This window comes from Zeus faber (assembly GCF_960531495.2).
Source record: "Zeus faber genome assembly, chromosome: 14".
Classification (NCBI taxonomy): Eukaryota; Metazoa; Chordata; class Actinopteri; order Zeiformes; family Zeidae; genus Zeus; species Zeus faber.
Genome location: NC_137200.1, coordinates 3,125,679 through 3,186,626, shown reverse-complemented (window position 1 = coordinate 3,186,626; position 60,948 = coordinate 3,125,679). Strand labels below are relative to the sequence as shown.

General features: G+C 42.0%; 3 protein-coding genes across 3 annotated transcripts in view; 2 read left to right on the top strand and 1 right to left on the bottom strand.

Annotated features, from left to right (window-relative positions):
- Window positions 1-409: 409 nt before the first annotated feature.
- On the top strand, window positions 410-33,110 carry rbm27 (RNA binding motif protein 27; the record flags this gene model as incomplete). Its single annotated transcript, XM_080013274.1, has 21 exons — window positions 410-468; window positions 1,278-1,396; window positions 1,652-1,779; window positions 2,148-2,224; window positions 4,873-5,087; window positions 5,878-6,216; window positions 7,229-7,456; window positions 15,984-16,163; window positions 17,029-17,175; window positions 17,713-17,860; window positions 19,950-20,103; window positions 22,395-22,622; window positions 23,392-23,523; window positions 23,802-23,903; window positions 24,364-24,438; window positions 25,221-25,433; window positions 26,022-26,126; window positions 30,615-30,842; window positions 31,508-31,591; window positions 32,089-32,208; window positions 32,831-33,110. 21 exons carry the CDS (start codon window positions 410-412, stop codon window positions 32,927-32,929), a joined length of 3,180 nt encoding a protein of 1,059 aa, XP_079869400.1. The 3' UTR covers window positions 32,930-33,110.
- An 11,712-nt stretch (window positions 33,111-44,822) lies between these two features.
- Window positions 44,823-46,401, top strand: pou4f3 (POU class 4 homeobox 3; the record flags this gene model as incomplete). Its single annotated transcript, XM_080014031.1, has 2 exons — window positions 44,823-44,951; window positions 45,454-46,401. The coding sequence occupies 2 exons, from the start codon at window positions 44,823-44,825 to the stop codon at window positions 46,399-46,401; spliced, it is 1,077 nt and encodes a 358-aa protein (XP_079870157.1).
- Window positions 46,402-59,428: 13,027 nt separating this feature from the next.
- Window positions 59,429-60,948, bottom strand: part of LOC307240559 (uncharacterized protein) — a 1,673-nt gene continuing 153 nt past the window's right edge. Inside the window, exons 2-4 of the mRNA XM_080014373.1 lie at window positions 60,853-60,912; window positions 60,598-60,702; window positions 59,429-59,733 (exon numbers count right to left, since the gene is read on the bottom strand). Coding sequence (XP_079870499.1) covers window positions 59,599-59,733; window positions 60,598-60,702; window positions 60,853-60,912 — 300 coding nt within the window. The 3' untranslated portion in view covers window positions 59,429-59,598. The remainder of the gene's footprint in view (window positions 59,734-60,597; window positions 60,703-60,852; window positions 60,913-60,948) is intronic.

The window sequence follows — 60,948 nt, the reverse complement described above, 5'->3', positions numbered from 1 at the left end:
CATTTACAATCAACCTAAATCTGTACATATTTTTTAAAATAGATGATGTCTGCAAACTTGGCTTGTGTTAAGATCTGATCATCTTGACTTTTTGATAAAATATTCGATTTGAACAGTGATTATTGATTTCTACATTGATGGTTGACTTTTACATTGATAATTGATATTTACATCGATAGCGCTTAACTCTTAAATCGTTACAATTCCACCGAGCGGCTACGTCAGCGATTCCGTTCGTTGTGCTTACGTTTGCGACACTGCCACTCGTGTTGCCGTGCCGTAAAGCGTTGTGTCCTACCTGCTAGTGGCGTGAGAGGAGGCCCTCAAGCTCTATGCGCTTACAGACGATGAGCGCGGGGTTTCAGCACGCACTTTCAACTTGTAGTCAGTATTAACAGTCTCTCTCACAATGATTATAGAAAATGTGGAAGCCTTGAAGTCCTGGCTGGCAAAACTCCTGGAACCGATGTGAGTGTCATTCGAAATGTCATTTAGCCTGCATGCTAGCTAGCTGGCTATCCCTAGCCAGCGAGTTGGATGTCTATGGGACTTGCTAACTAGCTTGCTAACGCTAGCCAGCTAGTTGGATGTCTATGGGGCTTGCTAGCCTATGTTTTCCAAGTTCTTCCACGAGTTAGCCACTAGCCACCACCATGGCCCTTAGCTTGGTAATTCGGGGCAATGATATATAGACTTGCGCTAAGTTTCTCACCGTATAACGTTTAGTTTGCGCAGTACGACTTATATCAAATAACAAGTGTAAATGGTCAACGCTAATGGTAGTTAGCACTCATGCAGCTATCTGGCTGGCCCAGGCATTCAGTTTAACTATGATTCTGCGGCATATGGTGTTATTACATTAATATTATTGAATCGTGTTGTAACTTGCAAGATCCATTAAAATTTTCAGAGCTGCACTCTCATCCTTCTTTCTCCCTCTGTTTTTATACATAATTAAGCAACATCGATATATTTTATAGAAATATAAAGTGTATTGCATACATTGTGTATTATATATAATTTATTGCATTCACTATATATGCATATATTGTAAAAATGTCCTTATATAATTTATTGGAAATTGCCAGTTCTGTTTTTCCTGTAATTGTTTGTATTGTTGCTTATCGTTTTGATGTGAGCTGCTGCCTATAACAGTGCAATTTCCCTCCAGGGATGAATAAAGTATCTATTCATTTATCTTGTCGGACTGTATTGTTTCACTAAACCCCTGGCTGGTATTAATAACATTCATATAATGCCTCCTCAATGATCCTCAGATGTGAAGCAGACCCCTCTGCTTTGGCCAACTATGTTGTGGCTCTTGTGAAGAAGGACAAACCAGAGAAGGAGCTCAAAGCGCTTTGTGCTGATCAACTTGACGTCTTCCTACAGAAAGGTATTGTCTGCAACTATTCTTTAAAATTGTTAAAATCCAAACAAGATACATTTCCCCCATTTATCTCTGGAGAATAAATTGAAATACAAATTGAATACAAATAAAATAAATATTAAAGTATATACAATATCTTGGCACCTTGAGGGTGAATGAAGGAAATGCCCTGTCTTTAAACAAATTCTGCTAATAATATGAATCCTCCGCCTCCTTTCCTGCATCCCCCAGATGATTAATAAAGTGTTATCTTATTTGCAGAGACAACAGGATTTGTTGATAAACTGTTTGAATGTCTAACAACCAAGAATTACCTGGGAAATCCGCCTGCCAAGGAAACACCCAAGGAAGAGATTAAACAACCTGCAGGCAAATCTGATGTCGTGGAGGTAAACAAAAATATTGTATTTCAACAATAATTAAATTAATAAATAAATACAGGCACTCCTCACTTAACGACCGAGTTCCATTCCTACGGCCAGGTTGTTAAGCCACTTAGTCAATAAGTGAGGAAGAGTGTTATTTCATAGTAAGGGGCCGTGTCGATAGGGAAGGCTACTGACAGACTGCGCGAACGAGACTGAGAACGGTGATGTGCGATGAGATGCTTGATGCTCAGACGCCACGCAGCACTCAATAAGGACTGGTCAGAGAGCTGGTCATAAGTCTGAACGGTCGTTACATAGGTAGATCGATAAGTGAGGAATAACTGTACAGGTACTCCTTTGTTTTACGTTTTTGCTTTGTTTTTCACAAGGCGGAAACTGTTGAGGAGAGAGACAGCAGGCGGAGGAGAAGTCCTCTGCGAAACCGCTCTGACTTCAATGAGTCCAGGTAAGCCAAAGAACTGTGGAGATAGTATTTACGCAATTTTCTTTACTGGGTTTGAGTTGGTGTTCTTCCCTTTCTTATTGGATGAATACCATGTAACATTTTAGCTTTTTTTTTTTTATATATATATATATACACACACACACACACACACACACACACACACACACACACACACACACACACACAAGGTCTAGGATTTAATTCATATGTACTATGAAAACATCAGTAATTTCTTATATTTTAGTAGTTAATTAATTTTCAGCAGCAGTTCGATTATAAATTTGGATTTAATGTAATAAAAAGAAAGATATCACTCGGACTCTAGACTTTTAAATGTCAATATACGTTAAAAAATAAAACGTGCAAACGTTTCAATGTGTTTCCGCACACATACATACACACGCACACAACACAGACACCGTTCTTGTCTGATCCACAGCTCGCTCCTCATTGCTGTTGTAGTTCACTAGGAACCCAAACTTTTGCAAGGTGGCTGATTTCAAAGAAACAGGTCTTCAAGCTCTTTTGTACTGGGGATGGTAGCTCAGGAGGTAGAGCTGGTCGTCTGGTAATCCAAAGGTCGCTGGTTCGATCCCAGGCTCCTCCTGCTAGCATGCTGTAGTGTCCTTGAGCAAGACACTTAACCCCTAATTGCTCCTGATGGCTGCGTCCGTCGGTGTTTGAATAATTGTAAGTCGCTTTGGATAAAAGCGTCTGCTAAATGACTAAATGTAATGTAATGTAATGTTTTGTGTAAGACTCATTTGCACTCACCATAGTGTGACTGACTCAAGTCAGATGTGCAATCAGCTTGAATTAAGTTTAGCATGTTGCTTACTTGCTAACGGCTTCCAGGTGTTTGGTTCCACAGCTTAAGGTTTCCGGGTGGAACTCACGCTTGTGAACTTTGGTTCCACATTATATTTTCACATTCTCCCTATTCACATATTCTCCATATGACCTCCTATGGCATCCTGCGTTATCATTATTTTCAATGATGGGGAGCAAAGTCTAGCCCTCCTGGTCCGATCCCACAGAAGAGCTACTGTAGCACAAATTGCTGAAAAGGTTAATGCTGGCTATGATAGAAAGGTGTCTGAACACAGCTTGATGGGTAGCAGCAGAGTGCCCATGCTGACCCATGTCCACCGCCGAAAGTGCCTACAATGGGCATGTGAGCGTCAGAACTGGACCATGGAGCAATGGAAGAAGGTGGCCTGGTCTGATGAATCATGTTTTCTTTTACATCATGTGGATGGCCAGGTGCGTGTGCCTTGTTTACCTGGGAAAGAGATGGCACCAGGATGCACGATGGGAAGAAGGCAAGCCAGCGGTGTGATGCTCTGGGCAATGTTCTGCTGGGAAACCTTGAGTCCTGGAATTCATGTGGATGTTATTTAGACATGTAGCACCTACCTAAACATTGTCTAAGTACACCCCTTCATGGTAACGGTATTCTCTGATGACAGTGGCCTCTTAAGCAGGATAAAGCGTCCCGCCACACTGCAAAAAATGTTCAGGAGTGGTTTGAGGAACATGACAAAGAGTTCAAGGTGTTGACTTGGCCTCCAAATTCCCCAGATCTCAATCTGATCGAGCATCTGTGGGATGTTCTGGAACAACAATCCCGATCCATGGGGGCACCACTTCACAACTTACAGGACTTAAAGGATCTGCTGCTAACGTCTTGGTGCCAGATACCTTAACAGGACACCTTCAGGGGTCTTAGGAGTCCAAGCTTTTTTGGCTGCACGAGGGGGACCTACAGAATATTAGGCAGGTGGTTTTACTGTTGTGGCTGATTGTATGAGGAAGAAAGACAATGCTGGGAAGAAAAGTTATAAGACTATTTAAAATGTATTTCATTCTTTGAATTATTTTATTATTCCACTTTGTAAATGCATTTTGCTTTGCTTTCATTGTCACTATCTGACAGCCTTCTTTTAATGTAAAGCACTTTGAGTTACATGTCATGTAAGAGAGGTCCTATACAAATAAAGGTTGTTATTGTTATTGTTATTGTTATTATTATTATTATTATTATTATTATTATTGTTATTATTATTATATAGTTAGAAACGGAAGATCTACAAGTTCTTGTGCTGAGTTTAAAAGTGCAAAATACTAAATAAATGTTCACTATCCTTTGAAATCCTTTTATTATAAAATTCTTAAATACTAAATGTATATATTGTTTCTTCCCAGCATCTGTTAATATTATTTATAAATTATGCTGAACTAGGCTGAACTTTGTAAACAATACCCAGCCCCATTTGTGTCATGACCAAGGCCCTCTTTTTTTGGTTATTGTCCTTTTGTAATCGTTATAGTCTTTGCCCAACTCGTTGCCAGTTGCAGTGTTTGGGAGACGTCTGCTCCATTCATTCCATGTGTTTGTGTTTGCACTCCATGTGTTAATGCGTCCCCTCCTGAACTCTAGCTTCAAGGGACTCTTTTCATTCCAATATAACTCACCAATTTCCTTACAATACTTTCAGATCTGTAGGTGTCTTGTGACATACTGTTTTCTTTCTTTCTTGTTTGTTTTAATACAAAAGCTGCTCTAGATGGTTAGAATACTATTCTAATGGGCCTTGGGCTTTTGTATTAAATTGTATTTAAATTATAACCTGCACTTCGCCTTTCAGGAGCCGTGATGACAGAAGGAGAGATGAACGCAAGCGGCGCGACTTGGAGCGCCACGGGAAAAGCAGCAGCGACTCCCACCGGGACCGGGAGCGTCATGAGCGGCGCAGGGGGACCCCTCCCGGGAGGAGCCCCCCCAGGAGGAGCTACAGCAGGAGCAGGAGCAGGAGTGGCAGCCGAGGGAAGAGCAGAGAGCGCGAGTACAGAGGAGGCAGAGGTGAGTAATACTGTTTTGTTTATTTTCTGGAGCTACAGCTGGATTAGTGTTGCTGAGGACATTGATGTGTGCACCACATAGAGGTGGTTGGAAATGGACTGCAGAGACGAGGAGAGCAGTGGGCTGGACATGGCAGATTGTCTTGTCCCTTTATAGAGGCGTTAGTCTGCGTTGCTTATAAAGTCTGATAGGAATGATGTGGACAGCGTGGCAGCCGCAGCATTGGGGACTGAGCAGCACATGGTGGAACTGTCCGTATTACCTACAAGGTTGATTTCCACAACAAAACTTGTCTTGTTGTGTCGGCTTTTGTCATGGTCAAGGAGTATTTTAGCTTCTCAAATTGATTTGAAAGCTGTACTGCCTTGTTTTGATGTGTCAGTCATATCAGCAATGTTACATTTGTTTCCAAATGTTTGGTTGTTGTTGTTGTTGTTTTTATTTTTTTTTTAAGTCAGTTGTCCACTATTGGTCCGGTTGAGTCATTGATTATGCCTTGAGGATGTAACTTCAAAAGATAACCAAATAACAAACAAGTAAAATGGCGCGTTTTTTAGGTTTATGAAAATTTGTAGTATTAAATGATGAACAATGATGAACAAAAGAGCTTGCCCAATTGGTGTTTCTAGTTAATAGATATTACAAAAGAAGGCTGACGCAGCTTTTATAAGTGTACGCGGTATATAGATTAACTGTTGATGTAGAACTAATGGTAGACACAATAACATCCCACACTTATATTGTATATTTGTATCTTACTGTTTTTGTTTTTTGTCTCCCTCTCTGACAGATTTCAAGTCCAAATTTGAGTTGGAGAGAAAGGACCCCGACAGCTTCAACCCCTCCATTGTGCCGCAGCCCCCTCACCCCCACCCGCCCCCACTCCTGCCCCTGCCCCTGCCCCTGCCCCTGCCCCCCACAGGCCAGCACCCCTTCTCCTCCTCCGGCGTCGGTGTGTTGGGGGCCGGGGGCGTCCCCGTGGCGACGCCGGCCCACTTGCCAGACAGCACCACAGACAGCTGGTCCACTTACTACAGCAACCAGAGGAAGCAAGATGGTGGCGCCGGGAAGAGCAAGCCTTTCAGCAACAAGGGCGGTTTACTCAAACAGCGCTGCCGAGACTATGACGGTAGGAATTTATATCGTTGTAAATGTAGCTAGGGCTGGGCAATATTGACAAAATCAAATATTGTGATATTTCCTTTAAAATTCCTCAATATTGATAATTTGGCATTATTCTGTGCATGACTATTAGTGCTTTCATATGATATTTACACACTATAATATTTAAGAAACAATCATTAGTAATGCAGATATGTATTTTTTTTATATATCCCCTAGTTCTGTATCACACAGCTCTGGACATTGGTTATTTATCCTTTGAAACTGTATGTGCTTATGTACATTTGAATGGGAAAACTAAACCGTTATTTGATTTATTGTTGGACTTTGGACTCAAGTTGGTGCATAATGTGCTCCCAGCATCTTCCCATGTGGGACTGTGTTTAGTTCATCACTAATGACCCCTCTTTTCCGTGGAGAGAGACGCATCTCCAGATCAGTAGGCAGGCTCACAGCCGCCTCTCCAGGGACACCGTTGTGGTTTATAAGCGACCCCTTGTCCCATAGGCTCGCAGCTATCTTGTCACAGGGCTCAGCACAACCGATAGGGATTCACTTTCTTAATGAGATGGAACTATGCTCCCTAGTGCCTCTCAGGATTCAAAGGTTTCGAACTTGGCCATTTATTTCTTTACTTTTATTTTATTTTTTCTCTTGCTGTATTTTCACTCTGGTCTTGTATCCAGGCTGCTCTGTTCCTCTTATTTGGCACATGGTCATCAGGGAGCCATGTTATTAAAATAGTACGTTTCTAATGTATACTCAAGAGAAACCGTGAGGGAAAAAGCACACAAGGGAAAAGCTAGGACTCAGGGACACATGTAGCAAAGTTTGTTTCCATGGTATCTGTGGGACCTTCAGTATATATTCCCAAAAGTTTACACTCAAAGTTCACAACAGTGCTCTCTGGTACAACCGTTCTTGAATCTCTTAATTTCATGTAATGTTGTGGAAGATGTAATGTATTTCATTTTGGGATGTGACCACCACCTTACGCTCTCTATTTCCATCGCTCTTAGAGAAAGGATTCTGTGTCCGTGGTGACCTGTGTCCATTTGACCACGGTAATGACCCCCTCATCGTGGATGACGTGACCCTACCGGGGATGATCCCGTTCCCTCCGCCACCCATCATCCCTCCTGCCGGACTCCCCATGCCACCCATGACCGAGCCGCCACCTTCCCTCAGGATGCCCTCCATGCCCCCCTATGGCCAGCCGCCTCCGCCTGGCGTCTTCCCTCTGACAGGTGAGTAAGAGCGCCCAGACACACGTTCTCAATGATATTTATCTTCAGTTAGACCTTCCATTCAAAATTGAACGAAAACGTGCTGAAGAATTCTGAGGCTGTCTTACATGCAGTTTGGAATACAGACAACTGTTATTTTAAGATTAAAATAAATTCAGAGCCAGGACAGTTGGGTGCAAAAGCAGTTTGTCAGTAGAAATATTATTATAGTCTAAATCTGCTTTCACACATGAACTCGCAACCCGAGATTGTCCGTGTCTGATGCGTTTACGCTACCTGGAAATAATCTGTTTGGTTTAGACGAGGGGCAGAGCCTGTGTAGAGCGTTCAGAAGGCAGGATGTGACGCATGATGCTGCAGATTTTTACGGCACACCCAAGATGGCGGACGAGGCTACCGACTTGTCTTTTTTGGCGTTGATACTGCATGTATTTGGACGTAATATAAACTAAAGAGTGGAAAGGGAGTACGAAGCAGCTACGCTCCGAGAACGAAGATCTGTACAAAGGTAAATAGCTGGCGCATAATAGAGAAGTCATCAACCTTCGATATGCCCAGTTGCTTGCTGTGAAGGCTCCGGACAATCACCGGCTCTGTTCACACATACCGCTCAATCTGACATTACGCAGACTTTGTACAGGATGCTGGCTGGGTAAAGCCCGGGTAATGTCTGGTCCAAATTGGTTTGACATTTGCGTTCACACATACAGCTACTCTGGGTAATGTCCAGATCATTTCAGGGTTGCGGTGCATGTGTGAAAGCGGCTTAGGCGGTTTTAGGAATATTTGCACCTAAATGTGAACTTGAACTACCTAAAGACTGAGGTTAACAATGGTGCTGCTCGAGAGCTGTCACATTATAATACAGTTCAAGATTCAAGAGGTTTATTTGTCATATACATACTTTCATACATATATGCAGTGAAATGTCAATGAAATGCACCCGGTGATTACACACAATATGTCCTAGACTGAACACAGTAGCTACCTAAGAATTTCTACTTGACCAACTAACTGATTCCCTAAAACGTAATGCAGTAAGTCGAATGCTATAGAATAAAATTAAGGGTCATGCAGGGTGGGGGTACAGAATAGATAAAGGGAATAGGCTTATGTATATGGGATAGACTGATGTATCATGTTGCTGGGGTGACACTTTGGCACTTTTTTTTTTTTTTTTTTTGTATTAAAAAAAATACGACGCTAAATATTTAGCACTCTTTAAGGTTAATACTTGTACCTAACAGCCCTTTTTGTATTTTTTATGTCACCACCATGTCTGTTGTATACGTTTAACTACGGAAAAGCACAGTGACATACTTAAAAGAAGTTTGCTTCACTTGGGTTTCTCTCTTAACGTTTTATCTCAAGCTGTCCATCTTTTTACTTATTTCAACCCACATGGGAGGTTTCTAGCCTGTTGTTATTTATTTGTTTGTTTATTTATTTTTATACTGTGACACAAACTAGATGTTTGCTATAACATCTAAAGGGATTACTATCTATAGGGATTACTTAATTACACCAGTAAGCCAACATGTCTCTAGGGAATTTTGATAAATGTAGATGTCTTGTATCCAATCATAAATCTGTCCGTAGTGGGTAGATTGTTTATTGTATTGGAGGTGAAAAAACACTCTTTCATAGCAGCGCTGACTGAACCGCTAGTGTTGTGGCCTGGAGACTTCCTTTTCATGCAAGTCTGCTTTTTGCTACCATCATTACAGAACACGAACTGCTTTATTTTACATACAATACTTCTGCATTGTGCTGCACTCCCAGCACATGAACAAGTGGGCTGGGAGAGTGACGGAGAGAACACTGGTTTGGTTTAATTTCGGTTTCAGGGTACAGGGGATGACAGCAGCAGTAAACTACAGCAACAGATAAATATCAACTTGTCGGTATACCACATACTGTCAAGATGTGAGCACAGTATTGGAGGTATAAATGTTGAGGCTGTTCCTGCTTTCAATTTGGATATTAACTTCCTTCCCTGCCACATTCCAGTCGAATTCTCATTATATATCTTCCCAAAATGCCAACTTGACTTGAAAACCTTTTGTAACTACTATACATTAAAAAAGTGTGTGTGCGTGTGCGCGTGCGTGCACTTCTCACAAAAAGTTAGGGATATTCGGCTTTCGGGTGAAATTTCAGGATGAACCTAAAATGCACTATAAACTTTACAGGTGAACTTAATTTGACCTTCTCTAAACTTTTGAATGCACATGTCCAACTGTTCAATGTTTCAGTACTTTTTGCACAACTTTCTGTTCTCTCACAAGGAGCTGAACGGCAAAATTCACAACAGGTGTTTGATCCATGAATTGACCAATACATTTCCTGGTTCAATTAGAATTGGTATTTAAATTGTCCTCTTCATCATGCTGTTCACATTTTGACATCATGAGACCAAGACGACACCTAACAACGGATCAACATTACCTCGCCATTGTGAGGCTTCAAACAGGATGTTCTCAGAGTGAAGTAGCCACTGAGCTTAGAGTGTCACAGAGTGTCATCAGCAGGTTGCAACAGAGACACTGAAAGAGTCACAGAAAGGCATAGAAGTGGACGTCCTTTGGCCACATTCCACACTGATGACCGCTTCATTGTGAACAGCGCCTTGCGGAACTGGATGATGAATGCTACTCAACTCCAGGCACATTTAAGGGAGGTGAGAGGCACCCAAGTGTCATGACAGACCATTCGAAACCATTAAAATTGGCGTGGTCTACGTGCTAGACGACCTGCAAGGATACCTGACCACACCACCAGGCACAGGCATCATCGTCTTGCATGGGCCAAGGAGCATTTAGGCCGGAAGAGGGACCAGTGGCCTCAGTGCTGTTCTCTGATGAAAGTCGATTCACATTGAGCAGAAATGATGGCCGCCAATGATGTTGGAGACGTCAAGGAGAGCGCTATGCATCAGCCACTTTTGTCACCAGACGAGCCTTTGGCCGTGGTGGTGTTAGTGTGGGCAGGTGTGTCTAATCAATACAGAACTGCCCTACACTTTGTGAATGGTACAGTGACAAGCCCATACTACCTGAATAACATCATTAATCCAGTCATTGTGCCCCTGCATGAACAACACAGGCCTCATTTCATCTTCATGGACGACAATGCTCCAGCTCATCGAGGTGGCATCATTAGGGAACGGCTGCTGGAGACTGGGGTACCTCAAATGGAGTGGCCTGCACTTTCTCCAGACCTGAATCCCACAGAAAACCTATGGGATCAGCTGAGTCGCTGTGTAGAGGCTTGTAACTCTGTACCCCAGAACCTCAATGAACTGAGGGCTGCTCAAGGGCACATGACAAGTTATTGAGTCATTGACATTTGTTGTTGGCTTTTGTTTCAATAAATTGTTTGAGATGAGGAAATCACCATTGCATGCTTGTACTTAAATGCCCTACTTTCATGATATAATATCACTGTCACGTGAACTTTTTACATTTTCCATAAATGTCACTCGAAAGCAAATATCTGTGTGTGTGTGTGTGTGTGTGTGTGTGTGTGTGTGTGTGTGTGTGTGTGTGTGCGTGTGCGTGTGCGTGCGCAGTGGGGCTGAAAAGTATTTAGTGCCACCAATTGTGGAAGTTCTCCCACTTAAGAAGATGAGAGAGGCCTGTTATTTTCATCATAGGTATACCTCAACTATGAGAGACAAAATGAGAAAAAGAAATCCAGAAAATCAAATCACATTGTCTGATTTTTAAAGAATTTTTTTGCAAATTATGGTGGAAAATAAGTACTTGGTCAATAACAAAAGTTCATCTCAATACTTTGTTATATACCCTTTGTTTGCAATGACAGAGGTCAAATGTTTTCTGTAAGTCTTCACAAGGTTTTCACACACTGTTGCTGGTATTTTGGCCCATTCCTCCATGCAAATCTCCTCTAGAGCAGTGATGTTTTGGGGCTGTCGCTGGGCAACACAGACTTTCAACTCCCTCCAAAGATTTTCTATGGGGTTGAGATCTGGAGACTGGCTAGGCCACTCCAGGTCCTTGAAATGCTTCTTACGAAGTCACTCCTTCGTTGCCCGGGCGGTGTGTTTGGGATCATTGTCATGCTGAAAGACCCAGCCACGTTTCATCTTCAATGCCCTTGCTGATGGAAGGAGGTTTTCACTCAAAATCTCACGATACATGGCCCCATTCATTCTTTCCTTTACACGGATCAGTCGTCCTGGTCCCTTTGCAGAAAAACAGCCCCAAAGCATGACGTTCCACCCCCATGCTTCACAGTAGGTATGGTGTTCTTTGGATGCAACTCAGCTTTCTTTCTCTTCCACACATGACAAGTTGAGTTTTTACCAAAAAGTTCTGTTTTGGTTTCATCTGACCATATGACATTCTCCCAATCCTCTTCTGGATCATCCAAATGCTCTCTAGCAAACTTCAGACGGGCCTGGACATGTACTGGCTTAAGCAGGGGGACACGTCTGGCACTGCAGGATTTGAGTCCCTGGCGGCGTAGTGCGTTACTGATGGTAGCCTTTGTTACTTTGGTCCCAGCTCTCTGCAGGTCATTCACTAGGTCCCCCCGTGTGGTTCTGGGATGTTTGCTCACCGTTCTTGTGATCATTTGGACCCCACGGGGTGACATCTTGCGTGGAGCCCCAGATCGAGGGAGATTATCAGTGGTCTTGTATGTCTTCCATTTTCTAATAATTGCTCCCACAGTTGATTTCTTCACAACAAGCTGCTTACCTATTGCAGATTCAGTCTTTCCAGCCTGGTGCAGGTCTACAATTTTGTTTCTGGTGTCCTTTGACAGCTCTTTGGTCTTGGCCATAGTGGAGTTTGGAGTGTGACTGTTTGAGGTTGTGGACAGGTGTCTTTTATACTGATAATGAGTTCAAACAGGTGCCATTAATACAGGTAACGAGTGGAGGACAGAGGAGCCTCTTAAAGAAAAAGTTACAGGTCTGTGAAAGCCAGAAATCTTGCTTGTTTGTAGGTGACCAAATACTTATTTTACCGAGGAATTTACCAATTAATTCATTAAAAATTCTACAATGTGATTTCCTGGATTCTTTCCCCCCATTCTGTCCCTCTCAGTCAAGTGTACCTCTGATGAATTACAGGCCTCTCTCATCTTTGTAAGTGGGAGAACTTGCACAATTGGTGGCTGACTAAATACTTTTTTGCCCCACTGTATGTATGTATGTGTATGTATATGTGTGTGTGTGTGTGTGTGTGTGTGTGTGTGTGTGTGTGTGTGTGTGTGTGTGTGTGTGTGTGTGTGTGTGTGTGTGTGTGTGTGTGTGTGTGTGTGTGTGTGTGTGTGTGTGTGTACAGTATATATATGTGTGTGTGTGTATATATGTGTTTTTTTGTGTGTGTATATGTGTGTGTGTATATAGATGTGTGTGTGTGTGTATATATATATTTGTGTGTGTGTGTGTGTGTGACACACCACTTTATTAGGTACAGCTTGCTAGTACCGGGTTGGACCCCCTTTTGCCTTCAGAACTGCCTAAATTCTTCGTGGCATAGATTCAACAAGGTGTTGGAAACATTCCTCAGAGATTTTTGTCAATATTGACATGATAGCATCACACAGTTGCTGCAGATTTGTCGGCTGCACATCCATGATGCTAATCTCCTTTTCCACCACACCCCAAAGGAGATCTGGTGACTGTGGAGGCCATTGGAGTACAGTGAACTCATTGTCATGTTCAATAAACCAGTTTGAGATGATTTGACCTTTTGACATGGTGCATTATTCTGCTGGAAGTAGCCATCAGAAGATGGGTACACTGTGCTCATAAAGGGATGGACATGGTCAGCAACAATACTCAGGTATACTGTGGCGTTTAAACCATGCTCAATTGGTACGAAGGGGCCCAAAGTGTGCCAACAAAATATCCTCCACACCATTACACCACCACCACCACCAGCCTGAACCGTCTCCCGTCCATGCTTTCATGCTTCCAAATTCTGACCCTACCATCTGAATGTCGAGCTGAAATCGAGACTCATCAGATCCGGCAACGTTTTTCCAATCTTCTCTTGTCCATTTTTGGTGAGGCTGTATATATTGTAGCCTCAGTTTCCTGTTCTCAGCTGACAGGAGTGGCACCCGGTGTGATCTTCTGCTGCTGTAGCCCGTCTGCTTCAAGATTGGACGTGTTGTGCATTCAGAGATGGTATTCTGCATACCTTGGTTGAAACAAGCGGTTATTTGAGTTACTGTTGCCTTTCTATCGTCTCGAACCAGTCTGCCCATTCTCCTCTGACATCAACAAGGCGTTTTCGTCACTGGATATTTTCTCTTATTTTCGGACCGTTCTCTGTAAACCCTAGAGATGGTTGTGTGAAAATCCCCGTAGGTCAGCAGTTTCTGAAATACTCAGACCAGCCCATCTGGCACCAACAACCATGCCACGTTCAAAGTCACTTAAATCGCCTTTCTTCCCCGTTCTGATGCTCGGTTTGAACTTCAGCAAGTCATCCTCACCATGTCTACGTGCCTAAATGCAATGACTTCCTGCGATGTGATTGGCTGATTAGCTATTTGTGTTAACAAGCAATTAAACAGCTGTACCTAATAAAGTGGCCAGTGAGTGTATATATTTTATAATATAATTTAAGTATAATATTTTGTAATATAGTTTCAGATTCAGTAGAGTTTAGGGCTTAATGATTAATCAAATTCAAACAGACATCACAATTAAACAGAACTCAATTTTCAAATCACATTAAAAAAAAAAAAAGTTTTAAGTTACACAACCTAACCAGTAGGGTTGTCAAGGCACGGTATGCTGTGTGGGGCGTGTGCTGCTGGTAGAGCCCGGAACACCTATAGAGTCTGGGCGGGGCTTCTCCCACAACAATGCATCTGTTTGTTTGTTGTTGTTGTTGTTGTTGTTTTTTTTTTTTTCTTTTTTTAAATTAAATTACTATTAAGCTGTCCCTGAGCACACGGAGTGACGCTCTGTGTATGTGGACGTATGCACGCAACATTTTTATAAAATGTCGGATTGGACCAGGTGCTTCAACCTGTGTAACGCTGCATTGTGATGTAAAATGGGAAGTTGCAGAGTTTATAATACAACACAAAAATGTGACCGTAATGTTAACATATAAAACGTGAGATCCACCGATCGGTTGGCCGTTGACCAGAAATGGTCGGTTTTCACCAACCCATCAGTGTCAGACATATTTTTTAGATTCTGTGCCGGTAAAATTTACACGGCCGATACTGTTCTCATGTACTTGTAAAAATGCTTCGATACTCAAACTCGATACCAACGTAATGTAACATAGCGTAGTTGTGTAGTTGACGCTAAAAAAAAGAGCCAAAGAAAGAAAATATCAGCTGTTTGGAGGTACTCTAAGGTAAACCAAGAAGATTAGATCAATGATTTATCTATCACCTGATATTCTACCGTTGTGCAAACTGTATTTCTATTGCTGTCACAGCAGAGCTCCACTGGTGATTAAAGGTTAGACTCTTTTTTGAGACTTGGTTCTTGACGAGTCACTCAGTAAAACAAGTCGTTCAATTTGACTTACTTGGTTTAACGCACCGGGAGCGAAGGAGGACTTCCAGTGAACGAGAGCAAGAAGAGCCGGCCATTTATTTGATTTGTTTATTTTTTTATAATGGTTGCAATTTATTTGCAAAGTACCATATAAATATAATATAAATGTATATTAGCACTAAAAGTGAAAAAGACTTGAACTGGACATTTCCATGTTAGTTATATGTTGGGTCCTACTAAAACTCAGTGAGAGTTACAGGTTGAATTATACTGAAACTTGGTGACAGTCCCATATTCTATTTTATTGGAACTCAGTGACACTTTCATATTCTGTTATTGTTCCACAGTGAATCATGAAAAATATTAAACAGCGTCAAAACCAATCTCACTATTGTTGTAACTGAAAATTGCAGCGGTAGTCTGTGTATGCAGCTTGTATATCAGGTGAGCCTGATCAGATCACAGGCCAAGATGTATTTGTCATAGGCGTAGAGCAGATCGCTAATTGGAAGCTCAGCAGCTCAGACTTAAAAAAATCAGAAATAGGAATCGGCCAAGAAAATTGTAATTGGTGCATCTCTAGTTGGTAAACATGTTCGGTAACTTTACGAGATGATACATTTCAAGGGATATTTATCCTAATGAGATAAATTACTATATATACTTACCGTAGTAGCTTGCATACGATGTGATTAGCCTTCTTACAAGACGGCTACGGTGTGAATGACTGATGGTGTCATTTAGCTGCAGTAACTCAAACGCCACAGAGACTCCCTGTTACCCTATTGTGGTACTCAAAATATTTTCCCAAGTTTGACAGGTCTGCTATGGTATTTTTATGACAGTTATTTCAGCTTTTTAACTGCTGCATTGTTTTTTTTCAAAACTTTGAGAATTGTATGGAGATGCGCGCACGCACACATACACACACGGTTTCAAGCCGTGTTAGAAAGGTTTGAGGTGTAACTTGAGGATGCTTGCAGAATTGTACCTAAAGCATGAGCTTGGGCTTGTCTCCCTCAGGACCCCCACTGATAGCAGCCAGTGGGATAGAGACGCCCAATCGCCCATCAGCAATCACCTCCTCCGCTCCAATTGGACCGCCCGGTGTGGGTCCTCCGCCTACACTTCCTCCTCCTCCTCCACCACCTCCTTCCTCCTCCGCATCTGTGTCTCTGCGCCCCCAGTATGCCCAGTCTGAATGTAAGCACCAATGCTTTTATTCTTCAGATCAGGGACCTGTGTTTTGGTGGTGATATTGTCATTTGCATTTTAATTTTCCTTCTATTCAATTTTTTTCACCTTTTGTTTGTCATCGAGTTTTTGCTTTTCATTTTCATTTGTGTTCAGAGAAAGGGGCCAAAAGTCTAAAATAGACACAAGTGGCAGGTTAATGTAGTGTGGCTGCATTTTGTACATCATTTCTGGATTGCTAAATTGTCTATTACGCTTTTCTCTTTAAGGTGGTTTGCATTTTTTTGCCTTAGTGTAATGCAAAGTCCAGTACTTTAACATTTTCTCAAAGTGCAGTAACAGCATTTGCCCAGAGGGTTGCGTTGTCTATGAATCTAAGCATCAAGCACCTTATTGTCTTAACAACAAGGAGGTTTAGTATGTTTTCCGATTTGAACTAAAACAAAATGTTTTAAAGCAATGGTGGAGCAACTGTAATTAACTGGGCATGTATCTCTTATTTCTGTTATTACATTCTGTTGTGTCATTCTACATGTAATTTAATCAACATGAATATATTTTCTTTGTTCAGCAATAAGTGTGAGTGATCCAAAAAATAATTTTGCTGTCTTTGAAAAAAATGTTTTGCTGTATTAATATATTTTTATGTGTCTTCTTAAAGTACTATACTATCATCTTGTATTTCCCTCATTTAATAGTTTTGTTTTCTCATTGTCTGTGTTTAACAGTTAAAGTGGCTATGGGATGACACCTGGAATTCCAAGACATTAATAACCTTTTTTAGAGCATTTTGAATTATTTTAGGGGTTGTCTTACAGTATATGTTCCCCTGCTTCAAAAGTAGTGTGTGTCTCTGTGTCTCGTTTTCCATCAGATAACTACGACCCAGAGGGCTACAACCCAGAGTCCCCGGGCCTGACCGGAGCAGGACGGAACCAGTATCGCCAGTTCATCCCCCGTGTCCAGAGCCAGCGCTCCAACCTCATCGGCCTCACCTCCGGCGATGGACAGACCTCCAGAGGTACCATGTAGAATCAAACCACCAACCAATGTTGAAAACCATGTTTAAAACTGCACTCTAGCTCTCTGAAGGGTTTCTACAAATAAGTTCTAATCCAGCTCTCTGCATGCAGTCAATAGATGTGCATGCTCCATTTTCCTACTATACCAAAGTGCAAATAAGCCTTTGACTATATTGTGTTTATTGTATTTAATTTTGACCATTATTTAATCAATTTTATGTGTGTAAGTTCTTCTTCATCAAAAAGCAAGGGCATTTGTGCTTTTTCTATATGCCTTTCATCTTTTTGCTATGGTCCTTAATTTTCTCTAGAGATTATAGTCTGTTAAATAAGTTTGATGTTGCTTTGCTGTGGAATTTCACTGTAACTGATGAATTTATGGCGGGGGGACATGGTTACTACTCTGCAGTGTGTGTATGTGTAGGTTTGAGGACACAAATGGCATTTGTAATAGTCTATGACCCAGACATCTCTGTGCTCAGCACGCACAGTCACTTAGATGTTAATTCTCATTTTGTCACTTCTATACCATCCAGCTGCCAACATAGTGATTCAGACGGAGCCTGCCCCTGCAGCCAATCCCCCCTGCAGCAATGTGTCCCGTTTCAGCAGCGAGCAGGACAGCAGGAAGAGATCAGCTGGACCCATCGAGGCACCTCCTGTTAAGAAGCCCTGGATGGACAAGTAAGAGTCATGTCTTCAGCTCACCCTGAAATATTGACTAAAAAAAACATTTAAACACAATTGGATAAAAATACCAACTGGGACAGTCAGAATGATCATGTACTTAATTGATTCTGGGCAATGGGCATTGGGTAGCTGCGTTGTAATGGAAGTCTGTTTAGGGGTGAAAGTAATAGTATTGAGGGCTTATGGTAGGGTTACACTGCCGGCGTACATGTGCTGCAAAGCGACAGGCTGCAATGCATTTTAAACGAACTCAGCTTCATCCCGCTGCAGGGGCCAGAGCGACAACCAGTGACAAAAGCTGAGCAGGTTTCAACTTTATTCAAATGAGTAGTGCCCAGTGCTGGGCGATAGCCAATACACTTTCAATGGCACTGATCCTTGGAAAACGGACGCCCGGACACATGATTAGGCTATTTTTTTAAATGGAAAAACTTGCCTTATGCAATCATTAAAATAAGTAACACGTTATTTTATGTTATAAGGACAATTCTTTATTTTAAGGGACGGGTGGCAATATTAAGTAAATAGCTGCACCATTTATTAAAAAAAAAAAATGCACCATCTCTCTATATTATGTATATTAAATATGGCGAGAGAGAGGTTTGTAATGTTTGGCGCACCCACAAAAGCCAGTCGATTTTGAGCTGACACGCCCACAAATGCCAGGGGCACAGAAGGGCTCCAGTGTAGATCTATTAGGATTGATGGTCTGGACTAGGGATGCAAAAAGGAATTACCTTAATTGATAGTTATTAACCTGAAGAAACAATTGTCAATTCATTGATAACATAAAAGCTAATGACGTCACCAGAGGTGGCGCCATGGCATGTGTGGACATGCACAACAGCGCAAGGTCTGCAACCCCAAGATTTTGTGACTTGGTGCGAGGAGCATTTCTCCTCATTTCATTCAAAAATGGACAAGTTCGAGGCAAAACTTGCTGCACTAGTTCACGCGTACTATCTACATCTTTGCACAAGTTAAATGTTGATGTTACGTAGCAGTTAAAGTCTGGTGCAACATGGACAATGAGAGGCTAATAAAATGATTAAACATTTCAAAAAGTATTATATATAATAACAGACATGAAATAATTTAGTTCAATATATTTTATTGGAGTCATCACCATACCAACATATAGTTTGTTTTGTTTTGTTTTGCCGTCGTGCTTGCTCCGGGTTTTTTTTTTCCTCCCCCCATGCCATTCAGAAAGTGCCGTTATCCCGTTCCCATCTACCGTGTTCCATATGAACGCAGCATTAGTTGTTGAGCAACAAACAGCCATGTTTGTTGTTTGTCGTTCTTCCGGAAGCCTCCATCTACTTCTACTACTTCCTACTTCACTGGGCATTTTTTTTCTCGACTGCCCCATGTGGTTTGGTGAGTAATACCACTTCCTGGCTGGGTATTTTTTTCTCGAAATGCCCTGCGCCCCACAAAGACTTCTGTTGATACAATTACAACAAGACCGCAGATTGTTCAGTTCTTATCATTAGGAAATAAATCTTAATCGATTAGATTCTTATTAGCAATTAATCGATAGTCGATTACCTATTAACTTACCTAGGCTGGACTCTATGAACTAATGGTGTTATTTATGGCTTGTAAATGCCATGAAGGTAAAAGTGACTGATGGAGAATATTGTGGGTCATCAATGAAACCAAATGTCAATTCTTTGCATTTATTATTTTGAAGGTAGGCTTTGTAGTAATGTTGATTCTTCTTGTGTTCTCGTGGTGGTGTGGTATGGCTTAAATTTAGTCCAACAAGATGGTGGCATTGGCAATACCACTAGTCTATTGTCAGGCCATTTTACATCATCTTACCTTATTTTATGGCCTGTATATTGTATTTGTGTCACTGCAAAAAAACAAGATTCGGCTCGGAATCCCCAAGGATCTATAAAATTCTGTCTTAGCTTGAAGCATCAAGGCGTGAGGTATAGTGTGGTGTGGCTTGGTTATGGGTCAGCATCATTTCACTGATGATAATAGTTGGAAGTAGGATGTGCCATGATGCAAGAACTAGATTACTCTTTAATTTTTGGAAAGAGTCTGGAGCATTATGTTCTGTCTCTCCTAGGCCAGGCTTCAACAACCAACACAAGCCAAGCTTCCCCAAGAGGAACCACTACGTCAACACCAAGCTGGAGGTCCGCAAGATCCCCAGAGATCTCAACAACATCACTAAGCTCAATGATCACTTCAGCAAGTTTGGAACCATTGTTAATATCCAGGTAACGAGGGCTTATGGCTTAATGCATTCTTACACTTTTAGAGATTAGATAATTAACTGCTGAAAGTAATTGAGATGACTCTTGAACTATTCGTATATGACTTGATGTTCTGTCGGTTAATTCAAAGTGAATCATTTATTCACTAGACTGTGGCGGAAGTTGGCAGTGCTGAAATGTTTGCTATGCGAGGGTGAAAGTCAAACCTTGTCTGATTAATTGTTATTAGTGTTCCACTGCAAAGCGGGGAAACCTATTGCAATTGCTGAAATTCCTTTTATTATTATTATTATTTATATATTTAATAATTTTTGTCTTCTTTTTTTTTTTTTTTCTTCTTTTTTTTTGTCCAATAACTCATCCATATATTTGTAACTTTTTGTCCATTTCAGCACACCAATTGTCCAGGCCACGTGTAACCTTGACAAACAGTGCCACTGATTGGCCCATAGAGGCACTATAACCATTATTCTTTGTCAAACACTCATTGCTGCCACCACGTTTGTCCTAGCAAAGTGAAACTTGATACACATATGTAGCTAAGGGATTGGTCAAAAATTGGCAAAATTATTGGGCAATCAATTTTAAAAAATTGGCAACATTCCATTTTCTGCAAAATCATGACACAGTAATAAATCCACTTGATATCTGTCAGGGCAAACATGTCTGGTAAACATGTCTACCAAGTGTCGTGGTGATATCCTGAAACTTGAAGTTCCCATCATTTCGAATTTTTGCAAAAACCTTCAAAAATATTCTTCTCAAGAACCGTAAGTCCGAATGACACAATATTTGCGGGGCAGGTCCACGGGATACATATGAACATGGTTTGTGAAAAGCTAAGGGATTGGTCATAATCAATAAATAAAAAATTGGCAAAAACATTCAATTTGCTGTAAAATCATGACATAGCTTAGGGCTTGGTCAAACATTTGGGAAATGAATAGGTAATCAATTGAAAAAAAGTTTTTGAAAAACCTTCAAAAATATTCTTCTTAAGAACCCTAAGTCCAAATGACACTACATTTGCGGATACTCATCAACATAGTTTGAGAAAGGCTAAGGGATTGGTCATAAGGCAATAAGTAAATAAAAAAATAAAAATTTGCAAAAACTTTACATTTGCTGTTAAATCATGATACAGTAATAAATTCACTTGGAGGACATCCGCAAGAGGCACGTCCGCAGTTGACAGGAAATCATGTGACATCAGCAGCAGAAGTTGTAGTGTTGGGTCGTTTGTGAACCATTCGTTCTTTTTGACTGAGTCTTTTAAGTGAACAAAATGAATTGAATCCTTAACCAAAACAATTTGTTTGTTTGAGTCTCCGCCTTCCACCAAAAGCTACTACTAGAAGTCATTCGTGAACAAATCGGTGAACGAACCTAAAGAACTGTCAGAAATAGTTCAGGACGGTTTCTTACAGTTCTTTTAGTTCCTTTCATTCGTTCATTGATTCCCTCTTTAGTTAATTTAATCACAATGCTTTTATTTCAGTTTGTGCGCTGCAAATAGTATTTTGCAGACATTATACATGCATGATCCCACCTACACTTGGCAACATTGACATTTAAGTCAAAATAAAATTTGTCAGGTTAAATTGTTCATTAAAATATTTTCATTTAATATTTTTATTTTAGATAGGTGAGATTTAAATTTATTTTAAAGTCCGAATGGCACAAAATTTGTGTGGCAGGTCCACAGGAAAAGCTGAGGGATTGGTTAAAAATTGTCCCGCATTACAGACTCTACCTCTAAGGTAAGGCTTTTTGTACTGTCCACATGGCACAACTTCAGAGGCACATTTCCATCCATTTTGCCATTGCCAGTCCCAACCAACCACTGGGACACAAAACAATAGGAAAGAAAGTGTAATAAGCACTTTCCATCTAAGGCTCATTACTGCTAACCAGGTAGATCTAGAAAAATGCAAGGTGTTAGAAATGTGTAGCTGGACATAGTGTGGATAATGTCGCTTCTTTGTTTATTCCTTGTCATTTAGTGGAACCTGCTCTATTGCTGCCATGCAGCTATATTTGAGGAAAATGTCTTCTATGCTTGAACTTATTTGACTATTTAAGTATATCCAATTATGTATGTGGCAATGGCGCAGAGGGCTTATTGACTCATATTGAAATCAGTGAGTTCACCCCCTCATAATAATCCCAATAAGATCACCAAAGCAGACAGAAAAGCAATAACTACCAAGTATTCACAATTATAAGTGAAACTGCAAACAGTGGGAGTTATCTTAAGGTCAGCATGGCATTTGACGTCTCCCTCCCCCTCCCAGGTGGTGTTTGGCGGGGACCCGGAGGCAGCACTAATCCAGTACACTGCCAACGAGGAGGCCAGAAGGGCCATCTCTAGCATTGAGGCTGTACTGAACAACCGCTTCATCCGAGTGTACTGGCACCGCGAGCCAAGCACCACGCCCCAGCAGCAGGACCAGAGCTCTGGCTCCCAGGGAGCCAGCGGACCGGGCCTCTGCCAGGCTCCACAGCACAGCACTCTGCATAAGGTTCGTAGAGAGGAAGCCAAGCATGTGCTTGAAATTCAAAATCTAATTAATATTCGGTAAAGGTCCCATATTATACCCCTTCAACAAGTTAATATAGGTCTCTGAGGTTCCCAAAACATGTATTTTGTTTTTTGCTGAAAATACCACTCAGATTATGAGATAGTCCAGTCGATATAGAGGCATGTTAGAACTAACATGCCTCTATACCCCTCCTGTTCTCGACGGGCTGTTCTTCTGTACTTTAAATGCGAATGAGCTGCTACTCCCCAAGCACCACTCCGGAACTGTTTGTGGCTTGGGGAACTGACTGTGTTGTCTTATTTCACAGTTTGTCTGTTAGTAGGCCCATCAGATACCCAAATGTATGTACACAAGCACTAAAAAAGTTTTACATGATAGGTCCCCTTAAGGATTGAAGACAAAATCCAATAGTGTATTACAGTATTTTGCGTCAGACTAGATACAACTGTCATAGTTGCATTTGAGGCCAGGCGTTATAACATCTACGTTGTCATATGAGACTAGATATCGTCTGTGATTTCAGTTTTACTTCAATATGGTTAAATGTTGTCTTTAAGGCTGCACTGCAGTAAAGTAATGCACTTTTTTGAACTTATAGACTGCTTGGTCATCATATCCACATTACTAAAGAGTTCTAGTGTGTAAAATCTTAATAAAAGCACCAGTTGTCATCACCATAATATCGCACATCACACATTTTAAGATATTCTTGATGTAATGCTTTTCCCTGCTTTGGTGCAATCAACAGGGGATCAAGCAACACAACCCAGCAGCCTACGTGTTGAACAAGATTGTTCCTAAACATCGGCTCCCAACAGCCATTGGGATGACTGCTGCCAGCAAACAAGACAGTCTGCACCTGAGCACAGACCCTGCCATTGTATGTGAAACTGTTTGTGTGATTGGAATTGGCAATGAATATGTTTTAACTTTGTCAAAGATTGTCATCATTGCAGTGCAGTTCCCAGGCATCAGAAATGCACTGTAAAAATTGTACTTTACAGAAAACATATTTTCCTCAGTGTGTCAAAAATATTTTTGAATTTGTCCCACACTTTTCTCTGAGCTATGAGTTGTTGTTAGACTGGGTGTTTTTTAGAAGTCCTAACTAACCATGTTGTTCTGCATCTCCTGTCTGTTTTTCAGGCGCAGTCTGCACTGGCGGCTGCCCAGAAGCATGTTTATGCATCTGCTGCCCTGAAGACCTCAAAGAGCCTGGGGAGAACTGCCAAAGCACACGAGGTCCTCAAGAAGAAGCAGGCATGTTGCTAAAACTGATGACCTTAAAGATATGACTAGACATTCTTTCATATAGTTTTATGCTGTTCAAGTTATTGGGCACGTTGTGTTCCTACATTTTTAAAGTCTGATCGAAATTGAAACGCCAATATTTTATAACTTTACCCATCATGAATTTAGTTATTTCTCTTCACTGGGAGAAAATAACTTATGTATAAAAGATAGAAATTGGTATTTCTATTAAAAAAAAATTAAGTAATTTAAGTTAATTTAGTTAGTATTAGTTAATTGTATTTATCTGATTCTTATGTCATCAGATGTTGCTGGATGTTTATGATTTTGGTCAGTCATTAAGAGTTTAGGGCCTGTGCTCAATAACAAGTATGCAATTTCAAAGTTTGTGGATGTTGGTTGAAAGTGTCATGACAAATGATGTGTTATTTAGGTTTTTCGTGAGTGACGGTTTCCACTTTTTTTTCAGGAGGCTCTGAAACTCCAGCAGGACATGAGGAAGAAGAAGCAGGAGATGTTGCAGAAACAGATCGAATGTCAGAAGGTACGAGGAAGACAGCAGAAGTTAAAGTGAATGCTGGGGTTGGTTTATACCCGAAACTTGTCCTTGCGGGTCACGGAGGGGTCAGTCGCCCGGTTATGTGAATAAACTGAGGCTACTTAAATGGGTGCTGCACCGTCAACGCAACGGTGTCTGATAATTTACTCAAAGAAGAGATGTGGCCCGTCAATTATTGATGGGCCAAATGGAAAAAGCGCACCAGATGATCCAAGAGAGGCAATTTGCAAAAAAAGAAAAAGTTAAGTAAAAGCACAAACCTCAAATCTCCACACTTGTCTACTAGGCTTGCGTGGTGCAACGGACTTGCACCATGCATGGGAAGAGTTTGCACCAACTCGCCATTAGGCTTTGTCTGCAATACCTCTGAATTAAAGTACAATTTACAAAAAGAACAGTCCATGGTGGTCACACAAAAATGGGTGAGTCATTTGGGTCCATGAAACTGCATTGACAGCAGCAGTCTCAAACTCAAAGGACCTGGGAGCCACTGGTCAGGTTGTCTAGGGTGCTGCATTGAACATCAAGGGAAAAACAAACTCTCTTGTGCATTAGTTAATTCACTGATAATATATCAAAAAAAGGCATCATTACAGAAGTCTTATATTCTGAAAACATCAAAAATCATTTCCTGCATTAATTAAACATTGTTATCTTAAAATTTATTTGCAGGCCTGATTTAACAATGTATTATAAACATTAGATGGTTTAAGACCCCTGGTTTACAAGCTGCACTGCACACTTGAAAACTGAACTCCTATTTTCAGGTGCTGATCAACCGCCTGGAGAAGAATCGGGGCATGAAACCGGAGGAGAGAGCCAACATCATGAAGACACTGAAGGAGCTGACAGAGAAGATCAGCCGGCTCCAGAATGAGATGAACCCTGCCTCCCAGGCCTCTACCACCACCACCACTACCACCACCACCACCACCACCACACTCAATCCCAACCATAGCCAGCCCAAGACCAAGACTGATGTAAGCCCCAGCAAGGACTACTTCACTAATTACTCGGCAGTGTCAAGTTATATTTCATGCTCCATAGATTGGAACTATCTTCACAAGGATTCCATTTTTTCCAAATGCTTGCAAACATTTTGGATTTCCTGCTAGAGAAGTGTCTGAAGCCACAGTTCATTGAGCTCATTACTACACAAATTACAAACAGCGCCCTTTGTTATTGACTTTTATATCAATGAAATGCTTGAGTCATCATAGAGTCCAATTTAGCTGCAGCTCACAAAGGTCCTTCTTATGACCCGAAGCCCTCGAACAGGAAGGGCAAAGAAAGATTGAGAAGAGAGACATAAGACAGGTCTTTATAGGGCTTGGCCATATTGATATAAAATCCAATATTGATGATTTCACAAAAATTAGACACTATTTGTGTTCCTTTATGATCACAGGTATTCCTGTATTTCAAGAAAGTATTGTGTGTGTGTGTGTGTGTGTGTGTGTGTGTGTGTGTGTGTGTGTGTGTGTGTGTGTGTGTGTGTGTGTGTGTGTGTGTGTGTGTGTGTGTGTGTGTGTGTGTGTGTGTGTGTGTGTGTGTGTGTGTGTGTGTAGGCGCAGAAAGAACTGCTGGATGCTGAGCTGGACATCCACAAGAAGATGAGCTCTGGAGAAGACACCACTGATCTGAGGAGGAAACTGGGACAGCTGCAGGTGGAGGTAGGAAGCGCACACACACGGCTGGTTGAAATTGTGGTGTCATTATTTTTCTTTTAGAGATTTTATTTCATTATGAGAACAAGATCTGTTCAGTGATTATGTAAGGCTATGACCCAAAATGTGTGACAATAACAGATAGAAAAAAACTAGGGGCTGATGACGATTGACATTTTTAGAATATAGATGGTTAATTGTTTCCTTGCACATTTTTATAAAAACTATTGAAGTAACTGCTGTGTAGACCTGGTTACTTTGCGTAGTATTTCCACTTGTTCGCGACGACAGACCAGAGGAGCCGATGGTGCATTCAATATGAACTCGGAAAATTGTTGCTCGTGCTGTGTTTCACAGAACCCCGAGAACTGTCGATACAAAATGATGGTATGTCTTATGCCGGGATCAGACTAAACAATATTTTTGTCTTTCAGGATGGTCACCATGTCAGATTAGGCATATCATATTCACATCATAGTGCCATAAATTCTTGCCATATCTTGTTCAGGAGACTGGCAAACCCTACAAGTATGCCACCAACCAGTCATTGCCGTGTGAGTCATAGGTCGTCGGAGGAGGGGCGGGTCTATAGGTTGTCAGGGGGAAGGGTCAAGAAACTGTCAACAAACATAGCTACAGAAGCACTATGTGTGATGCTGGCGGTCTTGTGTTCTGAAAATAAAAGAAAGAAAAAGCGATTGTGCCATTGTCCAGTGTAGATCCGATCATTTGGATACTCTGTGTTGGCAGTGGATTTACAATCTGAATCTGAGACCCCCTGCGCTTCCCGGATGGACTCCATTCCCTCATTCTCTTCTCCATGTATACATGCAGATATCCGCACCAGAGAGCACTCTGTTATCCTATTGGTCAACATCAAGGAACGTGATGTGGGAGTTTTTATATTAGGCAGGAAAATACAAAACAATCTGACATACTAGACCTTTCATTGGGAGGGGCGGGGGACACACCAATTATGTCACATTAGACTGGGTAAAGATGCCTGTTCGTTGTTACCTACATTCATATTCGAGCCCGACGCTGGAAATTTGATGGCCACGACCAAATCGGTGGAAAATCGGGCTGAATTTGTGTAATCTGATCCCGGCATACGGAAACTTGGAAAACGAATACATACCTTACACGACTAAACTGTACTGCTGCCTTCAGCTATATTTTACTTTGTAATTGCTTTCCTGTTCATTTTTTAATTAAGTACCACAGTGTCAGCCCGACATGCAGGTGCATACCAAACTGTGGGTTGTGTGTACAGTTCTAGCCCTAGTTGCTTGAAATGCCCCTATAAAAGTAGTTCCTTCCACTCTTGCATGAGTTACGAGCAGATAAAAGCTTTGAGAAGCTGTGTATAGAACGTGGCTTTCTGCCAAACCATGAGTTAATTACAAGACAACACCATGGCTGTCAACTCTGCTTTTGCTTTCATCACCTCTTCTCTCTCCCCGGCTGGCACGGAAACAAAAGCACACACACACACACACACATATTCATTTCCTGTTGTGGTGCATGATCATCCATTTTAATAAGAATATAGAATTTGTTAGCAACACTAAGCATGACATGTGTTTTCGCTCTCTCATTTTCTCTCTCTCCCCCCTCCCTGTGGGTCTTAAATTAGCTGGTTGTTAAAAATGCATGTACCTCCATCCATCTCAGCCCATCTCTCTTTTCTGCACATTAAACTGCATCCAATTAAGAAAGCCCAACGGGCCCGCTAACGAAGCCAAATCAGACACAGGTCCAACACTGATGGAGCCCCAGTTCATTAAAGTTTGAGACACCGGTCTATGTTTAAATAAATAAAAAAACGCACAATGACAATTAACAGGGAGAACGAGGAAAGGACAAATGGAAGTGAGAGATGTTGTGAGGCAGTGAGTGGCTGAAGAGGTCGAGATGATGTTGCTTTAAATATGGAGGGTTGACAACTGGTGCGAAAGGGCAGTGGGGGACTTGAAAATAAAAATGTAAGGTGGTTTCGCCTCATAGAATGGGGGGGGGGGAATACATTATGATTTCATGTTTTCAAGCTGTCAAGTTCTTTGTTTTGTTTTCCCAAAGAATTGTCTCTGGCATAAATTTGTGCTTCATCAAGTTTCATCTGAGTTTTTGACACATTACTTGCACACAGCCAGAAGCAAGCTTGTTATTCATTTAAATCCAACTAGAAAACAACGCTGCACAAAGATGTCAGTCTACTTCATATTTGTCCCCCCCCCCCCCGCATCTGTTTCTAATTATTTTTTCAACACCGCCAGCTGCCCTCCCTCCTTATGTCTGTATTAGTCCATTCGCTGAAATATATGCGAGTGCATAAAATAAAAATGGAAAATAATCTGTCTATTAAACCATGTATAATTTGGGCCACTAGGTGGAGTGGAGGTCTATAATAACCTCATTAATACAAACTAAGAGAGCAAAGTTTTTTTTAAGAAATTAACACAGAGACAGAGAGAGAGACAGAGAGAGAATACTACTGTCTTTAATATTTTAGCCCTGGGACCCGTTTAATACCAGGTCGGTACCCAACCCTAGCTCTGTACCCCCCCTCGCCCACCCGCCGAATAGTCTAATATTAGCATTGAACAGCCCAATCCGATTCAACTGACAAAATTCTGAGTCGGTTACAGCCCTATTACTGGGCTGTACCCTAGAACTGCCAGATACCTTATGTTCACCGTAGAGATGCAACGGTACGTGGTATGTTATCGAACCATTCTTTCGCCATCTACGTTTCAATACGTACACATGAACCGCTGGCGCATCATACAGGCACAGCACAACATGCCAACAAGTGCTGCTTCCTATTGAATCCACTGTTGGAGCTCCACTGGCTTAGTCCGCACCAGCCATGCAGGGTCCGCACGGAGCCGCATTTCTCTTATTTTTGCACGAAACGTGGAATTTTTTTTTTAATTCAACTACGCAGCTGATCAGATTCTTTTGATTGGCTCTTTTGTATGAATGAACGAAACAGAGTCTGACTGGGTAATGAGCCCTTTTTTGGTCAAGTTTTAAAGTTTTATGTTGTATTGTTTGTTTAAATTGACATCTCCTGCCACCGGAAAATGTTTCCCCCTCCATTTAAGAGATGGCCTAAGCTCCTCCCTTGTCGGGAGGTGCCCTGGCTGAAAAGGAGCATACCCACTGTCAGGTTCACAAAGCGAAGGCACTCATGCACTGGTTTGACTGAGGTTTTATTTTAATTAGTTATTTTACGATTATTATTTATGTGTCAAAAATACTGTTTATACCTGTTCTACACAAAAATAACTAACTATAGTACTGGTTTTATTTTTATTTTTTTTTATAGTGAAACGCTTTTAAAATATTATAGAAATAAATAAATAGATATTTACAAAAATGTGTATTTTAATTATTCAGTGTTGTGGACACCTCCCTTCAAATCTGATGAACTTATGCAAATTATAACACCCTACCAATGAACTTGAACCCCCTCCCCCCGCCAGTCATACACACAGAGCCTTACACTAGTTATTTGTGGCAGACTACTATGAAAACATTCTCTTCACCTTTTACCTTTTTTTTTTTTTCTTAAATACAAAGAAACCGTAACCGTGGCCCCAAAACCGTTATACGTACCGAACTATGAGCCCACTGTACTGTTGCATCCCAGTTGTTTCCCTGTCAAGGGGTGGGATATATTAGGCAGCAAGTGAACAGTCAGTTCTTGTAGTTGATGTGTTGGAAGCAGGAAAAATGGGCAAGTGTAAGGAACTGAACGACTTTGACAAGGAACAAATTGTGATGGCTAGATGACTGGGTCGGGGCATTTCCAAAATGGCAGGTCTAGTGGGATGTTCCCAGTAAGCAGTGGTTAGTACCAACCAAAAGTGGTCCAAGGAATGACAACTGGTGAACCGGCAACAGGTTCATGGGCACCCATAGGCTCATTGATGCACTTCGGGAACAAAGTCTAGCCCGTCCGGTTCAATCCCACAGAAGAGATACTTCAGCACAAATTGTTGATGAAGTTAATGCTGGCTATGATAGAAAGGTGTCAGAACACACAGTGCGTCGCAGCTTGCTGTGTATGGGGCTGCGTAGCTGCAGACCGGTCAGTTTCCCGAAAGGGCCTACAATGTGGGCATGAGAGGGTGGCCTGGTCTGATGAATCACATTTCTTCTACATCATGTGGGGGGCCGGGATTAGGGTTCGATCCGAATGAGCATCTGTGGGATGTGCTAGAACGACAAGCTCGATCCATGGGGGCCCCACCTCGAAACTTACAGGACTTAAAGGATCTGCTGCAAACGTCTTAGTGCCAGACACCACAGGACACCTTCAGAGGTCTTGTGGGGTCCATGCCTAGATGGGTCAGAGCTGTTGTGGCGGCACGAGGGGGAGCTACACAATATAAATGTTTTTTAGTGGTGGTTTTAATGATGTGGCTGATCGGTGTATACCGCCTCAGAAATTAAACATCTCTTAACTTGATTACGCCCCTGTTCCAGGCAACTCTGTTGGGTCTGATTCGGCCTCCGGTGGGCCGGAGCCGCGGTAGAGGTCGTTTGACCTCCGACCCCAGCGGGGCACTCATAAGCCGCGGCAGGGGCCGGAGCCGTGACTTGCTGGGCCGCAGCGGGTCCCTGAACCGCATGGTGGTGGACCACCGTCCCCGAGCGCTGTCCATCCTGGGGGTCACACAGGAGGAGAAGGAGGAGCTGATGCCCCATTTTGTGGTAATAGCCTTGGATCACACTGTTTTATATCTGCACTTTTTCCGCCTCTCCATTACTACATTGATTCCCAAAGTAACAGAATAATCACAGTTATGGGGCTGGTAGCTCAGGAGGTAGAGCTGGTCCTCTAGTAATCTAAAGGTTGCCGGTTCGATCCCAGGCTCCTCCTGCTAGCATGCTGTAGTGTCCTTGAGCAAGACACTTAACCCCTAATTGCTCCTGATGGCTGCGTCCGTCAGTGTTTGAATAATTGTAAGTCGCTTTGGTTAAAAGCGTCTGCTAAATGCAATGTACTAATGTACTAGTTATGGATGTAGTTAGAAATGTTTGCAATAAGTAATTTGAAATAAAGTATTGTAAGGATTGTAATGCATCTTAATAAATAATGAAAGAGTTTAAAATGTGTTGTACAAACTATGCTTGCGATGTACCCTTTCAATACATAACCCCATCCTCAAGCTTAACGGATTCTACTAGAAATTTCGATGCTGTTGTTGTAGAATATAAATAGCTTAACTTAAATATCAAACATTTTCTGTGTTTTAGCAGCAGCTTGATGCTGAATGTGTTTTGTCCTGTAATTATTCTAACAGAAATTATGTAATATTTTTGCCATTAGGAGTAATATTTTTGTTGTGTTTGGTTTGTTTTTTTGTTTTTCGCAGAAATATGGTGAGATTGAAGACCTCCGTGATCAGGACGCCAACAGTGTGATCATGACTTTCAAGACACGAAGTGAGGCAGAGAATGTGAGTAAAGATCAGGTCTTGGTCTCCCTCTGTCTGACTGTGTCTGCCAACGGCAACTGTCATTAGATTTTAAAAACAGTTTGGGGGTTGAAGGTCAGACAGCAAATTAATTGGATGTTTTTGCAAAGGTGCAGTTGGTACATTTGATCATTAAAAAAAATATAAGTTGTTTGCCTTTAAAAAGTAGACCCTTCTCGCTTGCCCTAGAAACCGCTCAACTCTGCACACCTTTTTAAAATTCAATGGAGCACTTCATCACTGCTAAAATATAATTGTGATTCATCTTTAGCAGTGACAGAACAAACGTAAACAAATGGTTTGGGGAAAATGGGAAAAGATTCGTAATGTTTTACACCTGATCAAATACATCACAAAATTACAACATCACAACAAAAATTGACTGCATACAAACTGAAAACAGCCAAAATAACTCATCTCTACATTCTCCTAATCACTCATTTTTTTTATTTTTTATTTTTTGTTTGTTTCTTTTTAAGGCGGCCAACCAGGGGGCAAAGTTCAAAGGTCGCATGTTGCAGATCTCCTGGTACAAGCCCAAGACTCCCTCTGTGGTGGTGGAGTCTGAGGAAGAGGAGGCCAAGGAGGAGGCCAACACGGTACAGTAGATGCAACTCCAAGTCATAATTGAGTTTGAATGGGCTGTCAAAATTCAGATATATGTTGACATCAGGGTTAAGCAATTTTGTTAAATTTGATTTTGGTAAGAAAAAAGGAGCCATTTTTGGTTCATGGTATGTTATGAGGTCGTAAATATGGTTTTATAATGTTGTGTATGTATGTAACATAACCACATCAATATTTTACACCTCGATTACAAAGACCTTACACATTAACACATTACACATTTGACACATTGATTATTTTTTGTATTTTAATTTTCCTTGAAGAGCCAAATATTTGATTTGTTTTAGTTGAAGAGATACTTGGCAATAAGGTTAGTTTAGTGCTTGTGTGGGAACAGAGCTAAAAGATTTCAACAGCAGGGGGTTTGCACACACTTTTAACGTGAACAAAATTTAACGTCTCCCAGGTTTGGTCTATATTCTGGGGGTGTGTTTGGGAATGCTCCATATTTATATTTAATCTAATGGAAGTTAAAGTTACTTTTGAAATATTCCCTTAACTTGAATCCACTTGTTTTGTTTTTCTCTCCACCATATTTCTACTTGATGCCAATAGCTGCATTTGATTTAGAATTTCTTTCTCTCGCCTCTACAGGAGGTCGTCAGCTCTTTCTTGGCCTGCGAAGAGGAGGAGGAGGAAGAGGAGGATGACGACGAGGACGACGAGTATGAGAGCCGGTCTTGGAGGCGATGAAGATGGACTGTGGGAACCCCCTCCTCCTCCACCGGCAGACTCATGTTGACTGCATGGAAGCGCCCCCCTCTCCAGCGCTCCTCAGATTCTGGTCGCCGTGGAAACAGTCTTTACCTAATCAACTTGTGTAAAAAAGCTTAGAGAGCAAACCTGTTGTTTTTTTTTTGTTTTGTTTTTTTTGTATCCCTTGACTTAACAAAGTAATTATTTTAAAGATCTCACTTTTGCTGAGAATGATAAACGTTAAGTTGATCTTATAAATAGAAGAGAAAAAAAAATCTGTCTGTAAGTTTCATTGTGGTTACCAGATGATTATTATCAGTAATGCACAACATTTGTGTCTACTGTGAAACTGTATTTTTATACATATTTAAATATCTTTTCTCCCCGATTTTGCATAGTTTTTGAATAAGTCTTTAGTTTAGGGACAGCCATTCCACTCAGCATTTTGTGTGGTTTTGTTTTTAATCCACTACATACATGCACTGTTCTGCATAGATCTTCAGATTTCACGAGAAGTTTCCAGTCTGTTCCAGTGCAACATCACGCACAATCACTACCATCCCAACGACATTTACAAAATGTCCGCCATGTGACTGAAGCTCAGCCCCACTATCATTTGTTTGTTGCTAAACGCCACGCGTGGTGCCGCTTTCTGTGCTTCTTGTTTTCAACTCCACTAGTTCCCGCAGTCTGTCTTCTGGTCACCCCAAAAGGCCTGATCTGATGAAGTTATCACCCCATTTCCAATGTGTTAAACATCCATTCACAAGAGTTTGAATGTAATTCTGAGCAGTTTGGATTTAATATATATACAGGTTTTTGGTGTGTTTTTTTTTTTTTTTTTCAGTTTTTATTTTTATTTTTATTTTTTGCCTGATGTAATTGGCAAGAAGGCTGGATTTTTACAAGATTTCTGATTTACTTTTTGTAAATTTTGTAAATGTGTGAAAGAGGAATTACTGTTGCTGTTTTTTTTTTTTTATTATTGTTTCTGTTTGTCCTTTGGAACGAGCAGTGAGGTTGTCGACATGTTGAACAGATTTTTTGGGAGGAAGAGGTCAAGCTGGAGAGCAAGCATTCTGTTTGTAAGAAGTGGGATTGTGCCGTTTTGCCTTGCACTGCTTAAAAGGTACTCAAAGTGAGCACCAGCTTTTCACAGTGTGCACATCTGCCTGCAAATATCCCCGGATTTTATCTTGTTTTTGCTTCAATACGAATACTGTAATGATCCAGGAGGTGGGAGAGGCGAAATTCATTAACGTCAATTGTGGGATATAACAAGTTGATGTTTTGAAATTATTTTTTGTTAGATTTAATTTTTTACGTTATTTAATTTTTTTGCGACCGTTCAAAGAATGTTCTTTGGCTGCAACTCTACAACAGACCATTTTAACATAGTATGTAAGATGTGATCGCAATTTAGACTTTTCCCAAAAGAGGGGAAACAAACTGATGAAATGATAGGGGTAGTCATTTAACTCAAGTTTATACCAAGAAGGCTTGTTTCTACAAGACGTTAGACATTGAATAATTTTTTGGGGGGGGATGTGTAAAATTTGTGGAGAATTCACTCCTAAATCCCTCTGTTGATCTTTGCAGTATCCTCCCAAATTTACCGCAGATTGTGCTTTTGCTTTTAGTGTGCGCGGCTCAGTGGTTGATTGAGAAGTCCCGACGTTTCTAGCACCATTTCCCACGGACAGTTAAATTCACCCCCAACATTCGAGTGTGACGGCTGCACCTTATTCACTGCTTGGAGTTTGAGGTCACTGCAGAGGGGTTTCCAACGAGCCCTCTGCATTTCTTTTGACAGTGAAGTCTCAGAGATGTTCTATCTGCCACAATGACATGGTAGTGTACAAAATGTAAAACATTTATTGAATAACACTTTTGGATTTGTTACTGTTTATATTTGCAGGATGTTGATGTATTTTCTTGATTTATTCTGTTTGTAAAAAATCGATTTCTAATTGACTAGCATGTTTGCTTTTGCCAATAAAGATGGAGGAATGGGGTGCTTCGAAGACCATAAAAAAATGAAATGTATAGAAAATTGGGTATTTAAAATAAATACTTTTCAGTTATGAAAACAAATAATTTGGACCCTCCCCCCAAAATATTCTGGTTAAAAATGCAAGAGAAGCCATTCCGGAAAATTATACTTTGAACATGTCTTGTGTGGTTTTTTTATTTATTTGTTATTTGCCGTAATGTTGGGTTTAAACATCTGATCTTTTAATTGTGATTACATTTAAATTACTGGACTGAATGATGTCTAGTGCTAATTTCATGTGGTTGTTGAAAGCTTAAGCTCGGCATACAAAAAGGAACGTGAAGATATCACTGTGCTGTTACCTGTCTAGCATTCGGAATAGACATTTGGAGCCCTTTCCACGGTGAAACAACCTTCTGTGACTCAGTTTAATTTGGTTCTGACTCTGACACACTCGCACATTGCTGAATAATGAATGAGCTTCTTACTTTGGGAAGTCAAGTGAAAACACTCGACTCAGTCTGTTTGGCTTAATGCAGATGAAAAGTCTCCCTGGGGACGAGAAGTCAAAGCCCGGGCCTCCCTAGGTTTACCCCTGCCACCCGGATGACGGGGGCCAGGGTCGGGCTGTGATAGGGACAGTGTGGTGGGGAGGAGGGGGGTGGAACTGGGGTGGTAACTGGTGTGATGGGAGCAGTGTGTGTGGGGGTGGGGTTGGGGTTAGACTGATGGGGACAGTGTGTGTGGGGGTGGATGGGTTAGACTGATGGGGACAGTGTGTGTGAGTGGGTTAGACTGATGGGGACAGTGTGTGTGGGGGTGGATGGGTTAGACTGATGGGGACAGTGTGTGTGAGTGGGTTAGACTGTGATGGGGACAGTGTGTGTGAGTGGGTTAGACTGTGATGGGGGCAGTGTGTGTGAGTGGGTTAGCCTGATGGGGACAGTGTGTGTGAGTGGGTTAGACTGTGATGGGGAGTGTGTGTATGTTTGTTGGTTAGACTGTGATGCGGACAGTGTTTGGGTTTGACTGATGTGGACTGTGGGGGGTGGGGGGTGGGGGGGTTAGACTGATGGGGACTGTGGGTGGGTGGGTGGGTTAGACTGATGGGGACACTGCATGTGTGAGTGGGTTTGACTGATGGGGAGTGTGTGGGTGGGTGGATTAGACTGTAATGGGGACAGTGTGTGGATGAGTGGGTTAGACTGTGATGGGGACAGGTTGGGGGTGGATGGGTAAGACTGATGGGGACTGTGTGTGACTGGGTTAGGCTGTGATGGGGACAGTGTGTGTGTGTGGGAGGGGGGGTGCATGTGGGTTAGACTGTGAGTGGACTGTGTGGGGGTGGGTGGGTTAGACTGATGGGGACAGTGTGTGTGTGTGGGTTACACTGATGGGGACTGTGGGGGGGGGGGGGGGGGTTTAGACTGATGGTGACTGTGTGTGGCTGGGTGGGTTAGACTGTGATGGAGTCAGTGTTTGGGTGAGTTAGACTCATGGGGACAGTGTGTGTGTGGGGGGGGCGGGGGTTAGACTGATGGGGACAGTGTGTGGTTGGGTGAGTGGGTTACACTGTGATGGGGACAGTGGGGGTGGGTGGTTTAGACTGATGGGGACTGTGTGTGGGTGGGTTAGAGTGTGATGGGGACTGTGTGTGGCTGGGTGGCTGGGTTAGACTGTGAAGGGGACAGTGTGTGTGGGTGAGTGGGTGTTGGGTGGGTTGGACTGATGGGGATTGTGTGTGGGGGGGTTACATTGATGGGGACTGTGGGGGGGTGGTTTAGACTGATGATGACTGTGGATGAGTGGGTTAGACTGATGGGGACTGTGTGTGGGTGGGTGGGTTAGACTGATGGGGACTGTGGTGGTGGGTGGGTTAGACTGATGGGGACTGTGGTGGTGGGTGGGTTAGACTGATGGGGACACTGTGTGCATGTGTGAGTGGGTTTGACTGATGGGGAGTGTGTGGGTGGGTGGATTAGACTGTAATGGGGACAGTGTGTGGGTGACTGGGTTAGACTGTGATGGGGACAGGTTGGGGGTTGGTGGGTAAGACTGATGGGGACTGTGTGACTGGGTTAGGCTGTGATGGGGACAGTGTTTGGGTTGGTGGGTTAGACTGATGGGGACAGTGTGTGTGGGTTAGACTGTGATGGGGAAAGTGTGTGTGGGTTAGACTGTGATGGGGACAGTGTGTGGGTGGGTGTGTTAGGCTGATGGGGACTGTGTGTGTGTGTGTGTGTGGGGGGGGGGGGGGGGGTTGGGGTGGGAACTGCTGTGATGGGGATAAAGTGTCTGTGGCTTGGGGTCTGTGACGTCATAGCCGTGCAGACTGCCATAGAGTGCTGCTGTCACATTCCTCCACAAACAAATCCATAAAACATGTCAAATGCAATCTGGCAGACTTGGATGACAAGCCGTAAACATCTCACAATGACCGCTGAATTATGAATGGCTATCACCTGTATTTATTAAGATGAAGTGGAAAGGGGTGAAGGAGAAGAGGGAAACAAGGACTCCATGGCTTATTCAGAGCAGTTCTTAAAGGAATGATGCATTGTTTAGAAAGAGGAAGTCAAATTGGTTTGTTTCTGTTGCAGACTGTATTGCCTCAGTCCTTCTAGAATCACTAGCCTTCATTTCGGACTGCATCTGTTATGTAGGACTAGATTGTTAATATCTCTTAATTGTACATGTGAGACATGCTGCCTAGACTCTACAATGCCATCACTCAAGTGAGTGATGGCATTGTCTGAAGTAGCCTTGACATTGATGTGGCTACAAACCCTCTGCAGCCTACTTACACTGGTTGGAGCTTTGCTTTTGCTTTTTTACATCAATATATTTTCATGTATTTATTTCCTTTGTTGGTTTATTGGAGGCCATTCCGCCAAGGTTGTATGTTTTTATTGTTTTACAAGCATTAACGGTGTATTACATTTCACTGCATATATGTATGAAAGTATGTATATGTAAGTGACGAATAAAAATCTTGAATCTTGAATCTTGTTTATCGGAATGAGGATTCTAACCGAAACATTCAAAAACGCTCTTCGCACAGGTATAAGAAGACAATTGTCCAAGAAAAAGATTATGAATATATGAAATACTATTAAATGACTCAGGAGTCTGGAGTCACTCCAGCAAGAGTCATCTGCTTGTTGTGTTCACGACTTTAACTGCAGTGACTCACAGGCTGAACTGAGACCCCAATCTGAAACAAAAAGAGCTGAGAGCCCTGAGTTCCAAACAGAGGCCATGCCACCAAAACTGTCAGTGATACAGTTAACATGTAGCTGTATAACTGACAACCCTCTGGTCACCCCATTACACACTTTGGATCACTTTTTTATTCAGTTCTCACTCTCTCTGCCTCCCTGTCCAACGGTTCCCCCTCCCAGTGTGCGAAAGAAATCGGTCTCTCTCTCTCTCTCCCACTCAGTTCTCCTCTCTGGTCTCTTCTTCCCTGCACCCACCTGAACACCTTTTCTCACATCATGTTTTTTGTTTTTTTTTTCTTCTCACATCATGTTAATAATGCCATAGACACGCTCCGCTCCATACGAACCTCAAGTCTTCACAAGCTCTGTCCCCTCTGCTCCAGACCAGCGTGAGAAGCCCCCTCCAACCATTGACTGTCTGGGACTCTCCCAGATCATTGGACAAAGCTCGGGTCAGCCGAGAGGAAATGTGGCAAGTATGGAGACCACGTTGATCTGAATAAGTATCAATCCTCTTTATCCTCTTTCTCATCTAGTATTACTAACGCTAAAACCCACTTACTACCAGGACAAGATTCACGCAAACTGGTCTCCATATCCAAACTCTCCTCAACCCTCCACCCCCACCACATCCCTCTACTTTGACTGCGAAGGAAGGTGGCGGCTATCAGCAGTGAATTCTCTCCACCTCCCCCTCTCACACCTAACCCTCCAGCATCAGACTCTCGTCACTCTTTCCCTCCCCAATCTGACGCGGACATATCTAACCTCCTCCTCTCCAGCCACCCTACTACCTGTCCCCTTTACCTTATCCCCTCCCACCTTCTGTAGGCCATTTATCTCACTCGCATACCCTCAATCATACACATCATCAACACATCACCAATGACAGGAACATTCCCAGACACATTTAAGCACGCTCGGGCAACTCCACTGCTCAAGACACAATCACTAAACCCATCAATAGTAAAGAATTACAGACCAATCTCTCTTCTGCCATTTATATCCAGAACAAACAAACAAACTAATCTCTTTCTCACACAGAATAACCAGTTGGATCGTTACCAGTCTGGCTTCAAAAGCGGTCACTCCAGTAGGACTGCCCTGCTGACCGTTGTCTGCTTGTCTGCGGGCAGCAAGAGCTGCCCATAAGGTATCGGTTCTGCTTTAGCTTGATATAACCACAGTATGTGAACTATTTGGGCTGTGCGGCAATTTATCATAAGACAATAGAAAAATGACTATCGTATATATACAATATATTTTTTTTTTTCATAATGTTTCTATTGCTATGTCACTAATCAGTTTTACGGCAATATTTTCTGTCACGGTGCTTTATGTTCTCTGCACGTGGGAGAGAGTGTAAACAAACTTGGAGGAATGTGGCGCTTCGGGAAATTATTAATTGGATGGATTATTACAACATTTCTGCTACCGCGCTGTGACAACATAAGGTGAGCGTGACAACCGAGCCGAACCCAAGCAGCTTTTTGTTTGCCGATCAAGTCTTTGTTCAAGGTTTCAGTGAATTAAAGTTTCAATCTTTAATTTTTCAAATAAGTTGGATTCCATATACACCAGTCAGCTACAGTAAAACATTATAACCACCACTTAAAACTACTTATATTGTGTAGCTCCCCGTCGTGCCACCAAAACAGCTCTGACCCGTCGAGGCATGGACTCCACAACACCTTTGAAGGTGTCCTGTGGTATCTGGAACCAAGACGTTAGCAGCAGATCCTTTAAGTCCTGGAGGTTGCAAGGTGGAGCCCCCATGGATCGGGCTTGTTGTTCCAGAACATCCCACAGATGCTTGATCGGATCGGACCCTAACCCCCACCATCCACATGATGTAGAAGAAAATGTGATTTATCAGACCAGGCCACCTTCTTCTATTGGTCCAGTTCTGATGCTCACATGCCCATTGTAGGCGCTTTTGGTGGTGGACAGGGGTCAGCACGGGAACTCTGACTGGTCTATGGCTACGCAGCCCCATATGCAGAAAGCTGCGATGCACTGTGTGTTCTGACACCTTTCTAGCTGCACCACTTGCACCGGTGGTAGTTATGCCACATATTATTTCAAATTATATCGGCCCACCAGGAAAATGCCTGGTATGCAAGATTACCAGTCCACCCCTGGAAATGACCTATATCGGGATAGAAGATTTTGGCCATATCGTACAACACTATTAACCACCATTTCCTTTTGATGGTTATCTTCGTATTTCAGGGACTGAGTCTTTGAGTCTTACCTCTTGGATAGGCCATACAAGTTGTCGTGGAAGGGAGAGGTGTCCAAATCACACCAGGTAAGGACCGGTGTCCTGTAGGCATCTATGCCTGGCCCCCTTCTCTTCTGACTGTACACCTCTCACTGCGATCGGTCATCCAGCCATATGGCTTCTCCTACCACAGCTACGTTGATGACGCACAGCTTTACCTCTGCTTTCCTCCAGAGATACCACTGTCTCTACGAGAATCTCGGCATGCCTCGCAGACATCTCTGTCTGGATGAAGGAACGCCACCTCCAACTAAATCTCTCCAAGACAGAACTCCTCATCATCCCGGTAATTCCAACCATTCAACACCGCACGAATGTTCAGCTCGACATCATTAACATCATCCAAGTCTGCTAGAAATCTTGGGGTAGTGATTCATAACCAGCTAACTTTCTATGATCAAATTTCCCTGTCTCCTGATCCTGCATATTCACCCTGTACAACATCAGGAAGATCAGATGGTATCTGTCGGAGCACCCGGCACAGTTCATTGTTGAGGTGCTTGTTATCTCATGACTAGACTACTGTAACGCTCTGCTGGCTGGTCTACCAGCATGCATTGTTAAACCACTGGAGATGATTCAGAATGCAGCAGCGCGCCTGGTTTTGAATCAGCCAAAGAGTGCATCCAACTTGTTTCCTTGAACCACTTAGTCTTATGCCTGGGCGTCTCCTCCAATCATTTGATTCAAGGAACAGGACCTGGATGGAAAAATATGGAGTTAAACATGTGACTGTTTTAGATCTGTCTAAAATACATTTTGGGTACTTTGTTCGATATATCTGTTTTAGGACTATATTTTAGAGGAATATATTTTATCACATCAATTATGGGTAATCGTAAACAACTTAAATAACAATATTTCATATCGATCAAAAATATCCCCCATGTTGAAGGGTATATAAATGTCATTTATCTGATGAGGTTTTGCACTGATGGTAATCCTTGTAGTGCCGTGGAACAAGTTTATTGTTCCTTTTGTTCATTCACCTGGTTGATTTATCTTATGTACTGAATTCAGACAACATACATACATTTGGTGTGTTGTGTTGTACACATGGACTAAAATAAAAAATCAGTGAGTCGCAAGCCCAGCTGCCTGTGAGAATTGCATTCACTTAATGAGCAAAATCTCTCAAAAGAGCCAAAATTTTCATCAGGAAAGTCCTAACACTGCAAGTGGCTGTTTCCTCTCCTCCGTCCATCATGTCTGTGTCCACTCTCTACTTTCTCTAAGGGCCTTTCTGTCTAATTCTAGAGATACTTATGGGATGTGAGTGATGCACAGCGCCGATTACTGGAATGACGAAGGAAAACAGAGACTCACTTTATAAAATAAAAAGTGAAAAAAATAGGTGAGAGGTGCTGTACATAATAACTATAATGATGATGATGATGATGATGATATAAACTGTGTATTGGCCTTTAGATTGTTGGATATTGGGATTTTACAAGTGAAGGTCTGTCTTCCTCTGCAACAGGTCGTTGTGGGGCTGTTTTAATCTGTATAATGAATAAGGACATGGCACCGTGGTAATGGATGCTGCACCAGCTCTGAATTATTCAGGCCCCGGAAACTGGAGAGGATCGGATGGAGCCGCTGTGTCACCGCCCGCCGGGCTCCTCTTTCTGCGGCCCGGCCAGCTGCAGGAGGCCGGAGTATGGTCAGCAACGACTAGAGTTTGGGCCTCAAACCATAGCTTGGACCAAAATCTGGTGGTTATTGACTGGTTTTCCAAATTAGGTCGATAAATATATCAATGTTCTGTTTGTTTATAGGTCTAGGGATTGGGTATGCATTGGGCTTTAACCCCATAATTCATATACTAATACTTAAAATAAAATTTTCTTTACTTGACTATTCACTACGCATGGGAAAATTTGAGTAACTAAAATTTGTATCTAATTTCATTTTAGTTGTAGCATTTTGTATTTTTATCTAAATTATACAAATCCAGATATGATTACCAAGAATAAATTAAATCAAGCTTCATTTTAAAGTATTACGAGTATCATATTAGTAAATCAATTTTAGGTAATGGCCTATAACCATAACCAGGCTTTCACAGTAGATGTATCTTTGTGTAATGTTATCGACATGAAAAGGGGTCAAATAAATATGTTTTTGAGCATTTCGAGTTGGGTTTGCACACCAAGTGGATTTTCCAGTCAACATTTTTATTTTATGGTTTTTTTTTTTTATTTTATGTTAAAAGGATAAACTAATAATAATTAAAAAGAGAAATAATAATTAAGAATAGTTACTAAAATACTACTAATAATAAAAACAGTCTTGCTGATTTATTGTGAATAATAAAAATAATAATAAGAAGAAGAAGAAGAAGAAGAAGAAGAAGAAGAAGAAGAAGAAGAAAAATAGAAATAAACTTTATTCATACATCACCTTTAAAAATAAAGTTTCAAAGTGCTTCACAAGACAAAAAATAAAAATCAAATAAATAAATAAATAAAAATGTAATAAAAATGAAAATAATGGTGGAAAACAATAGTAAAAAGGATTTACAACAGTTTAAAGGTTATACAACATTGGAAAGGAAATAACATTAGAGCATAAGCAAAATAAAACATTATATTAAAATGTTTTGTATCCATTTTTGTTTTATATAAGTTTTAAGAAGTGACTTCATGATGAAAGTGAAATCAGACCACAAGCCCTGAGAAAACATAAAAAAGTTTAAAAAAATGTCTGAACCAGTCTGATCTCCTCGAGGAGGTTGTTCCAGAGAGTGGGGCCCCAACACTGTTAGGGCCCCACTCTCCCCACCGGGCCTTTTCTGTTAGGCTGACACAAAAGGCAAATCTCTTAGGACCAGCTGAACCATGTTCAACTGCTGTTCACATGGAACCCTTCTCCACTTCGGCCTTCAAAGTTTCAATATTTGCTACTACCACCAAGATCTGCACCTGCAGCAGGTCCACCCGGGCGTGCCCCTAGGTTTCCGTGCTCACCGCGGCGTCGTGGTTCATCAATTATAATAAAAGTCAGCAATAATATCTTCAAATCAATTCTAAAATTCATCCGAAGCCAACGATGGGTTTGGTAATTCGGACTTCTCCTGCCCTTGAATGAATTTCTCTCGGGGGTTGGGGGGACAAGCAGCAGAGCGCATTGCGCTGTCCCTGGTGCTGAATGTGCAGTTTATTAACTGAGCTGAGAGCAGTGATTCTCAGAGTGTTTCACAACAAGGACCTGAGAAATAACAGTGAAACTCTGATCAAAACAGTCATTGTTGTACGTTCTCTGGTGGTGGTGCTGACTTCTTGAATGAAATAGTGTTGCAAGTTGCATTTCCACAAGTCAATCAATATGATAATATTAGAATATAATACACTATATGGCTGGCATGGGGAGTGACATTTCACAGCTCGAAATGTATTAAATCCTTATTTTAGTAGTGGTGTACACCGGCCATACAAAAATCAATTTGCAAGTATTAAAGTAATAATATTGTTTGCTGTTTACACGTATGTGTTCTATTCATGCATGTGCGCACAATTGCTTTAAGTGAATTGTTGAGAAATGTTTTGCGATTTCTGAAAATGTTTTGTTCTGATGAGCTGCTAAATGATGCAATGGATATGGATAACAACCCTCAATGAATGGTTCAAAAGAATGATATTCTTGCCCATCTGTGTAGACACTAAATGACCCCACTGAACATTCAATTCTATTGTCCTTCAATGGAATGAAAATAAAAGTGGGTTATAGTGAGAGCGTGACAAGACAAATGTTTACCCAAACAAAACAAAAACACTGGATTAGAGCCATTGGATTGCCTCAATTTGATCGACCTATATATATATATATTTTTTTTTCCACTTCAAACATGCATCTTAATTTCTCAATTTCATGCTGAGAAGGAATATAGATTTTTACTAGTATAAGCATTTTTTTGAAGGGGAAAATGAATTGATCTATAAGTAATACGTAAAGTAATATGTGTATTTTTTTCTATCCTATCTGATCCAGCTGCAATTCTCCTTTGATTTGTTTCCCAACAGAGGATGGACATGTAAAAGCTTAAAGAAGCGTATTGTTCACTGTTCCATGTGATGATATAGGTGGAGAGGGAGATTCGTTGGAGTTATTATGACGTGGAAAAATAATCTTTCAAACTTTCAAAAAGGCATGTATGGATCTAAACGGCCCACGCCTGCGCACATGGACACAGCCTTGTGCAGGGTGTAAGTTGAGTAGAGCATGTGGGGTTGGGTGAGGTGGAGACGGGGGTGGAGGGGTGGTGGGGGGAAGCCGGGTGGTGGTGTTACTCAGAGTGAGCGGCTCAGTGTGGAGAGGGGAGCAGAGCCGAGGAGCCGCAGCCGTCCCGCACGGCTCCTGCACGCGGGCTCTGAGAGGAAGAGCAGGCGGAGGATGATGATGATGACCATGGACGGCAAGCAGCACTTCTCCATGCACCCCGCCCTGCACGAGCCCAAGTACCCCGGCCTGCACGCGGCGGGCGCGGAGGGTGTGCGCAGGGTGTGTGTGCCCGCCCCGCAGGTACTTTATTTATGTACAGGTATTTTTTTTTTGGGGGGGGGGGGGGTAAAGTTGATTTGACAGGACTTTGTTCTCCCTATACGCGCTCTCCCCCCTCTCTCTCCTTCTCTCCCATCACCCGCATGTCTCTCCTTCACGCCCCTCTCTCCTCTCCCATCACCCCACCCCATCCCCTCTGTCTCCCCATCTCCTCTCCCATCACCCCACCCTCTCTGTCTCCCCATCTCCTCTCCCATCACCCCACCCTCTCTGTCTCCCCCTCTCCTCTCCCATCACCCCCCCCCCCCCCCCCCCCCCTCTCATCCACATGTCTGTTCAAGCATCGCTCTTGCTTTCATATTAATTTTTATGACCTGCGCTTTGAGGAGGGTTTCTCCTCCAAATGTGTGTGTGTGTGTGTGTGTGTGTGTGTGTGTGTGTGTGTGTGTGTGTGCGCGTTTGGAACCCGGAGCTGCCTGGCAGAAGTCCCCACTGACTCCACTATGCGCACTCTTGCTTGCAGCTCCAGGGCAATATATTCGGAGGCTTTGATGAGAGCCTGCTGGCTCGGGCAGAGGCTCTGGCGGCGGCGGACAACATCGTGTCTCACGGAAAGAGTCACCCGTTCAAACCCGACGTGACTTACCATACCATGAGCAGTGTCCCCTGCACCCCCTCCACCTCCTCCTCCTCCACCGCCGTGCCCGTCTCGCACGTCGTCGCCTCCTCCCAGCACCACCACCACCACCACCACCACCTCGGAGCGGGTCTGGAGGCCGGGGACATCCTGGACCACCTCTCCTCCAGCCTGTCCGTCAGCGGGATGGGGGCTCCGGAGCCTCCCGGGATGCATCAGCACCACCAGCAGCAGCACCACCAGCACCACCACCACCACCTGCAGACCATGGGACAGCTCCACCAGGCAATGGCCACCATGGCGCAGCACCCGCACTCCCTCTCCGTGCACGGCGGCATGGCGTGCGTCACCGACGTCGAGTCGGATCCCCGGGAGCTGGAAGCCTTCGCGGAGCGGTTCAAGCAGCGGCGGATCAAGCTGGGTGTGACCCAGGCGGATGTGGGGTCAGCCCTGGCCAACCTCAAGATCCCCGGCGTGGGCTCCCTGAGCCAGAGCACTATCTGCCGATTCGAGTCCCTCACGCTGTCCCACAACAACATGATCGCACTGAAGCCGGTGCTCCAGGCATGGCTGGAGGAGGCCGAGGCGGCGTACCGGGAGAAGAACAGCAAGCCGGACCTGTTCAGTGGCGCCGAGCGCAAGAGGAAGCGCACGTCCATCGCCGCCCCGGAGAAGCGCTCCCTGGAGGCTTACTTCGCCATCCAGCCACGGCCCTCGTCGGAGAAGATCGCTGCCATCGCCGAGAAGCTGGACCTGAAGAAGAACGTGGTGCGCGTTTGGTTTTGCAACCAGCGGCAAAAACAGAAAAGGATGAAATACTCTGCGGTGCATTGAGACGCGCACCATGAACGATGCTCCGTCAATGCGATGCACTGACGGATGTTCCTGACAGGGATTATCATCCGCACCGTCCTTGGGATTATTCACCAACAGACTTCTCAGTCACTTCGACGTGTTTGTGTTTTGGGGGAACATAACACTGTGCTAAAGGAGGTTTATTTATTTGGCTTATTTTGTTGTTGCCCAAGTGAAAGAAAGTATAAAGTGTGTTATCTGAAAGTATACCTAGTAAATTCAGCATACTGTTTTATGTATTCACAATTCGTATACTAAAATTGTGTTCAGTTCAAACCACTTAAACTACATTAAATATATTTTTAAATGTATTTTTGGTTACTTTTGACGACCAAAACAACACACTAAAGTACAGCTTTAATTAGGGTTACTGTTTCAATGTGTTTTAAGTGTAGTACACTATACAGCACATTAATGACGAGAATAATATTCTTCAAATAATACATAACATTTGATAAGAAGTACCGAAAGATATGCTTAAAACATACTCAGTACAAAACTGTACAAACGGGTCCACAAATATACCTACTTTTAACACCCTTTACATACTAAAGGTATACTTTCAGTATGGGAAATATACTTTTTTCCATTTGTGCTCATGATGTAGGTGCACATCCATCCTCATTCACTGTTTAAAGACTGTTGCTCCACGAAAGTTTTGTTGAAATCACCTTAAAATCATCATCTAATGCACTTGAATGTTTTTCAACGACTGCATTTTCATATTTCCACCTCACCCTACACACTGTGCTTTGGTATTTACACTGGGGAGAAAATGTTGACTACATGAAAGGCAGAAATTATACATTTCAAGCTGAGAACGTAGAAGAAAATACATGGGTTTAACAAATTAATGCAATCACACGTGTTTTTCTTCTCAGTGTAAATGAAGAAACCCGGGTGAGGTTTTTAGTTGTCGTTTTTTTTAACACCACCAACATCCACCTTCCAAACAATATTGCCTTTATTTAGCAAACGAATGTGTCCTCCTTGGGATCCGTACAGCACTCACCTCCAGTCAGGCCTGCAGGCTGCAGCAGACTCTTCTCTCACATGCTCTCTCACGCAAAGCCTGTTTATCCCACTTCTTTACATACGACACCGTTTGATGAGGCACATCCATTGGTCGCTGCCAGACTGCTGCTATTTGTTGATGTGAACATGCTTTTGGGAGTACTACAGGTGTGTATATATATATATATATATATATATATATATATATATATATATATATATATATATATATATATATAATTATATGTATATATTTAAATATATACAGACTAGATGGATTCTATCACTCAAATACTTTGGAGTATTTTCTCACTTTTGGATTTCACTTGATAAAAATTGTGTGAACTTTAACCTTAATAAATAATTGACTATTTTCTAACATTTCCGACAATCAGCCACTTGTTATTCCCCCATTGATACAAAAATGCGTTTTAGGCCCAGAGTGACTCCAATACAGAAATACTGAATGTATCAGCACTTTTAAGAGATAAATGATGATTCAATATCAGCTCTACAAAAATATAAAATAAAAATAAACCTAAACCGGCCAAATAATACTTTGACACCTTAATCCAGCGATTCCTAACTTTTTTTTTTCCATATCAACGAGCCTCAATTTCATATAGGCATTAGGCCACGGACTCCATTGGTAAATACGTAGGATTAAACAACATCAAAATAGTTGTTTTAGTACATTCCCTAATGGCGCTGACGTCTTGCAACGGTGAAGTCGAACTGATATAGTCATCTCAGCCTGGGGTGTCCCCGGACCCCAGGCTGAGAAACCGCTTGTTTCGTCGTTCGGAGACGCGCAGAAGGCAAACCGTTGCTCCATGGAAATGGGATCCGAGTGGCATTGCGATGTATGGCACAAACGCGTCGGGAAATATCCAACCCCTGGCGACCCCTGGCAACCCTGGCAACCCTGGCAACCCCGGCAACCCCGGCAACCCCGGCAACCCCGGCAACCCCGGCAACCCCGGCGTGTAAATGTAGCTTATCACGCACCGCGTCGGTGTTTTACACGGCGCCGACCCGCCGGGCCTCGCTAGTTTCATCGGCTCAGTTTGAATAATTCACGGGCCGGTGTCAGCGGGGTCGTGTCGTGGTGGCGTCTGAAGTGATCAAGTCACGACGACGCACTATTAATTATAAATCCATATAAAACGAAGTGAGTGGAAACGTGCAGGCGTTCGGGAGGAAAGCGTCTGCCCGGGACCCAGGGAGGAGGGACTCTGCCGGGGATAAATGGAGCAACGAGACGAACGCACCAAAAAATAACCAAGAAACAAGAAATGCAAAAAGGAGTAGTTATTAATTATTGTTATTATTATTATTGTTATTATTTATATTATTATGGTTGTTATTATTGTTATTGTTATTATTATTATTATTATTATCATTATTAGTGTATCGTCTCTGTAGTTCTGACTGTGCCTGTCATTTGGAGCGGCTGTTCCCACGAAAGGTAGGTGGAAGTGTCCGTCGATGATTCCATGGTTGTGGTTCTTCGATTATTGTTTCCATTTCGTCCAATTAACTGTTTAACGCGCAGGCGCAGCCAACGGGGGGACGCCGAAGACGTGGGTTTTAAGATCCGTCGTTTGAGCCGTAGCGTCACGGCCCGTGGAACCGAACTGAGGCTCATTTTCATTGAGGATGTTAGTGTGTGAACTGTCCATCATCATATTCTCCGTATTATTTAAATCAACCGAGGCTTTGCCCCCAAACTGTATGTAAAAAGAAGGTTTCCGTCCCATTACTCCAGAGAGATTTGGGCCTCACGGCGGGGTTTGTTTTTCTCCGTCTATTATCTTTATTTTTCTGGGGGGTCAACAGTGTGCAATTGCGTGATAATATCGCGACAATGAATAATTAATATTCTCTTTGATGCTGAGTTGATTAATTGTTGTGATGATGAAGAGGAGGCTGTCATTGACGTCTCTTTCTCCAATTGCTTCGAATTGTAATAATTCGAGTTCTACAAGCCGCTGTTTTGGGTGATATTATTATGATTATGATTATTATTATTATTATTATTAATTTTAATAATAATAATAATAATAATAAAACACATTGACCATATCATATTTTGTTTCAGCACTATAGTATGCATTTTTTCGTTGTTGTTTTTGCACAGGTATCGCATTGGGCGTGTAATATCTCCTTTTAATATTTTAAAAATCGTTAAAATTTTCCTGAATTCCCCCAAACTATTATCTTAATAAATTCCAATAGTGTTATTGAGCTGGATCAGAGGTAACCGCAAAGACAGGCGCAAACAAGATTTATCATTTATGTCTCTCTCGACAATGGTTCTAATTGTACAATATATTCATTGTTATAATTATGATTTTTAGAAAGGTAAAATCCCATGTTTTCTAGAGATTAGACATGTCTAGTTATGCCATGGGCACACTACACGACTTAAATGTGATATTACCTTCAGATAAATGATAAATATGTAGGGGAGGCAGAAAGATGGATCGGGCCTTTATTTACACGGTGTGAAATCGGGTGGATCTGAGGTAAATGTTGGGTTCAGATCACTTTGGCATCGTGTGAATAATTGATGGCCGCAGTAGCAGGATTGGTATCATAACCAGTGGCTGTGTGGTAAGCTGAGCTGAAGGCTGCAGCATGTGGAGAGTGAAGACAGTGAATTATTCAGCAGCTGAAAGGTAGACTGCGTTTCCTCATGCACAAAGGTGAGACAGGAGCTGGAGTTGGACATCGGACTGTGTTGAAACTTTTGAGTTAAATCAAACATCTTTCAATTCCTTTATTATTATGATGATTTTCTTTACTGTTATTATTGCTGTTGTTGAAACACGTTGACCATATGATATTATGTTTAAACATGAAAAAAAAAAAAAAAAAAAAATATATATATATATATATATATTTATATATATATATATATGTACACTCACTGGCCACTTTGTTCGGTACATCTGTTCAATTGCTTGTTAACACAAATAGCTAATCAGCCAATCACATGGCAGCAACTCATTGCATTTAGGCATGTAGACATGGTGAGGATGACTTGCTGAAGTTCAAACCGAGCATCAGAATGTTGGAAGAAAGGGGATTTAAGTGACTTTGAACGTGGCATGGTTGTTGGTGCCAGATGGGCTGGTCTGAGTATTTCAGAAACCTACTACTGGGATTTTCACTGACAACCATCTGTAGGGTTCACAGAGAATGGTCCGAAAAAGAGAAAATATCCAGTGAGCGGCAGTTGTGGACGAAAATGCCATGTTGATGTCAGAGGTCAGAGGAGAATGGGCAGACTGGTTCGAGACGATAGAAAGGCAACAGTAACTCAAATAACCACTCGTTACAACCAAGGTATGCAGAATACCATCTCTGAACGCACAACACGTCCAACCTTGAAGCAGATGGGCTACAGCAGCAGAAGACCACACCCGGTGCCACTGCTGTCAGCTAAGAACAAGAAACTGAGGCTACAGTTCTTACAGGCTCACCAAAAATGGACAATAGAAGATTGGAAAAATGTTGCCTGGTCTAATGAGTCTCGATTTCAGCTGCGACATTCAGATGGTAGGGTCAGAATTTGCCATAAACAACATGAAAGCATGCATCCATCCTGCCTGTATCAACGGTTCAGGCTGGTGGTGGTGGTGTAATGGTGTGGGGGATATTTTCTTGGCACACTTTGGGCCCCTTAGTACCAATTGAGCATGGTTTATATGCCACAGCATACCTGAGTATTGTTGCTGATCATGTCCATCCCTTTATGAGCACAGTGCACCCATCTTCTGATGGCTACTTCCAGCAGAATAATGCACCATGTCACAAAGCTCAAATCATCTCAAACTGGTTTCTTGAACATTACAATGAATTCACTGTACTCCAATGGCCTCCACAGTCACCAGATCTCAGTCCAATAGAGCACCTTTGGGATGTGGTGGAACGGGAGATTAGCATCATGGATGTGCAGCCGACAAATCTGCAGAAACTGCGTGATGTTATCATGTCAATATGGACCAAAGTCTCTGAGGAATGTTTCCAACACCTTGTTGAATCTATGCCACAAAGAATTAAGGCAGTTCTGAAGGCAAAAGGGGGTCCAACCCGGTACTAGCAAGCTGTACCTAATAAAGTGGTCGGTGAGTGTATATATGTGTGTGTGTGTGTGTGTGTGTGTGTGTGTGTGTGTGTGTGTGTGTGTGTTTTTCTCTCAAAGTGCGGTCACTGGGGATTAATACACTTTTGTTTTATTTTTTTACTTTCATACCTTAATGATGTTGGAGTGCGACATCAGACATCAGTTTATCAAAACAAATTTAAATGTGATTATATCATAGCTTGTCGATGAGTGACGAATTAGACAAGGAGACAAGATGTGAGAAAGCTTGACTTCTTCTTGGGATAGGAGAGGGATGACAATGAGAAGACGTGTGTGTGTGTGTGCATGTGTGGTGTGTGGCTCCACAGAGCAATACGTTTGCTCGAGATGTGTTCACGCGGAGAACAATTCTTGACAGAATGAGGATGAGAGTTGTGTCTAATTGCTAAGAGAGAGAGAGAGAGAGAGAGAGAGAGAGAGAGAGAGAGAGAGCGCACGCACATGCACACGCACGTCCCAGGAAGCATAGTGAGGGAATGGGGAGGCGGAGTAGTAATTGAATTATTCATCTGATGCCAGTAGCAACAAATGAGAATGTGACCAGTGTGGATGGAGGCAGATCCTCTGTGCTCCCTGTTCGTCCTTTTCTATTATCGTCACATGCCAAGCACTTCAGGACCAACTTCATACTCAGCTCCTTCATGGAGCACATCATATAGCTGGGTATGGCCTGCTCAATGGAAAATGTGAGTCAGGCAATCTACATTTATGATCTATCTGGTGCTTCTGACTGGTGTTTTCTAGTGTTTTAATGATTTCATTTTTGTAGACCATAGCATTTTAAACAATGGACGTAGCCCATCATCTGTGACGTCTCACCTTTTTAGGGGCCTACAAGTACTTTGTTACTGTACTTAAGTACTTTCTTCAGTTTGGGAGATTGCACTTTTACTGCACTTCAAACAAATATTTATACATTTTACTCTACTAAATTTGTGTGTAGTAAGTGCTGATTTCGGACTGCTCATCAGTTATTCATTAGGTCCATATCCTACCTTACTAACCCTACTATGACACCCCCTATTGTATTTCCTTATGTAAATCCAGGGCTCTGGACAATACTTTTACCTACCGGGGTACATTTACTATTAATTCTTTTATTTCCACATTTTTACTTGTGTAGAAATTTTGTGGTACAGTACTTTCACTTTAGTAAGTGAAAGATCTCTCTTCCACCACTGTCCACTGTTGTTTTGTGAAGAGACATTTTAAAGTTTCAAGTTTGGCTTTAGACTTAGTGCCATATTGGCCAGATGGAGACAAGAGCTTTGTAGATTTGGGCAGCGGGCGGAGCCTTTGTGCCCTAAGGCCTTGGTGGTGGTGGTGGTGTGGGTGTATTAACTCGGTATTTCTAGTGAGAAGGTTCTTTTTTTCCATTGACTTCCATTAAGTCAGATGTTTTACAGATTCCTTCCCAAACACATTGAGCAAAACTGGATATCATCATCACACTTCATTACTCAAATAAATCAACACAATTCTTTGCACATGAATCTATCATTGTATATAATGCATACACAGAGAGGTCCGTTACAGAAAGGAACATTTAGGCAAGTGTGCACGTGGCTTGGATCATTTTTGTACAATGTGGCGTGTCACAATTGTCCACAATTGAGTGATTAAAAAGAAAGTTGCTGTATTCTATAAAAACACAAGCGTCTTCTAAATAGCATTCCATGACATTTCCCTCCCATTTAGAAAATGCACTTGGGGTGAAGATTGACATCTGCCCACAGTTTGATATTAGGGACACTTGCAGAACATCAGCTATGCAACAACACGTTGTGTTACCTATTCCATGGGCCTAAAGAACAGTATTATACACATCCATTATTCAAATCGTCTCCATTATCAAAGTGCTTGGAGGAAAAAAAAAAAGAGTAAGCCAGCCAGAAATAACTCACTGTGGCGTGATTTTTCCTACTAAGCACTTAGCTGGTCAGGAGCAGGTCTTCACACAAACTCAGATTCAGATCTATGAACACATCGTCCTCCTACAGTCTACTGAACATAATAATCCTCTCTAAGAAAATGCGATTGCAGTGTACCGAGACGGTTGAGAGAGGGCGTCGAGAGGGGGAAGAGAAGGAATCAAGGAAGTCATGAAGGAAGGAGGGCAGGCCGGAAGGAATCAAGGAAAGGAAGAAAATAAATAAGGGAAAGGAGTAAGGGAAGACTTGACGAAAGCAAATGATAATAGCGGTAGGGAGAAAGAACAGAAGAAAGGTTGGAAGAAGAAATAGAGAAATGTAGCCGGGTAAACAACGCTGGGGGTTAATGGGAGAAAAGAAGAAGAAAGGATGGATGAATGAAAATAAATGATGCAGGAAAGCAAGACTCAGCGATAAAAGTGAAGGATGTTGTGATTATGGCCATCAAGATTTCACTCTACTCTTTTTTTATAGATATATTTCTTCTATAAACAGGAAAAATCAAACACAATAAGTGATGAGAAGAAATCTTTACTTTTTTTTTTTACAAATATTCCTCCCTCCCCCCCGTCCCACATAATACACAAACTAAGATTAGGAGAAGAGTATTTTTCTCTTCTCTTCTCAAGACATAAGGAGAAGGCAGGAGAAGCTTGACACAGTCCAACAAAATACCCAGAATCACATTTCCCACAGTTTCAAGAATCACATTCAGTCTTCAGTATTCCCAGTCACTCGTTCATTCTTTCATCGGATAAGTAAAATCTCTATTAACCCCCGTTGGGAAATGCAGGTGTCACAGCAGTAAAGACAAGTGCCAAGAAAGGGATAAGAAATAAGATGGAGATAAAAAATAAAATTACGTAAGTTACTATGCTGACTAGTAGTAGTGAGCCCAATGTGGGCAAATGGTATAAGCATATACTTCTGTAAAGTATATCCCATTTATAATGGTTTACAATGCAGGAAGGTATAAGGACCAACAAATAATTGATAGTAGTATAACATATAGTATAGTATAAAATGACATAGTTGATGGAATTATGATATGGAAATATTGTATAATGGTATAGTATAATATAATCCAGAGATATAGTCCACAGATACAGTTCATTGGGTTTTCCTCACGGTGTATGACACATATCCTAACACATATCCATCAACGTATTATGGAAAACTACCATGTGTATGAGACGTGTTTTGGAATGCACTGTCGCGATGTCGCTCTGTCTCTCCGCAGGGCCGATGCTTTGAAGACAGACATGAAAACAGAGCCGGGCCCCGGTGAGGCCCCCAGGAGGACGTCCCCATCGCAGGTGCATCCGACCTTCCATCTTCCCCCACTGGCTCAGTGCCCCGAGGAGCTCCCTCCGGCTAATCAACCAGGAACACAATAAAAGAAAGGAAGGCAGCCATATCCGCCTCTTTGTGCATAAATATGAAAAGGGAGCTTGGCAATAACGCACTCTTCAGCAGGACTCCTAATGGAAGGAATTGTGCTGAGTCAGCTTGGCCTTTTGGATAATGATACGAGATGCTCAAGGGTACCTCGTCAATGGCCTTAGATTGGTGCTTCCATGCCGAAAAGTGTTGACTGTTCTAACTGTTCTAATCTGGTTTATTATTGGATCGGGGTTAGGAGACACAGAGCCCACTAAATAGGGTAAAGGGAACAAAGCTGGTGTGGTTTGGAGTGAATAATGTGGCAGGTTGAATTGCCTGGGGGTGACCAAGCTCATTATCATACGAGCAGGCATGGCCCCGTGGGGTTTGGGAGAGCAGCCATGGGTTCCAAAGAGGAATACCAAGCAGATGTCTGCCACGGCCCAAACTGATGTTAGGGTCTCAACTTAACCACATGTTAGAACCCACTGTCACTCTTCTCTCATCAAACCAGATCATACTTTTACTAACAAATCAGTTCCTGAATCTGGTTTACTTATATCCGTATGGGAAGAAAGATGAATATTTTGGATTATTTTTCTTTTCATCTCTCTCTCTCTCTATTATGTGATCATTTCTATAACAGTGATAGCCCATGATTTAACAAAGAATAAAATGAATAGAAACATAATTTACGGATGATTTCAGATTTATTTTCCCTGCAGGGCTACAGTACTTGCTCCCATAGGCTCCAATCAAGCTTGCTTCACCTTGGATAAATAATGAAATATTAATCCAAGATGAATTATTAACATTTATTTGAATGATAATGATGGTACTAACATTAAAATCAAGATTTTGATTTGCAGGGAAAGTAATAATCCAAACTTGAGTTCACTCTGGCCAGAAATAAGTTAAACATTAAGTGTGAGTGTTAAAAGGACGGAATATCCATATTTATCAGCCAGAAAAAGAATCATAAAGCTAATTTGGATGGGTTGTGCCGAGTGGAATCCGCCAGGATATGACCATTCATTCTTTGTTTAGCCATCTTTTTTTGTACACAGAAAACAATTTTGAATATTGGAATTGATGGCATTTTTTTCCACTGTTAATAAAAGTATTGGTGTGGTGATTGTCAAACACCACCGCTGAAGTGGTCAAATCTCCATTGAATCCAGATGAGAAGCCATGACCTTGTAACAGTAAGTGTGGGTTTCTTCAGCCAGGCTTTGTGTTACATTACACAGACGCGGGAACAAATACGTAGTTAATTAGCTTTCAAAACTAGGGTGGGGGTCCATGACGCCACACACACACCCACACCCGACATTCGAGGCGGCCTTCACTGATCTGAAACAATCCCTTACCGTCGTACCCACACTCAGTTTCCCTGACTAGAGACTCCCGTTTAGTTAGTTTGTGGATCAAAAGGGTGGCTATATGCTATTGGTGCTGTGTCAACCGCATGGGCGAAAACTCCGCCTGGTTGCATATTTCTCTTCTAAATTAGAACTGATCCTACAAACTGGTAAACCAACTGAAATGACACACAAAGATTTCTGCGTTATTATGTGCGTCTGCTTGACATGGCAAACATAAAAATCCTTCAGTTTATTGTAGAGAGTGCGCTATTTGGAATTAGCACAGATAGACATGTGTCATGACAGGGCTCCTCTGAGTGTGTGTGGGGATGGCGGTTTTACCTGTTCCTCTTTAGACCAACCAAAGAGCAACAGGTATAGCGTACATATACATGTATACACACACACACACACACACACCTATATATATACACACACACACATATATACACATATAAATACACACATATATACATATATATATATATACACTACTCACAAAAAGTTAGGGATATTTGACTTTCGGGTGAAATTTTTGGAAAATGTAAAAAGTTCACGCTACAGTGATATTATATCATGAAAGTAGGGCATTTAAGTAGAAGCATGCAATGGTGATTTCCTCATCTTAAACAATTTATTGAAACAAAAGCCAACAACAGTGGTGGGTATACCACAACAAAAAATGTCAATGTCTCAATAACTTGTCATGTGCCCTTGAGCATCAATTACAGCTTGACAATGACATCATGCTGTTCACAAGTCGACTTTTTGTCTGGGGCAACCCAGAGGTACCCCAGTCTCCAGCAGCCGTTCCCTAATGATGCGACCTCGATGAGCTGGAGCATTGTCGTCCATGAAGACAAAATTAGGCCTGTGTTGTTCATGCAGGAGCACATGACTGGATTAATGATGTTATTCAGGTAGTATGGGCTTGTCACTGTTGATGCTTAGTGCTCTCCTTGACATCTCCAACATCATTGGCGGCCATTATTTCTGCTCAAGGTGAATCGACTTTCATCAGAGAACAGCACTGAGGCCCACTGGTCCCTCGTCCAGCATAAATGCTGATGCCTGTGCCTGGTGGTGTGGTCAGGTACCCTTGCAGGTCGTCTAGCACGCAGACCACGCTGATGGAAACGGTTTCGAATGGTCTGACGTGACACTTGGTGCCTCTCACCTCCCTTAAATGTGTCTGGAGTTGAGTGGCATTCATCATCCGGTTCCGCAGGGCACTGTTCACAATGAAGCGGTCATCAGTGTGGGATGTGGCCAAAGGACGTCCACTTCTATGCCTTTCTGTGACTCTTCCAGTGTCTCTGTATCTCTGTTGCAACCTGCTGATGACACTCTGTGACACTCTAAGCTCAGTGGCCACTTCCCTCTGAGAACATCCTGTTTGAAGCCTCCCAATGACAAGGTACTGTTGATCAGTTGTTAGGTGTCGTCTTGGTCTCATGATGTCAAAATGTGAACAGCATGATGAAGAGGACTGTTTAAATACCAATTCTAATTGAACCAGGAAATGTATTGGTTGATTCATGGATCAAACACCTGTTGTGAATTTTGCCGTTCAGCTCCTTGTTAGAGAACAGCAAGTTGTGCAAAAAGTACTGAAACATTGAACATTTGGACATGTGCATTCAAAAGTTTAGAGAAGGTCAAATTAAGTTCACCTGTAAAGGTTATAGTGCATTTTAGGTTAATCCTGAAATTTCACCCGAAAGCCCAATATCTCTAACTTTTTGTGAGTAGTGTATATGCAGTGAAATGTCTTAAACTCTCGACCTGGTATCATTTACGCGAAAATTATGGTACAGTTGTGAATTGGTGTATGTAAATGGAAGCAGTGACATTGCCAGGACAAGCACATAAAGCACATAGTATATATATACATACATATATATATATATATACACACACATACATATATATATATATATATATATATATATATACACACACACACACACTCACTGGCCACTTTATTAGGTACACCTGTTCAATTGCTTGTTAACACAAATAGCTAATCAACCAAACACATGGCAGCAACTCATTGCATTTAGGCACGTAGACATGGTGAGGATGACTTGCTGAAGTTCAAACTGAGCATCAGAATGGGGAAGAAAGGCGATTTAAGTGACTTTGAACATTATATATATATGTGTATATACGCTCACCAGCCACTTTATTAGGTACACCTTGCTAGTACCGGGTTGGACCCACTTTTGCCTTCAGAACTGCCTTAATTCTTCAAGGCATGGATTCAACAAGGTATTGGAAAAATTCCTCGTTTTTCCAATCGTCTATTGTCCATTTTTGGTGAGGCTGTACGAACTGTAGCCTCAGTTTCCTGTTCTCAGCTGACAGGAGTGGCACCTGGTGTGGTCTTCTGCTGCTGTAGCCCGTCTGCTTCAAGGTTGGACGTGTTGTGCGTTCAGAGATGGTATTCTGCATTACCTTGGTTGTAACGAGTGGTTATTTGAGTTACTGTTGCCTTTCTATCGTCACAAACCAGTCTGCCCATTCTCCTCTGACATCAACATGGCATTTTTTTCCACACAGCTGCTGCTCACTGGATATGATGCATTTTTTGGACCATTCTCTGTAATCCCTGAAGATGGTTGTGCATGAAAATCCCAGTAGATAAGCAGTTTCTTAAATACTCAGACCAGCCTGTCTGGCACCAACAACCATGCCACGTTCAAAGTCACTTAAATCGCCTTTCTTCCCCATTCTGATGCTCGGTTTGAACTTCAGCAAGTCATCCTCACCATGTCTACATGCCTAAATGCAATTAGTTGCTGCCATGTGATTGGCTGATTAGCTATTTGTGTTAACAAGCAATTGAACAGGTGTACCTAACAAAGTGGCCCTATACATACATATAACCAGATTTCAGCTTCACCAATAAGTTAAAATCATTCTTCTTGGTCAAGGTATAAGGGAGAACAAATTTGTAAAGTGAAGCATTAGCATTCTTGATGGTGACATTTTAAAACACTTGCTGTGATAACCTGGTTGGTGGTTTTGGTTGATTTAGTGAGATACAGTATATAGAGAGCACTAGCACACATTTTGTGAAGAGAAATTACATTTTATTTCTGTAAACAGTGATCCATTCTTAAATATATATATGGCCAAATAAATATTTTCTTGGGTGTTATAAAAATACTGTTTTGCATAAATTAATTATGCCTAATGAAAATAAATAAAAACAAATAAAAAAAACTGACTAATACAAAGCAGTGTGACTGATCACATAACCACCATGTGGAAAATGTGATCATTTGTCATTTCTCCTGAGTGACGGTCTTGTGGCAGGACTGAGATCTCATGGTTTGTGGGTGCTGATCCAGCTGTCATGGAAGTTATTGGACTTGGCACATCGGAGGAACTGATCAAGTAGGTCCAACAGCTGAATGTTTCTATTCTCGCCTTTGCTACGACCACCACAGGTAGAGTTGCCCTAAAGAAAATAATAAAAAAATAAAGTCAAAATCCAGGGTAGAGAGGGGGTTATAGCTTATTATCCTGCCTGGTAAGAACTGTATGCATCAGCCATTTTTGGATAAAAAAGGAAAAAAAAAAAAACAAAAAAAAAAATGAAAAATAAAAACATGAAAAAAAATGCATGAGACAACCTTACAATCATGTGTTTTTGCACTATTATTTTGGATTTTGTGGTATAAATATGTATTGTATTACTTGCAACCTGCCAAGCAAGTGCAAGGGGCATACGGTCCACTACAGTGGACGCAATACTGCCTCACAGCAAGAAGGTCCTGGGTTCGATTCCCGCCTGGGGCGTTCAGATGGGTTATCTCCCGATTAGGGGCCTTTCTGTGTAGAGTTTACATGTTCTCCCCGTGCTCACATGGGTCTCCTCCACATGCATGTACAACACTGTCCTGTCCCTGACATGGATCTACACCTAGAATTGGTCCCTGGGTGTCATTGAAGTGAGGCCTGGAGGAAGGAAAGCTCGATTGGAGAAACGGAGGGGCTGAATTCCTCCAGCTACTAGTGTCTTATGTGGTGCATTCGCACATGTGAGATGAATAAAATTCTTCTTCTAATAAATAAATAAATAAAATATAATTAAATTAGAATACTCTTACTCTTTAGACATTATGTGGAGCTTCTTTCCTCAAAAAGGGGGCAAGGATTTTACATTTTATTGCTCTTTTGCGAATTGTTTTAAAACAGCAGTTCTACGGATTGATCTATTAATGAGGAATACGACAAGTTCCCGGCCTTGCAGTGGAGACGTTCCATCAATGGTTCCACCAGCATCATCTAAATTCTCCAAATTCCCCATTTGCACACTTACCTTGTGGGATCCGTTAAAGATAGCCAGCATTGTGACCAACTTGTCTTGGTTCCCAAAGTACTTATGATTTTCCAGAATCTTCTCAAATTTGCAGAAGAAGTAATGCTGTGTTTAACAGAAGTGCACATAATCAGTAAATCTTCAAACAGAAACATCCCACGTTCAGAAGGGTTCCTGGCTGTATTCTTTCTATATTTTAGAGATAATTCTGGGACTCTATGTAAGATATCAACCTGAAATAATAAAGATTCTCACCGGGCACGTTGTACGTGCTGACGGCTTGGTGACAGCTTCCACACTGGAATTTAACACGCGCTACAGGAGAACCAACATAGACAAGGATAAAAAAAT